The sequence below is a fragment of the Bubalus kerabau genome, chromosome 1, assembly GCF_029407905.1.
Source record: "Bubalus kerabau isolate K-KA32 ecotype Philippines breed swamp buffalo chromosome 1, PCC_UOA_SB_1v2, whole genome shotgun sequence".
Taxonomy (NCBI): Eukaryota; Metazoa; Chordata; class Mammalia; order Artiodactyla; family Bovidae; genus Bubalus; species Bubalus kerabau.
Window position 1 is genome coordinate 234,274,532 of NC_073624.1, and position 72,089 is coordinate 234,346,620.

At 44.7% G+C, this 72,089-nt stretch overlaps 1 long non-coding RNA gene across 1 annotated transcript; it reads left to right on the forward strand.

The window, feature by feature from the left end:
* Nucleotides 1–15,040: 15,040 nt before the first annotated feature.
* Nucleotides 15,041–26,718, forward strand: LOC129642256 (uncharacterized). Its single transcript, XR_008709575.1, has 3 exons — nt 15,041–15,117; nt 22,469–22,973; nt 26,100–26,718. It is a non-coding gene; the product is annotated as an uncharacterized LOC129642256 (long non-coding RNA).
* The last annotated feature ends 45,371 nt before the right edge of the window (nt 26,719–72,089 follow it).

Consider the following 72,089-nt stretch of genomic DNA (forward strand, 5'->3'; position numbering starts at 1 on the left):
CCTCCTTCTTTTTAAACATAGCCATCTATCTATCCAGATGAACTAAAGGCTCAGAAAGAATTCATTTTCATTCTCTATAACATAATATGTAAAAGCTCTGGGCTTAGGAGTTAAAAAAAGTTTTAGTTTCACTTCCAGCTATGTGTCTCAAGTCTTACCTTATCTGTTTCCTACCTCATGGGTTAGTTGTGCTGATCAAACGATGAAATACTGTGAAAGCTCTTTATGAACCATCTAAACATCAAGATGGCAGTTTTGATGAGAGTGGGGCTGCTTTCACATATGGCACTTGAATCCAGCAGGAATTTAACAGAAGGCCGCATGCAGCATAGAATCAAAGTGAGCCAATTCAGTCGCTCAGTTGTGTCTGACTCTTTGCAACCCTATGGACTGCAGCACACCAGGCTTCCCTGTCCATCACCAAAACTCCTGGAGTCTACTTAAACTCATGTCCATTGCATCAGTGATGCCATCCAACCATCTCATCCTCTGGCATCCCCTTTTCCTCCAGCCTTCAATCTTTCCCAGCATCAGGGTCTTTTCAAATGAGTCAGTTCTTTGCATCAGGTAGCCAAAGTGTTGGAGTTTTAGCTTCAGCATCTGTCCTTCCAATGAATATTCAGGACTGATTTCCTTTAGGATGGACTGGTTGGATCTCCTTGCAGTCCAAGGGGCTCTCAAGAGTCTTCCCCAACACCACAGTTCAAAAGCATCAATTCTTGAGGGTGAAGCTTTCTTTATAGTCCAACTCTCACATCCATACATGACTACTGAAAAAAACATAGCTTTGACTAGACATACCTTTGTTGGCAAAGTAATATCTGTGCTTTTTAATATGCTGTCTAGATTGGTCATAGTTTTTCTTTCAAGGAGCAAGCGTCTTTTAATTACATGGTTGCAGTCACCATCTGCAGTGATTTTAGAGCCCCCAAAAATAAAGTCTGCCACTGTTTCCACTGTTTCCCCATCTATTTGCCATGAAGTGATGGGACCAGATGCCATGATCTTAGTTTTCTGGATGTTGAATTTTAAGCCAACTTTTTCACTCTCCTCTTGCACTTTCATCAAGAGGCTCTTTAGTTCTTCTTTCTTTCTGCCATAAGGGTTGTATCATCTGCATATCTGAGGTTATTGATATTTCTCCCAGCAATCTTGATTCCAGCTTGTGCTGCATCCAATCCAGCATTTCTCATGATGTACTCTGCATATAAGTTAAATAAGCAGGGTGACAATATACAGCCTTGACGTACTCTTTTTCCTATTTGGAACCAGTCGTTGTTCCCTGTCCAGTTCAAACTGTTGCTTCCTGGCCTGCATATAGGTTTCTCAAGAGGCAGGTCAGGTGGTCTGGTATTCCCATCTCTTGAAGAATTTTCTACAGTTTGTGGTGATCCACACAGTCAAAGGCTTTGGCGTAGTCAATAAAGCAAAAGTAGATGTTTTTCTGGAATTCTCTCGCTTTTTCAATGATCAGAGGATGTTGGAAATTTGATCACTGGTTCCTCTGGCTTTTCTAAATCCAGCATGAAAATCTGGAAGTTCACTGTTCACGTACTGTTGAAACCTGGCTTGGAGAATTTTGAGCATTACTTTACTAGCATGTGAGATGAGTGCAATTGTGCTGTAATTTGAACATTCTTGGCATTGCCTTTCTTTGGAATTGGAATGAAAACTGACCTTTTCCAGTCGTGTGGCCACTGCTGAGTTTTCCAAATTTGCTGGCATATTAAGCGTAGCACTTTCACGGCATCATCTTTCAGGATTTGGAATAGCTCAACTGGAATTCTATCACCTCCACTAGCTTTGTTCATAGTGATGCTTCCTAAGGCCCACTTGACTTCACATTCCAGGATGTCTGGATCTAGGTGAGTGATCACACCATCATGGTTATCTGGGTCATGAAGATCTTTTTTGTATAGTTCTTCTGTGTATTCTTGCCACCTCTTCTTAATATCTTCTGCTTCTGTTAGGTGCATACCATTTCTGTCCTTTATCGAGCCCATCTTTGCATGAAATGTTCCCTTGGTATCTCTAATTTTCTTGACGAGCTCTCTAGTCTTTCCCATTCTATTGTTTCCCTCTATTTCTTTGCACTGATGGCTGAGGTAGGCTTTCTTATCTTTCCTTGCTATTCTTTGGAACTCTGCATTCAAATGGGTATATCTTTCCTTTTCTCCTTTGCCTTTCACTTCTCTTCTTTTCTCAGCTATTTGTAAGGCGTTGTCAGACAACCATTTTGCCTTTTTGCATTTCTTTTTCTTGGGGATGGTCTTGATCACTGCCTCCTGTTCAGTGTCACAAACTTCCATCCATAGTTCTTCAGGCACTCTGTCAGATCTAATCTCTTGAGTCTATTTGTCACTTCCACTGTATAGTCGTAAGGGATTTGATTTAGGTCATACCTGAATGGTCTGATGGTTATCCCTACTTTCTTCAATTTAAGTCTGAATTTAGCAATAAGGAGTTCATAATCTGAGCCACAGTCAGCTCCCGGTCTTGTTTTTGCTGACTGTATAGAGCTTCTTCTTTGGCTGCAAAGAATATAATCAATCTGATTTCGGTATGACCATCTGGTGATGTCCATGTGTAGAGTCTTCTATTGTGTTGTTGGAAGAGGGTGTTTGCTATGACCAGCACATTCTCTTAACAAAATTCTGCTAGCATTTGACCTACTTCATTTTGTCCTCCAAGGCTAAATTTGCCTGTTACTCCAGGTAGCTCTTGACTTCCTACTTTTGCATTCCAGTCCCCTAGAAGGAAAAAGACATCTTTTTTGGGTGTCAGTTCCAGAAGGTCTTGTAGGTCTTCATAGAACCATTCAATTTCAGCTTCTTCAGCATTACTGTTTGGGGTATAGACTTGGATTACTGTGATACTGAATGGTTTACCTTGAAAATGGACAGAGATCATTCTGTCATTTTTGAGACTGCATCCAAGTACTAAATTTTGGACTCTGGTTGACTATGATGGCTACTCCATTTCTTCTAAAGGATTCTTGCCCACAGTAGTAGATATAATGGTCATTTGAGTTAAATCCACCCATTCCAGTCCATTTTACTTCGCTGATTCCTAAAATGTCGATATTCACTCTTGCCATCTCCTGTCTGACCACTTCCAATTTGCCTTGATTCGTGGACCTAACATTCCAGGTTCCCATGCAATATTTCTCTTTACAGCATCAGACTTTACTTCCATCACCCATCATATCCCCAACTGGGTGTCGTATTTTTTTTGGCCCCTCCCCAGCCGGGAGGCAGAGAGACAGTTTTTCGACAGCCAGAGCCAGAAGGCAAGGGGCTGCTGCAATCTCAGCCCCAGAGAAGACATCTTCCACCAAACTTTGAGCAGGTTCCCAGCTGCTAACCACATCTTCCTGAGATCCTGGATGGTTGACATCTGCCAGCAAGGTCTCAGCCTGAGGTCAGCTCTCCAAAGGAGACATACAGCACACCTGAGAAGATGCTCTCAGGAGGAAACCGACGTGATTAAGATGCACGGCCCACCTGGGACAGTGCTCTCACCAAGCACCCTATGAGGGTAGATGTTCATTAAATATTACTTCAAATCTGACTCCTCACTAAAGATGAAAAAGCAAAACACTGAGAAGGTAAATGTCTTAGCTGATATTTCCCAGTGTGTTTTCCCAGTCTTTGTGGTCAGTCCCTGGACCATCTCCAGATAAGGTTTTCCTCTTTGCTGCAGTTAATGGTCAAACATCTTGACTCTCGTCAGTGTCCTCTTAGCCAAGGTGGCACCCGATCAGAGAGGACCCATCAGAAGCTTTTGTTCAGCCACTCTTCCCTCTTGCTGTCCCTTCTTTTCTGCTCCCCTTCCCATAGGTTGAAAAGAATAGGACAAGGAGAAGTTAAAAGCTTTCCTTGGTCATCAAGAGAATTAAGGTGAGGAGAAGGGATGACGTGGAGGGGAGAGATCTGTGGTTTGGATCATGTCTGCACTCTAGTCAAGAGCCTCTTAGCCCTAAGCCACCCACTTATGCACAGCAAGATTCACTTAGGCACTCAGTCCAGAATCGCATTTAGTATTAGAGCTGAAAGACCTCAGAGATTATTTCATTTTCGGCCAAACTTCATGCTTGGTAGGTGAGGCATCACAGGGCAATTAACCTGCCTAGAGCCTCACATTAGCAGAGTCATGCCAGCCTCCCTCCCAGGGTCCTGGTTCCCTGGCCTCTTTGCCTTTTACCACTTTGACTCCCATGACCTCGCCATTCTCTACAGGGCCATCACCTAGGAGCTTTGCATGGGCAAGGCTGCAATGATAGATTTTACCCTCCTAGTGCCATCTTCCCCCCACCCCCACCCCCAACACTTTTGCTCTACTGAGAACCACTTATTCAAAACATTTTTGCTGCTTCCTGGCTGCCCAGGACCCCACACTGAGGTAACCTCCTTTGACAAAAATCCATGTCCTGAGGCTTCCCCTCTGACCATTTCCCTAGCACAGTTTACCTTTCTTATATCCCAGCCAACAGTCAAATTCAAAAGGAGATCTGATATGTAAGAAGTTCCACCATGCATATGACTGAAAATGAACTCAAATGGTTGTAAGGTTGTTTATTTTTAAAATTGGGCTCCTAGGGGAACAAAATCGCTACCCAAAGAGATAAGGCCATTAGGGCAGAGAGAATTCTAGGAATTCTGATGCAGAAAGCTCTCCCCAGCATGCCTCCAAGTGTCCAGTGGAGACAGCCACCAGCACTGCCTAGGTGTGATACTAGCCTTGAGTTAGAGGTATGTGTGGTTTCAAGCAATAGTCTGATAGTAGTTTGGTCTCTTTCCTGAATCTAAGAAATTCCTTGGTCTTCTTATCATAGCAAATCTAAAGTTGTTTATCTCCATTTCCTTGGAGACTGTTTTAATCTATTTCTCTTTTTCACTTAGTGCATGCAGTCAGAGAGTGAAAGAAAACCAGTCTCTAGGGGGAGGGTGCCAGCTGCTCTTTGACTACTTCTTGTAGCAACTCTAGAGGCAATTAAATTCACCGCTTCCAAAAATGTCAAACACCAAACCCCAAATGCCTTATTTCCACAGGACTTTACCTCTTCCCTAAAATGCTTCCTAAGATCAATGTAAATGTTAATTGTAATAATTAAATTGGTGCTTCTGTCAGCTGTAGTAGATTTCCTCTCCATGTCATCCTGATTTGGGGTGGTCCTGAGGGATGCAGAGAACCCAATGGTCAGGAACTGGAATGACCACACACCCCTGTTTCTATCTGCTATCCTGGCATAATTGTTGATAGTGCCTTTCTCTCTCAAAGGTGTCCTTGGTTGAATGATAAGCTCTATTAAGAGCATGGGCTTGGGAATGAGTTTGACCTGAATTCAAAGCCTAACTGGCTCTTAGTGGCTGAGTAAACTTGGACAAGTTACATAAAGTCTAGGAACCTCGGTTAGCAGATCTGTTATTCCCCACCCCCACCCCCGTTTATAAAGTCATTTGGAAGGACTGACTTTGCACAGTGCCAAGCACATGCTAAAAGTGTGACCTGAGTTATCTCTGATTCTGGAATTAGCATCCATGTACATCCCTCTTACCTGAGAAGTCCCCAAAGAGAGACTCCATTGAGGGATATTTTGAACTGGAAAAACATAACCAGACAGACTAGCACTCAAATCCCAGCTGTGCTATTTCTAGTTCTGTGACCCTGGGCAATTGAAATGAACTTTTTTAGCCTCACCTTACTCGTCTGAAGTGGGGATAAACATCTCAGGGCAGTTTCAACTTTCAAGGAGAAAATGAGATTAAGGTATTGGAAAGCACTGTGCCCTGTGTACTAATAAAATGCTGCTTCTTATTGTTACATTTAGGGGAAGTGAGGCACAGAGAGATAAGAAGAATTGCCCAAGTACACAACTAGGGCTCCCCAGTGAGAGAGGGAACTGTCTGGCCCTGTACACTCTCCGCTCGGTCTTATAGTCTCTGAGAACTAGATTCTCCCTCCTCCCAAGGTCATAATCATACCCTAAGCCAGCAGCATTATTCCCAGTGCTGTATCAATCCTCCTCAGGCCCTCCCCTCCCTTACCACAGAGATTCAAAACCAGCAAAGGAATTGTCATGAGGACATGCTGCTGGCCCTGGGGTTTCTGGATTAGAACCAAATTTCATGTTTGTGGAATAGACGTCAATTTGCTGGCTGTGTGACATTGAGCAAATTACTTCACCCTGCTGAGCTGCAATTTCCTCCTGTGTAAAAAGAAAATGATACCCCTTGAAGGGTGAGCAGGGAACTAAAGTCATCCTGACACCCAAACCTGTGCTTTTAACTTTGATCCTCTACATCAAGTTCAGTGGCTGTCCAGCCCCATGGTCATTTGGGAGTCAGTTAAGATGAAAGAACCCACGTTTCAGGTGTGTGAGGTTGGCTTGAAAAACTGGGGATTTGAATGAAGGTGTGAGATAGAATGCTTTTGTCTTCCATACCTATGAGCCTCTAGCAGAAACTGTAACCTGCAGGCCAAGTCCCGCCTGCTGCCTATTTTAGTAAATCGAGTTTTATTGGCGCACAGTCATGCCCATTTGTTTATGTACTACCTCTGGCTGCTTTCTGGCTGCTGTGGCAGAGATGAGTGGTTGCAACAGAGACCATACAAACTGCAGAGCCTAAGATACTTACTATGTAAACCTTTACAAATAAATTTGTAATTCTACTAGAGAGTAAACACCACTTAAAATTTTAATAATGATAATTACAGGAATACCTGATGCTGTCACATGCTTGCTCTGTGCCAAGCAGCGTTCTGACAGCTTTATATGTACTGTCTAATTGAATACTTGCAACAATCCCATGGCACACACACACTTTTGTTCCCATTTTATGAGTGAAAAAACTGAAACAGAAAGAGGTTAAGTTAACTTGCTCAAAGTAAGTGACACAATTGGAATTCTAATCTAGGTAAAGTATTAGACTTCCTTAGAAACTTTCACACCCATTTTCTTTCCTGATAAACTTAGTCACTCATGATATGAGAGAATTTTAGATAGTTCACAACACATTAAAAAACATCCTCTCCTATGGTTAAAATAAAAACACTTTCCCTTTTAAATTCTCTTTAACATTATGACTCTCCCTTTTCAAAGACTGAGTAGTCTCTTCACATATAGCACTACCTTGATAAATTGAACTGTGTTGCTTCGGTTCATAGCATTTATTTTTACAGTCACCTTCTATTTGTGGTAAATGATCCTTGCTTTCCCTTTGCAGCAGTTTCCTTTCAAAATAAATTTATTTAGGAATAAAAAACCAAATCAACTCAATTAATAAAGAAACCAGGTTAACAGAGGTACAGATGTCATGTAAATATGACAAAAATCACGACAAGGGCACAGAAATGAATGGCAGAGCCCCGAGCATTGGCCCAGGACTCAGTTCAGCTCCCAGGCTCAGTCAGCAGCAATTTGTTACGTGGCTGTGGACACACAAGTGCCCCCTCTCCACCCCCAAGCTTCAGGTTCCTTATCTAACGAGAGAGGGAGTTGAATTAAATTATCTCTAATGTCCTATGGCATCTCAGTTTATTCTTCCCAGCCTGGAATTCACTGTTCCTTCACTTGAGCCAAAATTAAATTAGACTTGTTAGAGATCCATCCTTTCAAGTGCTGTAAACACAAAGGACTCGATGGCACTCCTTGCGTCTCTCCTTCTTAGAGTAAGCCTATTAATCCCTCCCCCAGCCCCAGACTCCTGCAGAAAAGAGAGAGGAGACAAATGCATATGGTACAAGATTCAGTTTGTGCTTCCGACCTATAAATTAAACAGGTCCATTTTGGTCAAAGGCCTTTACTAGGAGAAAGAGAAGGCTTTGACATTTCCCCATTCATAGTTATTCCACCTGGACCCAGCAGATCTGGTCTGATGGGCTTTCTTTCCCACTGGAAGGCCCTGTGTCCACTCACCCACAGACAGTCATAGTCATAAGCTCACAATGGCTGGGGGGAAAGCAATAGGATTTCTATTAGAAACCACAGGATGCAACACTTCAAATGAGCTTCACGTCTATATGAAAAATGTCCTGAGCAGTAGTGGCAATTGTGGAAAGAGCCACTCTTCTTTCCTTTAAAGAGACTGAGGGTTAGAGGAGCACCCAGGATAGGCCAGGGGCAGTAACCTATTCACAGCACACTGCTATATTTAGTTCTTTAACCACTCCCCCACCACCCCACCACATCAATTCTGAGAGGTAAGAATGATCAACATTGTCATAATCATCATTTATCATTCATTTATTACACTGCTGTATAGATGAATAAATTAAGACTCAGAATATAGGGGTCCAGTCCCCTATAACTTCAATAGAGTCCTAACGGGTGTAGCTGTTGGGTTTCCCTGGTGATTTAGATGGTTAAGAATCAACCTGCAATGCAGGAGACCTGGGTTCTATTCCTAGGTTGGGAAGATCCCCTGGAAGAGGGCATGGCAACCCACTCCAGTTTTCTTGCCTGGAGAATCCCCATGGACAGAGGAGACTGGCAGGCTCCAGCCCATGAGAATCACAGAGTCAGACACGACTGAGAGACTGAGCACAGCACAGCACAAAACGGGTTATCACTCCCAGTTTTATATGTAAGGAACTTGAGATTCAGGGTAAGTGACAGAGCCAGGTTTTGAACCCAGGACTGATTCTCTACAAGTCTTTTTCCTGTGCTTTCTCTCATGCAGGCCTTAGACAACTTTGACTTAAGCCTTCTAGTCCTTAGCAGGAGAGAGGGAGGGAGAGGGAGAAGCAAGCAGGCTGGATTCCAGTCAAGATGATAGTAAGAGAGGGCAAGATGATAGTAAGAGAGGTCACATCTTCATAAGGGCACCAGGCCCACCCAACAAGTCATTTTTCATCCCTCAAGTTTGTAAAAAATTTCAACACAGTCAATACAATGCACATTTCCCCCAGCTATTCATGTAGACTTGAAACCACCTGCCAGTCCTTCACAACAGTAGCATATCAGGTATCTACGGCCAAAAGCCACATGGGTCCCCCCCAACCACTGCCAGCAAGAAACTGGCATGGTTAAGAGCCATGTTGTCTGTCTTGATTAAAATTCTTTCTCATGGGCTCTTACTTAAGCCCCATTCACAGTCTATGAAGCCCAAGTTATCTGGGTGCCAGGACCTCAGTCTGCAGGGAATCTCCATCTGTAGTGGGCACTATTCCACTACTCCATCCGTCGTGTCCCACCCAGAGCCCTTGGATCCCCTTCACCATTTCTGCGATCCCTCAGCCAGCTTCTGTGTGCTCTTCTGATGAATCACCTGCTACTTTTTGCAGAGGCCTGCCTCCAGCTGTTGGATCTGCTCTGCCCTCGCTTCTGGAGAGCTGGAAATGCCTGAGAACCAATGACCAACGAGGGCGGGGGTCTGAAAATTCAGCTTTCTTGCCTCAAGTCAGGGCCAGACCTAAGGTAGTCACTTAACATTCCAGAGCTCCCCCAGGGGTCAGGCTGGGACTGAGCATGAAATCACAGCTTTGCCTGGCCTCTTTCTGCTGCCCACACTCCCTCACCAGTTTCTCCTCAAAGCATTCCCTTAATAAATAACATGCGAGCACAGTATCATCTCAGGGTCTTCTTCTGGGAAACCTGCCCTAAGACACCACCTCTCATCCATCATATACCTTCTTTTCCTCTGGGCCTAGAGAGTATATTCCCTTGAATAAACATCCCCTCCCCATGATCTTCATCAGTCTCCTTTGTGGAAGTTTATCTCATCAATATAAACATGGTAAACGGGACGACACAGTTCAAAGTTATCTACTCTATCAGCAAATTTCTACACGATAAGAAACTAACCTAGTGGTGTTTGTGTTCATTTCCATCTTATATATAAAGTCTCTCAAATAAGGAAATTTCATTACATGTAATGACAACCTTATCCATTCCTTTTACAGGAAAAAAAAAGTGAGAGATTTAGAGTTGGGGTTTTTGCCTTTAAAAAAATTTGTTTGGCCCATGCATTTATTAAGTGGTTCATCTATTCATTAACCATTGATAAGTTATATAACCTTTATTTTTAAAAGTAAATGTTTCCCTGCTGCTTATTAAGGTGATATACATATATCTTTTGTGAAAATATTAGAAAATACAGGAAAATATTTAATTCAAGTATAAGCTAACATCAATCAGCCCTTTTTGGTAAATTTTTACCCAATTGTTTTTTCTATACTGATATTCATGAACAATTGTGATAGACATTACTCATGTCTATCATCTGGCTCTCTTCTCCTTCTAGATACTTTAGACAATTATACTTCCTTCCTCTCACCCCCACCCCCACCCTTGATATTCCGCATGGTCATATTGTTATAGAAAGAGAAGTCTAGCTGCTTGCCACTCAAAAACCAATAAAGAGGGAAGGTTGGTGGAAAGGGCAGTTTGCTTTGTTTTGGATGCCAAAAGGGAGAGCGAGTCCTGTCCAAAGGCCAACTCCCCCTGCTCCACTGACAATCAGTGGATAAGATCTTTTATCCATTTACCTATTTATGTTACATAAATAAATAGCACAGTCAGCTCTGACGGTCATCTTGCAATTGGTCATGCAGTGGCCTGATCAGCGTCATCTTGATCGCCTTAAGTATAGTCAGTCTTTAGTTCCAGGGTTGGTTTGTTCCCATTTCTTTGAGGCCAATTCTTGAAATTGTGGCAGCTTATGTCATGGCTACAGGCTGGTCATCATGTAGTTAACTTCTTCTACCTGGTGGGGGTTTCAGTGTCTATAAGACAGCTCACAGAATATGGCTCAGAATATCATCTATAGCCTTTGAGAAGGAGGTAACGGTCCTTGGGTTTGCTTACTCACCTAACCATTAGTGTTTGGTCTCATCTGACTATTTTCCTGTTTCTGCATTTTCTCACTTCTCTGATTAAACTTATTCTTTTGCTAAAGTTTTTCCACAGACAAAAGGTAGGCTGAGGACATGGAGGGCAAGGACCATAGGGTCCTGCTTGGTTTCAGTACGACTTGGTTTGGTCAATGAAATGTGAGCAGGGTATTTAAGGACTTGTTTGTTATTCTCCAGGCTTCCCAGGTGGCGCTGGTGGTAAATAACCCACCTGCTAATGCAGGAGACATAAGACAAAATGTTCGATCCCTGGGTCAGGAAGAGCCCCTGGAGGAGGGCATGGCAACCCACTCCAGTATTCTTGCCTGGAGAATCCCCATGGACAGAGGAGCCTGGTGGGCTACGGTCCATGGAGTTCCAAAGAATCGGATACGACTGAAGCCACTTAGCACACAAGCACCTGCTAATCTCCATGCCCTCTTTCGTCACTAAGGTAAACCCTGAAGCTTCAAGTTGAGATGGTGACTCTCCCATCATTTTGGGTACCTGAAAGATTATGATAGCAGAGCTGCCTGCCAACCCCAAATGGGCATGTAGCATATGCAAAATATAAACTTGTTTTGAGCCATTAGAACTTAGTAGATACAATAGTTTGCTAGTGATACTGTAACGAAGTACCACAAACTGCATGGCTTAACACCCGAACTTACTGTCTGACAATTCTAAAGATTAGAGGTTCAAGTTTAAGATGTTACTGTGGCTTGATCCTTTCTGAGGGTTGTGCAGGAGAATCTGTTCCATGCTGTCTGCTACATTCTGGTGGTTTACTACCTATCTTGGGCATTTCTTGGCTTGTAAAAGCATTACCCTGATTTCTGCCTTCATCTTTGATTTTTTTGTTTTTGATGTGGACATTTTTAAACTTTTTATTGAATTTGTTACAATATTGCTTCTGTTTTATTTTTTGGCTGTGAGGAATGTGGATCTTAGCTCCCTGACCAGGGATTGAGCCTGTACTTCCTGCTTTGGAAGCAAAGTCTTAACCACTGGACCACCAGGGAAGGCCCCTCTGCCTCATCTTCACCTGGTATCTTGCAAATATACATATCTGTGTCTAAATTTCTTCTCTTTAATAAGGATACTAGTCATATTTGATTAGGGCCCACCATAATGACCTCATCTTAATTGTATATGTAATGGCCCTACTTTCTAATAAGGTTACATTCTGACTTATTTGAAAATATCCTGATGCTGGAAAAGATTGAGGGCAGGAGGAGAAGGGGGATGACAGAGGATGAGATGGCTGGATGGCATCACCAACTCAATGGACATGAATTTGGGCAAACTCCAGAGTTGGTGATGGACAGGGAGGCCTGGCGTGCTGCGGTTCATGGGGTCGCAAAGAGTCAGACACGACTGAGCGACTGAACTGAACTGAACTGAGTACTGGGGAGTTAGGACTTTAATGTATGATTTTTAGGGAGACACAATACAACCTATAACAGTGGATGTTTGTTACAGCAGTTTATTTTAGCCTAAACTGACCAATATAGCAATCATCCTTCTCATGCTGTTTTTTAACTTCCTGTTTTCACTTTATGTGGTTAAATAACTTTCCCGCAGTCACATAACCAGTAAGAGGCAGAACTGGAGCTCTAATCTAGGTTTTTTTGATTCAATAAAGTGTATTTACAACTAGTTTCCAGAGGTTGATCCCTGACAGTTCAAGTGCATTGTAGCTCAGCACAGTACCCACCACTCCCCATTATATTCTAGAAATTGAGGGTGAAAAGTGAAAGTCACTCAGTCATGTCCAATGTTTTGCAACCCCATGGACTGTATAGTCCATGGAATTCTCCAGGCAAGAATACTGGAGTGTGTAGCCTTTCTCTTCTCCAGGGTGTCTTCCCAACCGAGGGATCAAACCCAGGTCTCCCACATTGCAGACTGATTCTTTACCAGCTGAGCCCAGAAATCCAAGGTAAGTACTGCTTACCTTTGGGCTTGGCCTGTTGTGTTTCCTACACGAATCAATTTACCATTTATGTTACCTGTTGTCTCCCTGCGGGCACTGCCTTTGCACTATGCTATCGTCCCTCTGTAATAGAGATTAAAATGGTAACATATGACCTTCCAGGTCACCAAAAATCCTCGAGTCATTAAGATAATCTGAGCCACTCTCACTGTAAGCTCCCCTTGTCCCTGACTCTCTCCTCCCTTGAGCACAGATGAAGGAACTAGGTCCCCATTATCCATCTTGTACCTGTTTTCTGCCAAGCAAATTTTCTCTCAAAAGAATGAGCCAGTAATAAAAATATTGGATCGATTAAAGCAAATGGGTTGTCAGGTAATGGCAGCTCCTTCTGTGTACATCCTTTGCAAAAGAATCTCCCCATTACAAGGGACTCAATCAAATGGCAACTTTCATTTCTGATGTTTGCATCTCTAGGGCAGAGAAAAGAAGAAATCCTGCTTTGTAAAGCTTATACCCAGGCAGAGACTAACAGAAGCTCTTCAATCTCTTATTGCTTTTTCCCTCTCACCATTCCTATTGAGCATGATGTCTTTTTTATCCGACACCAAGGGGCTTTGTGTGTGTGCTACTCCTCATTAATTTGATCACAGAGGGTAGATCTAAGATGTGATTCAAGTAAATGAAAGGTTCTCCAGAAACTATCCAGGTATAGGCATTCTTTTCTAAGCTCTCATCCGTGCCTTTGAATTCATTAGCTCGGCATGCACAGCACTTCCAAAGAGGCACGTAGACCGCATACACACACCCCAGAGAGCCCGACTCTGCAGACTGGCATCAAGTCACCTTCTCCCAACCCCAGTCAACAAGACACACATCATGTTTACTCCAATTTTCTCATTAATTTTTCTGGCTGCCTGACAGTCTCTGCCTCTCTGGATTAGATTTCTGGAATTAAACTGATCTTAATGCTGCTGGAGAATGGCAGGCCCAACCCCCTCCTTCCAGGCAAAAAAAACACCATCCCCATTTTGCAGATGAAAGCAACTGAAGATCTGCCAAGGAAAGACGTCTCTGAATTGGTGAATGCTGGGGAGACTTGCCTTAGTGTCCAGGTCAAGTGATTTGCCTAACCAGAAAGAAACCCTCACCAAAATATTTCTCAGGCTGCCTGCCACTATACTGCAGTGTACAGCATTGGTCCAGGATTTAGATGAGGTGTTTTAAAATGCAGCACTTACCCAGAAGGATTGCTATAATAAGCCATTAATGCTTTAGTGCAAATGAGTTTGATCAAATTGACTTTAGCCACCTGGCAGGGTCAGGAGGGACATGGCAAGATAAATTCTAGTGAGTAAAAAGGATTCAAGAAAGGCAGCAAAGGCAGGAATAAGAAGGAACGCAGCACCGCAGGAACATCAAGTGGACATTAGGTACCAGGTGGGGGAATGAAATGGAGTGGCCAGAGAACTCAGGGAGGCAGTGCAGACAACTCTTAATCATTTAACAGTCTTGGGTAGGGGGGACTTGAGATGATGTCAAACAATCTGTGACCTTGAACAAGCCCCTTAAAAGCCTCTGACCCCATTGCAACTATCAGAAGCAGATAACAGTGGTTTATCCCTCCAAAGGCAAAGGGATGAATTAGAAGATCCCTTTCTCCACGGGGGTTCTGTGGGTCAGACTGAAGTCTGGTCAGTGAAGATGTCCTCTGGTTTAACCCTTCCAAGCCTTACCATCATTTTTAGAGCCAGGTAGACTTGGTCTCATGGAAAAGACAATGGCACCCCACTCCAGTACTCTTGCCTGGAAAATCCCATGGATGGAGGAGCCTGGTGGGCTACAGTTCATGGGGTCGCTAAGAGTCGGGCAAGACTGAGAGACTTCACTTTCACTTTTCACTTTCATGCATTGGAGAAGGAAATGGCAACCCACTCCCGTGTTCTTGCCTGGAGAATCCCAGGGACAAGGGAGCCTGGTGGGCTGCCGTCTATGGGGTCACACAGAGTTGGACATGACTGAAGCCACTTAATAGCAGCAGCAGCAGCAGCAGCAGACTTGATCTCAATTCTGAGGTCCACCACTGCACCCTTCACTGGACAACCTTTGTTGTTGTTGTCGTTCAGTCGCTCAGTCATGATGGACTGCAGCATGACAGGCTTCCCTGTCCTTCACCATCTCTCAGAGCTTGCTCAAACTTATGTCCATTGAGTCAGTGATGCCATCCAACCATCTCATCCTCTGTTATCCCCTTCTGTCTTTCCCAGCATCAGGGTCTTTTCCAATGAGTCGGCTCTTTGCATCAGGTAGCCAAAGTATTGGAGCTTCAGCATCAGTCCTTCCAACCTTGGGTGAGTCTAAATCTCTCTGGACTTCAAGTTTCTATCTACAAACCATAAAACCTACCTCACCTACCTGTCAGGAGGTTTCAATAGGGCAATGTAGGTAAATCACTTAGTAATGATGTTAGGCACAAAACACCCTCAGTAATAATAAACTAGCTTTCACGTGTCGTCATCATCACCACCACCACCAAACATCATTGCCGTCACGCCTCACCCATCAGTGATAGTCTGCCTCCTGGTGGGCAGAGTCCAGCAACATCCTGGTGAAGGGAGTGGGCTCTGGAATCAAACCATCTTGGTCTCAAATCTGGGCTCTAATGAGGATCAGATCTCTGATCTTGGGCAAGTTATGTATTCTCAGCTTCAGTTCCCTCATCTGTAAATGGGAATAATAAAAGTACCTACCCAAAGGTGAGGATTAAATGAGATGACCCATGCAACTGCTGAGGATTTCAATGAATGGAAAGTGGGGAACCCCAAAAGTCCCTTTCTTATCCTCTGCTTTTCTCTGTGGTTCTCTTTTTTTGTGACAGATGTGATTGAGCAGGGAGAACGATATCCAGTTCTATGGGTGATCAGAGTAGATGCAAAAAACCTTGCTTTTCAACCAACAGACAAAGATCCCCCTGAGCCATCTCAAGGAGCCAAATCTGGTTTCATCCAGCTTTCGTGGTAGCATTCTGCCTTTTAGGCTGCAGTACAGAAAATTAGTTCCCTGAAGCTGTCCCCTTCAGAGTGGAACTGCAGAAGATAAAGAGCAGCCAAAGAAGTCTGAACAATGGAGTTCTTTGCCATTAATCTTTTCATTAGCACTTCAGAGAGGAGTGATAATAAGAATTCACTGTCAGCTGAGCCCCTACCTTTTAAATTTGTGTCTCCCTCCTGGAACCTTACCGTCTGTCCCTCTCTTTTATTATTCTTTCCTTTTCCTCATTTTCTATCTTCCTGTTTCCTTCTGACTCAGAACTAGACACACCCCCTTTCATCTTTTTCTATAACTAACATAATATAGGGTTGTGTGGTCAAGTGTTTATTTCTTCATCAGTGAGACATTGGTGTGTACATGCTCAGTCACCCAGTCATATCCAACTCTTGCAACCCCATGGGCTGTTGCCTCCCAGGCTCCTCAGTCCATGGGATCTCCCTGACAAGAATACTTGAGTGGGCCGCCATGCCCTCCTCCAGGGGGGGTCGAGCCCGTGTCTCCTCCATTGGCAGGTGGATTCTTTACCACGGGGTCACCGAGGAAGCCTGTTCTCAAGGAGATGGACTAACACACCGTGGACAGTGCTTCCAAACAACCGCAATTGTTTCAGCAAGAGCTTTCTCAGAAGAATTCATCAGGCACAAAGTGCCAAATTGTGGCTGAGTGGGGCAGAGAAAGCTGTTTTACAGAAGCAGATCCTGGGCCTGAGGCATGAAAATTAAGTCTAGGCTTTCAAACAGTATAATCATTCGGCCAAGTGCAGTTCTTTGTCTTCATTCAAACAGTCGTGACTTAAACGTGCATTCGTCTGTCACACAGGAACCATATTCTTAAACTAACCAACTGAGTTGTTTCAGACTTTTGGATAGCCCTCAGTTTTTCCCTCTATATGTCAGTGACCAGGATGAAAAGGACCTTCCCCTCCTCTGGGACTCCTTAATCCCAGGGAGGGTTTAAGGTGAGGTGAGTGGAGGAATTGATTGGGAAAGTCAGTAGTAAGGCTCCTCACTCATAATATCTGTAAGATGAGGGTCCTGTGCTTACAGTCTCTAATGTTTATTCCTTGTGATTAAGGTAAGGTTTTCAAAATAACCCAGTGCCTTCCCCACCCCACCCCCGCCACACTCCCCACCCCCGCCCCCACCATCCCTCTCCCTGGCCAGAAACAGCAAATAAGAGAAGCATGGACTTGAAAGGCAGACCTCTCCCTACCCAATCATTGATTTGTCCTCACTCTCCCCAGATCAATGGTTGGAGCAGTTTCTGAGTGACAGCTTACAGAGACAGCATGTTACATTTAAGCCTTTTGGGTTTTGAAGCCTTTCAAGTTTGTCAAAACAATGCCACCCCCCGCTGTGTCTCTGGCATAATAATAGGCCTGTACAGGCCACATCTTGACTCAACTTCCATGTGACCATTTGAACATATGGGGATAAAAGGAGAGGGAGAAGGGAGAGGGAGTTCTTTCTTCTTTCTTTTCTTTCTTTTTTTTTAATTCTTAACAAATACAGGGATCTTTTTGGCCCAGTTTTCCCTGTGATTCAATGCCATGCACCAGTAAATCTGGATCTAAGAAGAGCCCAGTTTATCTTGGAGTATTAAGGGCTTAGTGAAGCAAAGGAAATTCACTCCCAGCATTTAGAGGAAGTTGAAGACTATCCAGTTTCCTCTTTCGGGGTGGGAACAGGAAATGCTTCATTCATTGGTGTCCAACTCTTTTGCAACTCTATGGACTGTAGCCTGCCAGGCTCCATGGGATTCTTTAGGCAAGAATACTAGAGTGGGTTGCCATTTCTTTCTCCAGAGGTGTGGTAGATGCACAAAAATATTTATTGAAGGCATGAATGTTTTTACCAACACCATCTCTACCATCCCCCACCCTCTTGCCATATGGACTTTATTCTCAATAGTCCACTCCTGGTGGTGTTATCATTCATGCCAGCACCTTGGATTTTGAGGGAGCTACTTTGAATGATCCATCTTCATCTCATATTTGAGTAGTTTTTGATCTGCAGCTGAAACCATTTGTTTGTCAGCCCTGTATTTGTACAGAGGGATTACTAGAGCCAAGCTTCCAATTAGTGACAAGATGCAAAGATGAGAGATATATGGGAGAGGCCCTTGAAGAGATGACACTTTGGTAGGGAAGACAGGGATATGGACATCTAAAGTCAAGAGAATGAGCCTGAGCAGAGATGAGTAAAGATGGAAACAGGGGAGAAAAAGGGACAAATCCTCAAGGCAACATCATCAAAGGGTTTAGAGAAATGAGAGACGTCTAGTTTGTGGGACTGGAGGTTAAGAGTGTGAACCAGTGAAAGAACTCTAAAAGGAGTGTCTTTGGAGTTGTATATGTGGGTTGCCTGGAAACAAGCTAGTTAGGATCAAGATACCTCCCCCTACCACACTACCACACTACCACACTACACCCAAACTCAGCTCCCCACAGGACTGATGGTTTCCTTCATCTGGTAAGGAGAACTCTAACCATCGTCCCTTCAGACACAAGTCAGGTCACATCAGTAACAGGCTTGGGCTTTCCAGTGGCTCCTGATCACACTTGGAATAAAACCCAAAGTCCTCATCATAGCCCATGTGGCCCCTGCCGTCTGCTGCCCCTTCATCTTGTCTGCTTCCTGTACTTCCCCACCCTGGGGTTATCTCCAGTGCTTGGGCTTTCAAAGCTCTCTCCCCAGGGTCTTTGCCCTTGCTGTTTGCTCTGCTGAGAAAGCTGTTCCTTCTCCTCTTCTCATTTCTGACTTCTGCTGAGTTTTCAGCTTACATATTCTTTCCTCAAAGAGGCTTTCTTGACTCTGTGGTGGGCAGAATAACATCTGCTCCCCGACCCCCCACAAAATGTCTACATTTTGATCCCCGGAACCTGTCAGTCTGTCACTTCACGTGGCAAAAGGGACTTTGCAGGTGTGATTAAGAATTTTCTTTTTTTTTTGGCCATGCTACGCAGCTCGTAGGATCTTAGTTTCCCAAACGACAATAGAACCTATGTCCACAGGAATGAAAGAGCTGAGTCCTAACCATGGGCTTGCCAGGGAATCCCCTGATTAAGAATCTTGAGCTGGGGAGATTATTCTGGATTATTTTCTTGGGCCCCGTGTCATCACAGGGGTCTTTTTATGAGAGGGAAGTGGGAAGACCAGAGTCAGAGAGGCGATGTGACAACTGACACAGAGGGTGGCATGATTCCAGGAAAGGGTCATGAACCAAAGAATATGGGTAACCTCTGAAAGCTGGAAGAGGCAAGGAAACATTCTCCCCAACACCTCCAGAAGGAAAGCAGTCCCCAGACACCTTGACCCTTAATTCAGTGAGACTGATTCTGAACTTCATCCACATCTATAACTGAAAGAGAATACACTTGTTTTGTTTTCAGCCACTAAGTTTGTGTTGGTTTGTTACACCTGCAGTAGGAAACCTGTACAACCACTTATTCTAAAATATTCCCTTCCCTCTCAATAGTCTGCAACTTAGGCCTTTGTTAGCGTCCTTCCACGCATTTATCACAACTTGAAATTACTTTGATTGTTTGCTTAGTTTTGGTTCCTTTGGCTGCTAGACTGGTCTCAAGATGACAGTGCTCAGCACACTCTAGGAGCTCAGCAGATATTTATTGAAAGACTAAATTGGTTATTGAATAATTGCCTCATTATCCATCCCGGGTGCCTTCATCTGAGCACATTGAGGTTGAAAATGTCCCTATTTAATGGTGGAACTTAGGACTGAACTCAGCCAGGTGCAAGTATTTCTCTGAAGCATAAGAAATAATCAGAGCTTTTAAGGAAATTAGGCAGCAAGCCCAATGACAAAACAGGCAATGAGCCCAATGTAAATTCATCTTCTGTTTCCTACATCCCTGCTTCTCTCAGCATCACCTGGGAACTTGTTAGAAATGCAGACTATCAGGCCTCTCCTCAGACCTAGTGAATTAGAATCTGCATTTTAACAAGATGCCCAGGAAACCCACATGCACATGAAAGACTCAGAGAAGCGGCACTGCGTAAGTGGTTGGAGGTGGTGCTTCTGAAGGACGTGCTGTGGGTATGTTTGCCACAGGCAGGTGCAGTAGCATTAGCCACCTCATGGCTGTGGCCGGAGCGAGCCCACCCAACAGCTCTTTGCTGCCTCATTCCATCACCTGCTCCATCTACTGAGTTCTCTGACTCTGCTGATGATACTCTTAGTCCCATCTCTCCACCCCCAGCCACCTGTCAAGTCTGTGGAGACAGGCAAACAGAGTCCATTAAGAACCAGGGCTAATCAGTCTAAGAAGTCCCTTCCCACCGTTGGTGATGATGATGGGCTCTGACTTTGTCAAATCCCACCCTGCCTTATTCTTCCAGAGAGTGAAAGAAGCTAGAAACTATGAAGGGCCTCTAGGCAGCTGGGTCTGTAGTTGGAGACAATAAAAATATCAAGAGTTGGGGGAAGGAATCAATAGATGGAGTGCAGGGGATTCTTAGGGCAGTGAAGCTATCCTGTTTAATATCATAATGGTGGATGCATGTCATTACACATTTGTCAAAACCCATAGAATATACAATACCAAGAGTGAACCCTAATGTAAACTATGGACTACTATATAGTCAATAGCCATGTATCAATATTAGTTCATCAAATGTACCACACCAATGCAAGACGCTAACAATAGAGGACACTCTATTATTGGGGAGGGACAAAGATAATGGGATATATGGGAACTCTCTATACTTTTCACTTCATTTTTCTATAAGCCCAAAACTACTTTAAAAAATCAAGTCTATTAAAAGTAATTTAAAAAAAGAGGGAAAATGCAGACTGTTCAGGTTTAAATCTGGATTAGGCACTTATAAACTGGGAGATCTTAGGCAGGCTGTTTAATCTCTCAGCCTCAGTTTACTCAGCTGTATTATGAGGAGGAAATGGCAACTCACTCCAGTATTCTTGCCTGGGAAATCCCATGGACAGAGGAGCCTGGCAGGCTACAGTTCATGGGGTCGCCAAGAGTTGGACATGATTTAGCAGCTAAATGACAATTACTCACCTCATAGGGCTGTTGTGAAAGACAAGTTAATGCATGAAGTGGCTAGTGCCATTCCTGCCATCATGGAGTAAGCACACAATAAGTGTTAGGCTTGGAGAACGGGCCATAGAAGTGTTGTTTTCTGTAAATACTCAAGAAGCCTTGGAAATCTCCTATGCTGGAAAGCTGCTGTCCAGAATCCCCCTTCAACAGTCTTCAAATGGCAACTTTCTACAGAATGGATTGTCATACAGAGATGTTAGAGGCAGGAAGATAAGTTAGGACATTATTCCAAGAGGATATGGCAGTAGAAATAGAAAAGAGGTAATACTGTAGGAGGTGTTGATCTATGGCAGACATGGAGAGGGATCTTGGGAGAGGCCTTGTACAAAGACTGGACTTGTGAGGGTAGAGGCAGTCAGTACTGAAATCTTCAGCTGGTGAAAGAATTGGCTGGATTCCCGAGATTGTTTATCCCTCTTCCTCTCTGGCTGAAGGCAGTCCTCATGTCTGACTGACATCAGAGAATCTTACATGATCTCCTTGCTCCAAAGCTGAAAGTGGAATTTTTACGCAGAAATTTATCTGCCAGTTGCGCTGTGGCCTTGACATCTTAAGTGGTACCTGTCCTTCTGTGTCAGACTTTCCCCAGAAATATGAAAGGGATGAGCTTCCCTAATGTACATTCAGCATTCAACCAAGTGAGAGCACTGCTGGGGGTAGGGAAATGAGGTGTCTTCAGAGACAATGGCGGCACCAGCAGCAAGCGTATTTTGAGTAATTGTCTCAGGGTCCTCCCACCCAGTGTCCCATGCTCAGCCAAGCATGGTCTTCAGGAGGAAGACTGAGTGATGGATGGGTGTTTCCTCCCTGCCTCCTGAGTAACTTGAGCAAATTGCAGCTGGAAAATAGAGCTACCTTGAAATCAGCATGACCAAGCTTCAGGGAGCACAAATGTTGGCCTTTTAGATTTGAAAACAGATGGAAAAAAATTGGCATCAGACTCTCATAGGAGGAAGAACTCTAAAGGTCATGGGTACATATCTCACTGTCCCATGATTGAACCCCCTCTGTGACTTAGTGACCATGGACTTCCCTAGATAAGACTAAGGTGTATTTCCAATGATAGGCATCTGGCCACTGAATCAGGGCTACCTGGAGGATTTAGAGCTGATCCACTCATTTAGCTGAAGAATTCAAAGCCCATATGAGAAATTTTACTTGCTCTAAAGTCACCCAGTGAGCTGGAGGCTAACCTTCTGGGTCTTCTAGAATGCAGTCCCAGGCAAGTTCACTAGGCCTGACATGGTATCTACAAGGTGGGTTATGAGGTCAAAACTCAGTCTCTGCCCTGAGTCTAGCCATTTTTCAAGTTCCAGTTTTATTGACTAAAAAAAATGAAGCAATAATAGTACCTAACTTACTGGGATGTTCTAAGGGTTAAGTGAGAAAATGGATACTAATACTTGGCACTGTGCCTGGCATATAGCAAGTAAACAGTACTATAAAAGGTGCTAAATATAATTAATACTGATTCTTCTTATGTTTATCTATAATCCAAGATGGATGTTAGAAAGTCATATTTACCATCCTCACTCTTTACTGCTCATCATATGGTTCTGTTTGAATCCTAGGGTCTCAGAGTCAAGATGGCTGTGAACTTCCAAGAAGACATGCTTACAGGAAACAACCCAGGATGATCAGGGCCGCCCCACCCCCTCGTACCAATCTTTTCAGCCCTGCAAACACACACACACACGCACACGCACACACACAGAGGCTTCCCTGGTGGCTCAGATGGTAGAGAATCTGCCTGCAAGGCAGGAGATCTGGGTTTGATCTCTGGGTGGGGAAGATCCCCTAGAGAAGGGAATGGCAACCCACTCCAGTATTCTTGCCTGGGAAATCCCATGCACAGAGGACCCTGGCGGACTATAGTCCACAGGGTCGCAAAGAGTCAGACATGACTGAGTGACATATATTTTCACTTTCACACACACACACACCCTGTCCCCTAACCACTGGTCTCTGTGACTGTGCACAGTGCAGCTTCGAGATCTCCTCTGAGATTTCCATAATAATAGCAGCTATCAGCACCTTGGACAGCAACTAAGTGATTTCCACATCTCCGGATATCAGGTAGGTGTCAATCCCTTGATACAATACCAGGGTGGCTGAGATATTTGAGAAGAAGGAGTGCTGAGGCTTTTACCCCTTGAGATAAAATTCTTAGGGAAATTGTATAGATAAGGGAATAAAACAAACAAACAAAGAATAAAATCTCCCAGTTGTATAGCTTTCATTCTCCTCTCACAGAAAGCCCACTGCTTATTAAAAGTTTGAGATGGAAAAATAAAGTTGGTAGCCATTCCAAAGAAAGTGATTGGAACAAAGTAGGCACATTTCACGGGACTGGTTGATTTGCCAGCTCCCTCTCTGCAGCACTGTTACAATTACAGCTATTCTTGTGGACACAATTCATTATGGACCCATTATTCCCAGGAAGCAGAGAAGAGCAAAAATCAAAGATTTATCATCTGGCTGTGGTGCACAGAACACAGCAGGCTGCCTGCTGGGCACATCCTGGGTGACAATTAGAAACCAGAGATCAGGGACAAATATACATTCCACTGAGCCTGACTGTCCACTCAGATGAGACGATGCTATTTGCAACAAGGAAAGAAGGCTGTTGGCCTTCTGGGCAATTGACAGTCAGCTGGCCAACAGAGGAAGAGCTGCTTTCTGGGAGATGCCAGAGGCCAGAGGACCATGACCAGTGTGGAGCCCCCACTCTGTGCCAGTGCTGTGCTAGACATCTCACATGTGTGGGAGGGGTCCTGTCAAACCTTATTTCACAGAGGACAACCCTGAGGCAGAGAGAGGTTCTTCAGGTCTCTTTCAGTGACAAAAACCCAATTGTGACCAGCTTAAACAAAAAAGAGAAGATATTGACTAGATTCTCTAAAAGGTCTAGGGGTATGTTGGTCTTCAAGTTCAGCTGGATAGAGGGACTTAAAGCTGTCACCGTCCCATCTCCTGCCTTGACTTTTCCTTTCCCTCTGTGTTGTCATCACTCCCAGACAGGCTTTTCATTTTGGTTGTAAGATGGAGGTTATGAACTCCTGGCTTCATCCTTCTAGTCTAGCAATGCCACAGAGAAAGAACTTCTCTTCTTTAACAGTTCCAGTAAAAGTCCCAGAACTGACGGCCACTGGCCTATCCATGGGTCACATGCCCATCTCCAAAACAAGCCCTGTGATCACTGTAGGTCAAGTCTCTGACTTGAAGTTAGTGTTCTTGACTATGTGCAAGAATCTAAAGAAACCTCCATTCTTGTTGGGAGATGAAGAAAAGTTTTTTTGGAGAAGGTGGCATTTGAGGAGTGTATCAGTCAGTAACTTGGAGCTGTAAATGACAGAGATTCCACTCATGCTGGCTTAAACAGAAATACAGGAAAATTTTTTTGTCTTGTTAAAAAAAAAAAAAAAGAAAAGAAAAAAACTGGGAGAGATGAAACTATAGACACAGGCCAACCCTGGAAACTGGGTTGGCAGGACTCACTCTCTGTCTCAGTCCTTCTCTCTTCTGTGGGAGCTATGTGAGCACTCGAGGCTGACCTCCTAGCTTAGCCACTGTGCTGGAAAAAGAGCATTATTACTTTAGGAATTCCAACAAAAATCCCAGATGTGAATCTTATCATGTGCCCATCCTAGGGGCCACTGATGGACACTGATTGACTGTCTTGGAGTCAGAGGAACAGGTGGATTAGCTTCACCAAAAGCACACAGCATAGAATGGCATTACGTGTGTGTGCCTAGTTGTGTCCAATTCTTTGTGACCCCAGGGACTGTAGCCTACCAGGCTCCTCTGTCCATGGGATTTTCCAGGCAAGAATACTGTAAGTTGCCATTTCCTTCTCAAGGAGATCTTCCTGACCCAGGGATCGAACCCATGTCCCTTGCATCTCCTGCACTGGTCAGTGGATTCTTTACCACTGGCACCACCTGGGAAGCCCAGCATAGACTGGAGGAGGGTGTTAATCACTATAAAAACAGGTTGCTAGTACCAATAGAAGGGGTAGAAGATTAGACTGATAAGACAAATCAATGGCTGCAGTAGGTATCTATTGTGTTCAAGAAAGCGCCCAAAAAGTGTAACTTAAGACGACTATTTGTTTAGCACAGGATTCTGTGGTTGACAGTTTGGACTCATTCAGGCATCTGTGAACAGACATGGGGTCCGCTTGGGGCTGACTGGTCTAGGGCCCTTTGCTGAGCCATCATCTCTGTTTCACAAGATTTCTCAGGGTCCCCCAGGCTATCCCAGGCTCATTCACACAGAGGCAGAAGATTTCCAAGAGAAGCTGAAAGAGTACAAGCACATTTCAGGCCTTTGCCTGCATCACATTCACTATTATCCCATTGGCCAAAACCAGTCACATAGCTGAACCCAGAGTCAGAACAGGAGGGCAGGTGGAGTCAAAGAGGGGAAGGATTTATGGTCTTTCTTGCAGTCTACTACCATGGCCATTTCAAGCAGCATCAGAATAGTCTCTGCCACATAATAGACAGTCTCTCATGTAATGAATGACAAGGATGAGAGAAGAGCATAGGCCTTCAGGCAGAGGAAACAGCATCAGCAGAGGCCCAGAGGTAGTAAATAGGGGTTCATTTGTGGTGAGCATGTATTGTGGAGTTGAAACATGGAGCAGAGGAAGCAGTGGGACTTCAGGGCCATAGCAGAGTAAGCTGCCTTAGGCGCTGAGTTTATGGGTTAGACTTAATTCTGTATTCTGGGGACAGTTGTTGAAGGTGTTCAAGCAGTGACATGAGTCATTCAGCAAGTCCCCCAGCAAGGAAGCTGTAGATGGGGGACTCCTCTGGAGGACAAAATCCTGGGGAAGGGGGAGGGACAGTGACATCCTTGAAGGCACAGAGACAGAGCAGTTGCAAAGTCTGTGTGCTCCAATGGGCAGCACAGCTGAGTTTTGAGCTCATTTCGCCTTGGCATATCCCAGATCCCGAGCTTCCTCCAGCCTCCCTCAGGCTGTGAGGACTTGGAGATGCTCAGTATCCTGAGTGCCAGACAAATACTGCTTGTTTCCCATATCAGCTTGTGTGCAGCCACCCCTAGCACCTGGGACCAGCTAGCTGTTGGTCCTCCCACCCCAGATGTTTCTTAGTGGGTCTCACTCCTAGGGAGTGAGATTTTGGCCATAAGCTTCTACCTACTGCTTTGTTCTAAAATCCAAACTTTCCCTCACAGATAACCTGTCCTGGGCTTTGCCAGCCCGCACCTCTCCCTTGACGTGGTGCCAGCAAATACCAAAGACCCAAGACCCGAGACCTGATGAGGCATGTCATTTCTGTGCAGAACCTCCCCAAGCCTCGTCGCAAGCACAGCAGACTTTGAAAATGGCTGTGGTGGATTTTTACTCTCTCCTGATTTGCCCAAACATGCCTCTCAATAGCAGTGTTTTGCAGTGTGGACTTTTTTGTTTGTGTATTTTAGCAAATGAGACACATGCTGGCCTATGGCAAACAAAAACAAACCCACGGGCCACATGGTTGTCTTTTGAGAAATAGTAAGCTTCATGTCCATATCCCCAATGATCTCCCACCGCGATCCTCAGAGCAGCACTGCAGGTTAACCGAGCCATGGGCTGCACCCACAGACCCCAGCTCACGGAAGCTGGACATGGCTCCTGCAGCCTCCAGGGGCACAATTTGGAAACTGCAGGTGTCTGAACTGCTGCTGCGACTAATTCAGACCCACTTTCCACCTGAGGGTGTCCTCTGGGATGGAAGGAAAGAATCATAGCATACAGTGCAGGGCCTCATTCTAAACACTGTATATATTTTAACTCATCCAAGCCCCCTTGGAAGAGAGGCTTGTGAATCTGCTAAAATTCACACAGCTTTGATGATAATGCTTTCTTCATAATTAAATGCTCAAACTTATACAAAACTGAAGCTAAAATAAATAAGTGAATTTTTAAACTTCTAATACGAGTTTAAGCAAATGGAAAATTCAAGTAACTCACTGGAAAGAGCAGGAGACAGCTCAAGCATTACCTTTGCCCTAGACTTTCAAGACCCCACCCACCTGCTTCCCCTCTCTACCACAGAAGTATATATTTCCTACTCTGGGGTCCCCCTGGCAGGTGACCCACATTTATTCCTGTACCATCACTTCTAAGGTAACATTCATAACTTCATGTTTCTCTCTCAGTAGACATACACTTATCTGCACGTAACACAGTGCCTGGCACACAGCAGATACTCAACACCTGGCTGAAGACCAAGACTTAGAAGGGCCCCTGGGTTCTAGCCAGAACTCATAAATGCAAATAACTATAAGTAACTCTTTGCCTGGTTTGTGCATCTATTTTCTCATAAAGAAAGTCTGAGACAACAGGGACTACTGATTAATTTCGAGTGGTAGTAAACTCAGAGAAGTTATATCTATGGACTCCTGAGCTCAGATGCCAACGACTGGGAAAGCCCGTGTGCTAGGCTGCACATGGGAACCAGCCTGCCTGGCACTCCCACCCATCACTGGCACGGTGTCTGGAAGTGAAGACACTCCCTCAGTGCTCATGCTGTGGGTCTGTGGCTGCCACATGGGGTGGGGAGGTGTTACTGACTTAGCCATGGCGCTTCCCTGAATCTCTGCATCATGCAAAGACTGCCAGGTGACAGCTGGCATCTTTGGCTGCCACAGTGGACCAGGCAGTGTGTGTTGCTCCAGGCACCCAGCTGGCTTTGTTGGGGAAAGACTGGTGAGATTTGCCTTCCTTCTGCTGGGTGTATTGGCTGGCAACACTCAGCAGGTTGGTGGGGGGTCATCAATGACACTCGGCTTAAAGATGATCATTTTCTGCACATGGAAGCTGGGCATTGGCATGAGCGAGGCAATCATCTGGATTCCTGGCATCCCCATCTGAGGTCTTCTGCTGCCCGGTGCCTTCTGGGTCACCTACAAATAACCAGCTTCAAGTCCCCATTCCTTCTTGTGCTGCTGGGGCAAAGTATCTGATTTCTCTGAGCCATGGCTTCCTCACAGGAAAAAAGGAGAGGAAGGGGTGGGAGAAATAAGAATAGGCACCTGGCAAGGTTGTTATAAGATTCCAAGATGAAATATGTCACCTCTGTACTCTAGCTAAACACCTGAATCCTGGTACTGATTCACTTTGCAGTCACTAGTCCTGATAATCATCTAAAAAGTGTCCTCAATCCTTCCCCGTCAATCAATCCTGTTCTATTTCCTATGTATTAGTAGCACCACAGTCTGTTTAATTAAGTTCTGATTTAATGATTTGCTTATAAAATGTATATTTTAAATGTTTGTTTAGAACATTAATTAAGTTAATTCAGTGTTAAGCTGTGTGGTCTTCCCTGCCTAGAACCTAAGTCCCATGAGGGCACAAGCTTTGGGCACAGTCTTGGTCACTGCTATTTTCCCAGCACTTTAGGCAATGCCTGGCATATAGTGGGCATTTTAAAAACAAAAGTCCAATAAATGAATGTTGAATGAATGAATCACAACTCATTTTATAAACTCTAAAATTCTCCTTAGACGTTATGGATTATTATTATTATTAAGGTCAGACCAAGGGCTGCAAATGAAACAGATATCCATGAATTCAGGTATTCAAGAAACAAGCAAGAAGAGTCTACCAAGAAGATTCCTGGGGTACAATGCCAAATGAACTCTAGCTGGAGTGCATAGACTTATCATCACCATCATCATGGTTACCATTTATTGCATGCTCACTGTCTACTTGGCACTGCATTAAGTGGAGGAAAAGCTATTATGGCAAGAAAAAAATATTTACTTGCTCTTTATATCATCTATGTATTTGAAATTGAGTTCCTCCAGAAGTAGACCCTGAGACAAAGATCAGGATGCACATAGTTTATTTGGAGATAATCTCAGGAAGTGATGATGAGGGAGTGGATTAAGAAAGGGAAGGGAAAGAAGTCAATACCACGTTTAATTCTGGGAGGATGATACTGTGGACAATTGGGGCTCAAATCTTTGGAGTCCTCAGGAAGACAGTGCAGAACATGCCTCAGAGTTGCCCCATCTAAGGGATGAAGAATCTGAAGGCTCTATCCACCAACTCCTGTCCATCACACAACAGAGCCAATTCCCTGGCCTTTCTGTCCTGCCTGTGGGCAAACCAAACCGAGCAAAGTCTTTTAAGAGAGAAAAAATCTCAAGTGTATTTGTGAAGAAGCAGAAGATGTGGCAGTTTGGGGACAGTGAGTGCCAAGGGGCTCTAGGTTGCTCAGTGACACTGTCTGTCACACCATCTTAGGGGGTGGTCCTTGAGAACTTAAGTCTCTCTTGCTGCTGTTTTTAGATGTACCTGAAGATAATGTTAAGTGATGGCATAGGATACAAGACTAAAGGGGACAGGCTAAAGCTAACTTGCTCTGAGGATAAAAAGAACAATGAAGAAGGTTTCAGAGAGAGCATGGGGTTCAGGGGCAGATAGAGAGTGATGACCAGATGTCAGTAAAATTTATGTTGCTTCTTGAGGTCATGGACTCTGTTTGGGCAGGGGTGAGTTGATAACATCAAAGTCCTACCTTGAGGGTAGTGCAGACTGAACAAAGCAGTGGTGCATGGAGATGACAACATCCAGGTAACATATGCATACTCTCATTTAATCCTCACTGTTGTAGCTTCCCTGTATTAGTCAGCTATGGCTACAACAATGGCACATAACAAACTACCCCCTCAAAACCCAACAGCTTTTAATCAAAAGCATTTCATTTCCTAGTTCACAGGTCTGCGGGCCAGCTTGGGAGGGGCTTAGGTTCAAGCATCAGTCGTCTCCAGGCTGACGGTGGTCTCCAGTCTGTTTCATGTGTGTCCTCATTCCCTGTAGACTTAGACACTTTGATGTTCATGTTCTTTCCATGGTAGGTCATAGATGTAAGAACCAATGAACCAAACCTTGGAAGAACATTTATGGCCCCTGCTCACACCAAGTCCTTAACATTCCATTGGCCCAAGCAAGACATATGGTGAACAACAAGGATAAAGTAAGAGAATATACTCCTGTGCACATATGTGCCCTGCAAAGTCACATGGAAGAGTAAGGGTGTAAAGGACTGAGAACAACAATTGTATCTGCAACAGCCCCATTTTGGCTTGTGGCAAAGCCAAGGCTTCACACAGTTATTTGCCTAAAGTCACAAGTATGTGACTGGGTTTGGGATCCAGCTTTGTCTGACACCAAAATTTGTATTTGTAGGAGCTACCCCACGCCCAAGGAGCGATGGCTGCGCAGGCGCAGGAGGGCTAAGAGAGGCTACTCCACGTTCAAGGTCAGGAGGGGCAACGGTGAGGAGATAGCCCTTGTCCAAGGTAAGGAGCAGCTGTGAAGAGATACCCCACGTCCAAGGTAAGAGAAACCCAGGTAAGACAGTAGGTCTTGCAAGAGGGAATCAGAGGGCAGACACACTGAAACCATAATCACAGAAAACTAGTCAATCTAATCACACGGACCACAGCCTTGTCTAACTCAACGAAACTAAGCCATGCCATGTGGGGCCACCCAAGAAGGGTGGGTCATGGTGGAGAGGTCTGACAGAATGTGGTCCACTGGAGACAGGAAAGGCAAACCACTTCAGTATTCTTGCCTTGAGAACCCCATGAACAGTATGAAAAGGCAAAAAGATCAGACACTGAAAGATGAACTCCCCAGGTTGGTAGGTGCCCAATATGCTACTGGAGATCAGCGGAGAAATAACTCCAGAAAGAATGAAGGGATAGAGCCAAAGCAAAAACAATACCCAGTTGTGGATGTGACTGGTGATAGAAGCAGGGTCTGATGCTGTAAAGAGCAACATTGCATAGGAACCTGCAATGTCAGGTCCATGAATCAAGGCAAATTGGAAGTGGTCAAACAGGAGATGGCAAGAGTGAACGTCGACATTCTAGGAATCAGCGAACTAAAATGGACTGGGTGAATTTAACTCAGATGACCATTATAACTACTACTGTGGGCAGAAATCCCTTGGAAGAAATGGAGTAGCCATCATGGTCAACAAAAGAGTCTGAAATGGAGTACTTGGATGCAATCTCAAAAACGACAGAATGATCTCTGTTTATTTCCAAGGCAAACCATTCAATATCACAGTAATCCAAGTCTATGCCCAACCAGTAATGCTGAAGAAGCTGAAGTTGAACAGTTCTATGAAAACCTAGAAGACCTTTTAGAATTAACACCCCAAAAAGATGTCCTTTTCATTATAGGGGACTGGAATATAAAAGTAGGAAGTCAAGAAACACCTGGAGTAACAGGCAAATTTGGCCTTGGAATATGGAATGAAGCAGGGCAAAGGCTAATAGAGTTTTGCCAAGAGAACACACTGGTCATAGCAAACACCCTCTTCCAACAACACAAGAGAAGACTCTACACATGGACATCACCAGATGGTCAACACCAAAATCAGATTGATCATATTCTTTGCAGCCAAAGATGGAGAAGCTCTATACAGTCCGCAAAAACAAGACCGGGAGCTGACTGTGGCTCAGACCATAAACTCCTTATTGCCAAATTCAGACTTAAATTGAAGAAAGTAGGGAAAACTACTAGACCATTCATGTATGACCTAAATCAAATCCTTTATGATTATACAGTGGAAGTGAGAAATAGATTTAAGGGACTAGATCTGATAGAGTGCCTGATGAACTATGGACAGAGGTTCATGACATTGTACAGGAGACAGGATCAAGACCATCCCCATGGAAAAGAAATGCAAAAAAGCAAAATGGCTGTCTGGGGAGGCCTTACAAATAGCTGTGAAAAGAAGAGAAGCAAAAAGCAAAGGAGAAAAGGAAAGATATAAACATCTGAATTAAGATTTCCAAAGAATAGCAAGAAGAGATAAGAAAGCCTTCTTCAGCAATCAATGCAAAGAAATAGAGGAAAAAAACAGAATGGGAAAGACTAGAGATCTCTTCAAGAAAATTAGAGATACCAAGGGAACATTTCATGCAAAGATGGGCTTGATAAAGGACAGAAATGGTATGGACCTAACAGAAGCAGAAGATATTAAGAAGAGGTGGCAAGAATACACAGAAGAACTGTACAAAAAATATCTTCATGACCCAGATAATCACAATGGTGTGATCACTGACCTAGAGCCAGATATCCTGGAATGTGAAGTCAAGTGGGCCTTAGAAAGCATCACTATGAACAAAGCTAGTGGAGGTGATGGAATTCCAGTTGAGCTATTTCAAATCCTGACAGATGATGCTGTGAAAGTGTTGCACTCAATATGCCAGCAAATTTGGAAAACTCAGCAGTGGCCACAGGACTGGAAAAGGTCAGTTCTCATTCCAATCCCAAAGAAAGGCAATGCCAAAGAATGCTCAAACTACCACACAATTGCACTCATCTCACACGCTAGTAAAGTAATGCTCAAAATTCTCCAAGCCAGGCTTCAGCAGTACGTGAACTGTGAACTTCCTGATGTTCAAGCTGGATTTGGAAAAGGCAGAGGAACCAGAGATCAAATTGCCAACATCCGCTGGATCATCAAAAAAGCAAGAGAGTTCCAGAAAAACATCGATTTCTGCTTTATTGACTATGCCAAAGCCTTTGACTGTGTGGATCACAATAAACTGTGGAAAATTCTGAAAGAGATGGGAACACCAGACCACCTGACCTTCCTCTTGAGAAACCTATATGCAGGTCAGGAAGCAACAGTTCGAACTGGACATGGAGCAACAGACTGGTTCCAAATAGGAAAAGGAGTATGTCAAGGCTGTATATTGTCACCTTGCTTATTTAACTTATATGCAGAGTACATCATGAGAAACGCTGGGATGGAAGAAGCACAAGATGGAATCAAGGTTGCTGGGAGAAATATCAATAACCTCAGATAAGCAGATGACACCATCCTTATGGCAGAAAGTGAAGAGGAACTAAAAAGCCTCTTGATGAAAGTGAAAGTGGAGAGTGAAAAAGTTGGCTTAAAACTCAACATTCAGAAAATGAAGATCATGGCATCTGGTCCCATCACTTCGTGGGAAATAGATGGGGAAACAGTGGAAACAGTGTCAGACTTTATTTGGGGGGGCTCCAACATCACTGCAGATGGTGATTGCAGCCATGAAATTAAAAGACGCTTACTCCTTGGAAGGAAAATTATGATCAACCTAGATAGCGTATTCAAAAGCAGAGACATTACTTTGTCAACAAAGGTCCTTCTAGTCAAGGCTATGGTTTTTCCAGTGGTCATATATGGATGTGAGAGTTGGACTGTGAAGAAAGCTGAGCGCTGAAGAATTGATGCTTTTGAACTGTGGTGTTGGAGAAGACTCTTGAGAGTCCCTTGGACTGCAAGGAGATCCAACCAGTCCATTATAAAGAGATCAGTCCTGGGTGTTCTTTGGAAGGAATGGTGCTAAAGCTGAAGCTCCAGTACTTTGGCCACCTCATGCGAAGGGTTGACTCATTGGAAAAGACTCTGATGCTGGGAGGGATTGGGGGCAGGAGGAGAAGGGGATGACAGAGGATGAGATGGCTGGATGGCATCACTGACTCAATGGACATGAGTTTGAGTGAACTCCAGGAGTGGTGATGGACAGGGAGGCCTGGCGTGATGCAATTCATGGGGTCGCAAAGAGATGGACACGACTGAGCGACTGAACTGAACTGAATATGTTGAACTCTGCTAAGGGCAAGTCAAGCTAAGCCCCACAGGGAGGAGGGTCCTGGAGTTCAACCTCAGAGGCTCCTCCACCACCCAGCACAGTGCGAAAGCACCCAAGTTAACCAGAGATCACCTGTCTGCTCAAGGTCATGTCATGGGTCAGTGTCAAGGAGACCTTGGAACTCAATTCTTCATGCTTGTTGCACCATTCTCCCTGGATAGAATTGTGTGCTCTTGGCTTTAAAATATCACTGAACGGGTCCCTTCTCTGAGAAATTTTACCCATTGCAATCTACCCAGAGGTTTTCAAAGCAGGCCCAGGAGACTCAGAGGTGACAAATAGTTCCGTTTTTACTTCCTGGAAATTTCTTCTAAATGCACCTATTCTGCCATCCGTATCTGTAAAAGGAAATATGAAGTTCACACCATTCAACTCCCAGCTGTTGCCATGGAGCCCATCCAGACACCAACACTCGACAACTCTGGCAGCTTTTGCAATGGAATCGAAGGAGTGGGGGAGGAGGAGAAATCAGCAGGGGAGCAAACTCTTGTTTAAATGCAAATACTTTTAAGAGGAAGCAATTGAGGGAAAAGAGATTATGAAAACCCCAGTCAGGAGCATAGAGTTGGGACGCAGGCTGATAAGCCACTCCAGTACCCCAGTGGGATAGTCCCTGCTCCATCTCCCACCAAAGTGGGAAACTCGTTTCCAGAAGCGATTTGCCAATGGTATGCATCCCAGTCACCCCTAACAAGGCTCTTAGAATGGAGCAGAGTGGACTTCCCGATGGGCAGAGAGTCCGTCAGAGCCGAGGGATGCCAACAGGAGAGCTGAGCTGATTTGCACTAGAATTTAAAGTGAAGGAAATGAAGGTTGAGAATCGGGGGCCCAAGAGAGAGGTTTCAGAAGCAATGTAGGTACATCTATGGGGCTCCCCAGAAGGGAGGAAGCATCTGGGGACATGGATGGCTGGGAGAGCATCTGAAAACTCAGAGGCGGCAAGGCTTTGGATCTAAGTATATCTTTCTAATAAGAATTATATATTTCCATTTGCTAATCTTGTTTTTATTAAGAATAAAACTGTTTTTAGCTTGAATTTGCTCAAGGATTTAGCCACAAAGGAGATTATATCTTATAATTATTTTGTACCAAGGATGATTTTGTCCTGTAATCTTTTTAAAAAGATACATTCCAACTAAAACTCATTTTGCATCTCATCTCAGGGAAAGGGGGCAGACGGGAGGCCTGGAGTGAGGGGAATAGCTGAGACAATTTGGAATCGCCCCTGCCCTGTTGGACTGTGTTGAGGCACCATTGGGCTGTGGGTGTCATGTAGGCACATAGATAGAGGCTCTGTGCCTCTCTCAAAACACAGTTGTCCGTAAGCACTGCAGGGAAGGACCCAGGAGAGAAGCAAGGTTCACGGTGTCAGGGCAGCTCACCATCCAGGCCATGATTTTCTAGAAGGATTCCTGTGACTTGGCAAAAGGGCATCAAACTAGGAGTCAAAAGACCTGAGTTTGAGTCCTGCTTTAATATAATCAAGCCATACAGTATCTGGGAAGTCATTGCACTTTTCTTAGCTTTGGCCTCAGTTTCTGAATCTCTAAACCAGGGTGGATGAGAGCACTAAATTAGATGACCAGGGTTTTCCCCATCATTCCTTGAGTGCACAGGTTATAAACTGAAAACCTGTGGACCACATTCTGGCTGCAGCCACATCTTATTTGCACAATGTTTTTGTTTGTTTGTTTTTTAAATTGTGAGTTGCCATTTTTAGATTAAGCAATCTCACCAAAAAATCCAGATTTCTGATTTCTTTTGAAAAAAATTCAGATCTGGCAACACTGAGACCTACAGAGTTACAGTCAGCTGAAGTAAACTGACCCATTTAGAGAGAATGTACAGTCTTTATTTGGCTTCAGTCCTCACTACTCCATGTGTCCCTAACCCTAGGGCCAAGCATCAGTTGCCCATTTATCAGAGAAGCTGTTTTATCTTACTGCACATAAAAATTTGTAAAGCACTATATATTTAATCTTCATGATGACTCTAAGCAATAGGCATTACCTTTCTCCCACTTTATAGATAAGGAAACAGAGACTTCTTGCTTTTCTGCCTAAATGGAACTATCCATGGTTTACATTGATTGACATTTGCTCAAAGCCACACAGATAGTAAGTGACATAGGCCAGATTTTTTTTTGTTGTTGTTGTTGTTCAGTCACTCAGTCCAACTCTTTGCAACCCCATGGACTGCAGCATGCCAGGCTTCCCTGTCCTTCAGCATCTCCCAGAGCTTGCTCAAACTCATGTCCATTGAGTCAGGCCAGATTTGAGCCCATGCTTATAACTACTTTGCTATCCTGCTCTCTGTGTGCTCAGTCATGTCCGACTCTTTGCAATCCTGCCAGGCTCCTCTGTCCATGGAATTTTCCAGGCAAGAATACTGGCACGGGTTGCCATTTCTTTCTGTAGGGGATCTTCTGACCCAGGGATCAAACCCGTGTCTTTGTGTCTCTTGTGTCTCTATGCATTAGTAGGTGGATTCTTTACCACTGCACCACCTGGGAGGCTACGCTGCTGGTCTACAAAAGACACCCTTAAACATGTTAACTTTAGTCAGATCACAGCACTGAGGTTCAGGGCAGCCCACCTGAGTCCTTTTTCCCCGTCTCACTTATTGCTAGAGATAAGTGACCTGCACAAGGATCAAAGCCATGAATGAAAAAGACAAAGAAAAATGAGAGCTGAAGGGGCCCAAGGAGATGATTCAGTTGGAGGTCTGCATTATAAGAAGGGGAAATAGACAGTTGGAAAGGTTAAATGACTTGCTTGTGGTCCCATTTTGCTTAGAAATATCAATGCTAGGACTAGATTAGGAAAATGAAGTGAGGAAATTAATTAGTTTGCCACATATATTTTGGGCTCCCAAATTCAGATTTGGAAGTATTTGGATATTACATTTACAAAGGTATTGAGAGGGAGTCAAAATTACTGGGGAGTTGCCTCCATTTTCCCCTTTGCTCTTTTTTTTTTTTTTTTAAAGACTTTTTAGTTTTTATTTTGAAGTCTTTATTGAATTTTAAAGTCTTTATTGAATTTGTTACGATATTGCTTCTGTTTTATGGTTTGGTTTTTTGGCCGTGAGACATGTGGGATGTAGTTTCCAGACCAGAGATTGAACCTGCATTGGAAAGTGAAGTGTTAACCAGTGGACCATCAGGGAAGTCCCCTCAACCCTTTAATCTTGACAGAAATTGTCCCCAGAATCTTAGCAAAGAAGTAATGGAGCTATTTCACATAGTTTCCTTTCAGAAACATAGAATGTCAGAAGAAGAAATGTCATCATCTATGCCAATCATTTCATTTTACCGGGGAGAAAACCAGGACCCATCGGTAAGGGGACTTGTCCAGAGCTAGACAGGAGCCATGCCCTGCTTCGCATTCCTAGCTCACATCACTTGGTGCTGGTGCTGCCGTTCGCTCCTCACCCGCTCGGCTTGAGTTTCTTCTTAGGAAGCATTTTAATGATGTTGTTCAGAGGCTCTGCGCCTGGTTCCTCAGGGGCTCACGATGGTCTAAAAAAATGCTCACAGCTGGATTAATAAGAGAAGCAGCACCTCCAAATTCCTTCACTTCGGCAGGAGGGCAGGGAACGCAGCTGTTTCTGTCTCCGCATCCCAGATGCTCCTAGGGAGGCAAAGATGGTCCTCGCTTTCCCGCCTGACTAGAGTTCTGTGTTGGGCATATAGATGTCTTCCCCTCCAAGCAGCTTTCCCTGACTCCCCACCGGAGTCAGCAATCCCTCCTCTGAGCACAGTCTCAGAGAAGCTATGGCCCACTTGCAGACTAGCTATTGTTGATCCTATCAAAGAAGCTAGAAGCTGTCTGAAGGCAGGGACCAAAGCTGACTCATCTCTGTCCCCCAGCTCCCAGCAACAATGTACCTTGCCCAGTCATAAAAGCAGTTGCTGCCATTTATTGCAGGAGTATAACAGACCAAGTTCTAGGCTAATCACTTTATCTTAAAATGTCATATTTTATCTCAATGAATCCTCAAAGCCGATCTCGGATGATCTCAGCCTGAAGCAGCTTGAAACTAGAATTTGGTTGCTGGACAGAGATTGAGGTCAGTCCCCAGGCAGTGATAGCACTGAATCCTAGCCACTAGACCACCAGAGATCAGTGGCCAGTGACAAGGCCCTGGCCTGTCAGCTGTGTAGACAGGAATTTCCACATAAAGATGGAAAGTGGTAAAACAAAAGTGTTTATTAGGAGGAAAAAGAGTACTTATAGATACTGCTATTGGCTGAGTCCTTTTGCTATTCACCAGAAACTACCACAGTATTGTTCATTGGCTATACCCCAATACAAAATAAAAAGTTTGAAGTTTGAAAAAAATTAAAAATAAATAAAATGGATAACCAACAAGGACCTACTGTATAGCACATGGAACTGTGCTCAGTGTTATGTGGCAGCCTGGATGGGAGGGGAATCTGGGGGGAGAATGGATACATGTACATGTATGGCTGAGTCCCTTTGCTGTCCACCTGAAACTGTCAAAATACAGTTAATTGGCTATACCCCCATATAAAATTAAAAGTTTAAAATAAATAAAGTACTTTGAGATCTTGGGGGTGGAGGGCGGGGAAAAGAGTGTGTGTAGATAGACACATGGTGTGCTGAGAGAGTCTCACCCTCGTGGTAGTCTGAATCACTTTTATTGTGCATTTTCTTCTGGTTTCCTTTGGCTAGTCATTTTGATTTTCCTAATTCTGAGTCTGTATTTTGTATATCTCATGGTCCTCCCATGTATGCGTGCGTATTTCTTAGCCAAGATGGATTCTATTGAAGAGGCCTATGGGTAGGTTGACATCACTTACTGTGAGGTGATATCCCCTCTTTTGACTTCCAAAGAGCCTTTCTGCATAATGTAGTCAGGGAGGTCTCCTTGACTTCAAGGTTGAGGAATATGTGGTCTTTTATCTATTGTCTGTACGGGGTTCAGCTCCTCTTTCACTCCTGCTATTTTGGAGTATCTGTCCACAGGGGTTAGACAGCCTGGGGCCCATCTATCTCCTACCTCCAAGCCACTCTGCAAGAAAGGTATTTCTATACCCCTTTTATGTCTTAGGACACTGAAAGTTAACCTGTTCACAGACCTTATTATGAAATTAATAAGTTCAAAACTCTCCCATTAAGTGCTGCTCTCCTTCCCTCGCCCTTCACCCTCTTCACCTCCAAAGCCCTCATACTTAATCAGCTTTCTTCTGCCTCGGGACTTTACCTGAGCAAATGCTTTATGTCCATCACACTCCCTCTCTCACCCAGTTAATTCTCAGCTCAGCAGGTTTTCCTCAGCACGCCCTTGCCTCACCCCTGAACTAGCTCATGCCCTCTTGGAATTAGCTCTCATAGCTTCCCTGACTTTTCATTTCTGGCATTTTCTACAGTTTGTGATTCTATATTTTGTGGGATTATACAGTTTCCCTCTGTCTCCTCCATCGCTATAAGCTCCTTAGGAACAAACTCCTTATCTATTCGGCTTGTCATTTTGTCCTTGGTGCCTGACCAACTGCCTAACATAAAGTAGGCACCCAGAAAACATTTACTGAATAAATGACCACCTGATTTCAAAGCACATGCCCTAATTACCATACAAAGTAGAAAAAGCAGATGTTCATGAATGACTGTATCAATGAGAGAATGGATGGAGGAGGTGATCAGCCGCAAAGTGCTAGCTAGGAAAGACCAACTGCCTGGCTAGCAGAAAAAATGAAGACCCAACAGGCTCCTGGTTCACTTTCAACAAAGTAGGCTTCTTTATTAACAACAAAGAAAAGAATTTGGCCTTCACTTTCTCTTGTTTTTTCTCTTCATTAAACTTTTTTTTTATTGGAGTATACTTTATTTACAACTATGAAGAACAGTATAGAGCAACCATGTGATCCAGCAATCCCACTCCTGGGCATATATCTGGAGAAAACCACAATTCAAAAAGATACATGCACCCCAATGTTAATTGCAACACTATTTAAAATAGCCATGACATGGAAGTAACCTAAATGTCCATCAGCAGAGAAATGGATAAAGAAGATGTGGTACACATATACAATGGAATATTCCTCAGCCATAATAAAGAATGAAATAATGCCACTTGCAGCAACATGGATGGACCTAATGATTGTCATACTGAGTAAAATAAGAAAAAGACAAATATCATATGTTATCACTTATATGTGGAATCCCACTTTTTCTTTTCAATCACTGCTGGGAGCCCAGAACAACAATCAGCTGCAAATGCAAGACCAGGTCAGCTCATATCAGAAAGGAGTCTTTAAGGGCGTCTTTATTACTTCCTCCAAGCACTTTATACCCAGCCTCCCAGAACAGCTGCCTCATCAGCCCAGCCCCTGTAATCATGTGGGTGATATATATATATATCATGTGGGTGATATATATATATATATTCTGCCCCCTCCCCAAAATTGGGTTTTCAAACTTCCACTTAAAGGAAGATGAAGGGAGGGAAAGTATGACCTGAGGCAACAGGAAAATCAATAGCAGGCTTTCAAAGTCATTCTGAATGAAAGGCCCAGAGGCCACAGGATAAAAAGGAAGGGGAAGAGAACGGGGTGTGCTGTAGGCCCTCCCAGGTCTTCTCAGAAGGGGTGCTCCCTTTGCCCTGGGGGTGGGAAGAAATTGGCACACTCAGATAGAAAGGATGGTGGGATAGAGCCCCAAGCCTAATGCTTATATATAGACTTATAGAAAGTGGAGGCTGGGAGGCTTCTATGAGATGGAGTACATCCTAGCCTTTCATTTTATACCAGCCAAAAGCCCAGAAAGGTCCCACAGTAAGTCAACAAAGGGACTGGACTAGCACCCTGGGTTCCTGATTCCCATACTGAGGTCTTCCCATTACATCAAGAGAGTCCACTGTGATAGGCACAATAATGTCCCCCAAAGACATCCATGTCCTAACCCCAGAACATGTGGATATGTTACTTTACTCGGCCAAAGGCTTAGCAGATGTAGTTAAGTTAGGATCTTGGGATAGGGAGAGTATCCTGAGTTACCTGCATAGGACAATGTCATCACAAGGGTCCTTAGGAGAGGGAGCCTGGAAAGTCAGAGTCAGAGAAGGAGACACAATGACAGAAGCAGAGATGGACCCAGGCAGCCTCCGGGGGTTGGAAAAAGCAATGCAAGGGATTGTCCCCCTACAGCCTCCAGAAGAACCATAGCTGCCAGCCTATTTTAGACTCCTGGCTTCCGGAACTGTAAAGTAATAACTCTGTGTTGCATTAAGCCACTAAGTTTGTAGTAGTTTGCTACAGCCACAGTCAAGAACTAATATATCCTGTGATACCTCTCAACCCACATGTTAAGGTTGCAAATACTCCAGAGACAGGAAAAGTCAGGGAGTGCACCCAGACTTGAGTGGCTGTATATCATAGTGGTTATGAGCATGCTCTGCAGAAACAAGCCCAAAGGCCATCCACTAGATGCACTCTGTATACTCACACGCTGCCAACAAGCATATGACAGTTCAAAAGAACAAATCTCTGAAACACGCAATGACATGTGTGGAGAGAAAGAACAAGACACTGGAGAGAAAGAAGCAAAGACACAAAAGACTATGTACTAAATGACTCCAGTTGCACAGATTACAAAAATTCAAGCAAGAATCTCTAATGATAAAAATCAAAATGGTGGTTACCTTGGAGGGAGAGTATCAAAGATAGGAGTGATAAAACAGCCAGCTGGAGCCAGAAGTGTTCCCTGTCATGATCTGCTTACATATGGTTCAGTTCAGTTCAGTTCAGTTCAGTCGCTCAGTCGTGTCTGACTCTTTGCGACCCCATGAATCACAGCTCACCAGGCCTCCCTGTCCATCACCAACTCCCGGAGTTCACCCAAACTCTTGTGCATCAAGTCAGTGATGCCATCCAGCCATCTCATCCTCTGTCATCCCCTTCTCCTCCTGCTCCCAATCCCTCCCAGCATCAGGGTCTTTTCCAATGAGTCAACTCCTCGCATGAGGTGGCCAAAGTACTGGAGTTTCAGCCTCAGCATCAGTCTTTCCAATAAACACCCAGGACTGGTCTCCTTTACACACAAAAATCCACTGAGCTTAGGGTTTTTTCCCCTTCTTCTAAGTTACTCTGAGTTTAATCTCAACTCAGTGGCTGCCTAACTATGATTTTGAGCAAGTTACCAAGCTTATCCATGATGCATTTCACTCCTGTGAAATGGGAGTATTAACAGCCCCTGTCTCACAGAGTTATTGTGCACACAGAAAGTGCTTACCACCACACCTGATGCATGGCAAATGCTTCCTAAATACCTGTGGTTGTTCCTCAGGTGTGAATGCAGGGGTGAGCTGCAGCCAGAGCCCACCTGCTCATGGGGGCTGATCATGTGCTTCACTTCCCAACTCCGCAATGACACATTAGGCTGGAAATGCAAAATCAGCCATGGTGGGAGTATTTACATCACAGTTGGCCCACATGACCAATCAATGCCTTTTGTGTTGCCCTGTTTAGAAAGCCTACGTACTTCTGTATATTAATACATGGCTGACCCCAGGCCCTCTCTGGACAGAGTTTCACTTTAGGAAAGGGGGAGAAGAGATGGAGACCTGTGGTGAGGAAAGCAGGACCTGCCACTTCTCCTCTCCTCACTGGATCAGGAGGCTGGAAAGTACTCAAGGAGCCAGCCCTGAGAGACTTGAGAATGGGCCTCATGACAGCCTCAGAGTCCCCCACCGATGTCTCTTTTCTCTCACTCCTGGGCTTTAATTACATGACCCAGTCTTTCAGAACCCATCTCTGCTTAACATGCCCCTTGTGAGAGGCCTGACCCACCTCCCCACCCACCCCCTAGCACCAGGGACCCCTCTAACCAACCTCTCCCCACCTTCAGAGAGCTTGTCCAGAGTCACACTCCCTTTTCCTTCTCTGTCTGGAGCCAGCTGCCATAAGATCCTCTTTGAATCCTCTCTTTCTTATTCTTAATGTCTTAGCTCAAGTGTCACCTCTTCAGAGAAACCCTCCTTGACCACTCTCCATCACTTCTCGTCACTGAGGGAAGTTCTTGTGTGTGTGTGACTGCCTATGTTATTAGTGTCTGATTCCCAACCAGGGCGTTAATTCCAGGATACACACTATTTTCATTATCCCTATTTTATCTATCAAGAAACCGAAGACCACAGAAGTTAGGTAACTTATCCATGGTCACACCTCCAGGAAGTGACAGAGCTGAGATTTGATGTGCTTAGCTACTCTGTCGTGATGGGCTGCCAGGAAAGCAGAGCTGTGTGAAAAACTGGTGAGTCCATAGAAAAGACAGGTCAGCAGGAGCCTAGGTTGGGTGTGGGGGTGAGTACAGGACACCACTTCCAAGCTAAGAAGCTTGATAGAGTATGACTGGAAGTTCAAAGTCTGACATCTCAAGACCTGTGAGTAACAAGGCCTGAAGGAGGCATCACAGCAGTGCGTGCAGAACGTGCCTTTATTCACTTATTTATAGAGGATGAGAAATTAATCAAGGGCCCATGCTTTGAACTGCCAGCACCTTCTCCTACAGCAGCAGGTCGGCAGGTGTGATGAGCCGACACTGGGGAAGGAAGCCAAATTCTGTTTTTCCACGAGACTCCTGGGTTCCCTGCTACAGGGCCTTCCCCAAGTCAGGAAGTCAGTCCTTTGGCCAGAGAAGCATCAACTCCACACAGGAAAGCAGGGATCAGACGTGGGAGTGGGTGAAGACAGCTGGGGCAGTGGAAAGAGTGCTGGGCAGGAGGAATTCTCAAGCCCCATGGGACCATGTCCAGCACTCAGCACAGTGCTATCTATTTACTGAGCACTCAGGAAATGCTTTGTGGCGGTGGTCCCAACTCTGTATGACCTTAGGCAAGTCATAGTCTTTCTGAGTCTCCCTTCCCTCGTATGCAGAAGACAGATGAAAGAGTTGCCTATGGAGCCCTCCTCTCAGAGAAGGTGGGAAGTGCCCAGCAGGGCTTCTCAGGCGGCGCTAGTGGTGAAGAACCTGCCTGCCAATGCAGGAGATGTAAAAGACTCGGGTTCAGTCCCTGGGTCGGGAAGATTCCCCTGGAGAAGGAAATGGCAACCCATTCCAGTGTTCTTGCCTGGAGAATCCCATGGACAGAGGAGCCTGGCAAGCTGCAGTCTATGGGAGAGAAAAGAGTTGGACACGACTCAAGCGATTCAGCATGCATGCACAGCATGGTGGTTGAGGCTCATAAATGCTTATTGAATGACTGTTGTGCATGTTAACCATAATAACCTTGAAGAATGTGAGTTGCTATTTCAACAGCCATCTGAAAATATGATAAGGTGTCTGGGCAGGTGCCGAGCTCCCCTCACTGGGTTCATTCCAAGAACAGCCGGGAGAGGAGACAATAGCCTGGAGTGCCGGCTCAGGCTCCCTGATGTGGGAGGTGCTAGTGAGAGAACTGGCTTCTGAACCCAACAGTGAGAGTTCAAATCCCAGCTCAGCTACCTGTTAGTCGTGTGGTTTCAAGTTCCTTCCTCTCCTGGATCCTTGGTCCCCTCATCTCAAGAACTGCAATAATAGTACCTGTCTTGTATGATTGTTTGGAAAATTCCATGATATAACAGACAAGTAACTGACTTAGCCATTAGCATGAAGTGGCCTGTTTTCCTTCTATCTGTGCCTCTGGTTGTACTGGAATGGGTTGCCATTCCCTTCTCCAGGAGATCTCAATCCAGGGATCGAAGCCAGATCTCCCACATTGCAGGCAGATTGTTTACCGTCTGAGCCACCAGGGAAGCCCTCAGATCCATCACCTCACCCATTTGGTGATGATCACTTCGGCAGATGCCAAACATTCTGGTCATTTAAAGCCCATTTCTTCCCTCTTCCTAGTGTGGGTTGGACCAATGGCTCAAACAGGACCAGAGTGGGCAGAGGCTTGGCCTGCTCCCTACATCTCAGAGCAACGTCCACCTGCCTCCCTTTCTGATTATCAGGTCTCTCCTTCCTCCTCTGCCATCTGGTATCCAAGGTGGGCAGCTGCTGTGTCACACACTAGACCTCCTGGGGGTGGAGGGAGATGTCCCTGGCTTATCAGAGGGTCAACGATTAGCCACGAGGTGCTGGTGGTCTCTGAGGATGTGGTGGTCCTTGTTTTGGTGAGGTGTCTTTTTTTCTTAGAGTGGCATTTAACTTCAGGTAAAGCCAACTCTGCAGACTCCCCCCACCCCCGCCCCTGAGAGCCTTCAGGCTCTGCCACTCAGCAAATGTCCACCAGAGAGTGACCTGTCAATCTCACCTTCTTACAGTAGCCCCCACAGTGCAGGAGGGATTCCCCTGGAGTCCTCCCAACCCCTCACCCTTTAACTGGCCTCTAGGGAGTATGGTAAGAGGGAGGGGGAAGGAGGAAGACTCTCAGGGGAACATTGTTCCCCACAAGCTGCAACTCTGCCTCTCTCCTTGCCTTTCAATTGCAAACCAGAGGGGGAATGCAAGGCTGATTACAGGTAGCTGGACCAATCTGCTGCTTTCCAGTGGGCCCTGCAGAGGGTGTCTCTGCTAGCAGTCCTTATCAGAACTGGGAGAAAGCAGCACATCTAAATTCTCAGCTCTGAACCTTAGACCCACTTCTAGAGGAAAGGCCAAGTTCCCTCTTCATCCTGTAAGGCAGAGAAATGTTTACCACAGCCAGCAAGAAGCGCCCACCTCAGTCTTGTTCCTAGCTGCTTGACTCGCCTCTCCAATTGCCGCCTCTTTGACCCACATGTCCCAGTCTTCTGATCTCCCTCCAGTTTTTCCAACCTGCCTCCAGGTTCTTTCACATTCCATCCCCTCTCCTTCTTCCCCTCCCTCTCTTCCTCTCATTTAGGGCTCAGCTGGAAGGTGGCAGCCTCAGAGAAGTCCTTCCTGACCATCCCCACATGAGGCGCCCGCACTAGACATTATCATAGCTCCCATCCTGTCCTGTTATAATAGAAGGCATTTTTCTCACAGGCTTATTTTTCAGCCTCTGCCTCTAGAATGAGGAACATGTCTATTGAGTTCTCCCAGGCCTTAACTGCTAACACAGTGGTTGGTGCAGAGGAACTGCTCAATACCTGTTTGTTGAATGAAAAAAAAAATAAATATCAGGATGGGGAACACATGTATACCTGTGGTGGATTCATTTTGATATTTGGCAAAACTAATACAATTATGTAAAGTTTAAAAATAAAATAAAATTTAAAAAAATAAAAAAAATAAAATAAAATAAAATTAGCTGTTCTTTTTAAAGACAATTTGCTGGTGACACTCCCGTATCCAGGGGTATTGGGAGGCCTAAGGCCTGGAGAACTGGCAGTCCTCTGCTCTTCCCTCTAAAGAGGCAAGGAAACCCCAGAATAGTGGGCAGGGCTCCCCTCGCCCTGCCTTTCTGCAATGCTGCCTTGGGGTGCTTGCCACAGTAGATTTGATGAGGCCTAGGGGAGCTAGGAGGAAAGAGAAAGAAAGAGACTCAAACCCAACTCTATGAAGCTAAAAAGTCACCAGGGTCTTTTTCTCCCTTAAGGTTTGAGGTCTCCCTCCCTGTGGCCTGTGTTAATGAGGTGTATCTGAGAATAACCAAGATGGTTAAGGGCTTGGGACTGAGTCTGTGGCCATTAACCAGCTAACAGGTGAGAAGGACGTGTGGGCCAGCACTCGAACGGCTGCAAACACCACTGGACTATGCAGCAAAGCAGATCTTCATTTTCAATCCCTTTCTCTGCCACCCCTGGTCATGTCACCTTTGCTAAGTCAGTGAAACTCTCAGGACTTGATTGGCAAAAAGGATTCTTTCGTTCCATGATTATCTGTTGAGCACCCACTGTGTGCCAGGGCCAGAGACTTCATTCTTTGCAATTTCCAGTGTTTTTAAGGAGAATTGCTGACTCAGATGCTTCTAGGCCCTAGAAAGGTAATGGAATAAAGAGGTATGGGGAAAACTGTGATGTGTCTGCCTGGTCTAAAGATGACAATTCTCCCTGAAGTTAATTTATAAAATCTTGCTAGTCTCGATAAAAATATCTTCAGATTTTTCCTGCAGCTAAACATGTTGATTATAAAGTTCATTTGGAAGAACAACAAATAATAGTGAGAAAAATCCTGAAAAAGAAGAACAAAGAGTGGGGGCTAGCCCTACTAAACACTAAAACATGCTATGAAACCTATATAATTAAAATGAAACAGAACAGGAAGTCAGAGAAAGACCCATTCATATGCAAATTTAATATTAGATAAAGACAATAGCTGAAATCAGAGGAAAATGATGGACTTTTAAATTATATTCAGATCATTGGAGAGCCATATAGAAAAAAATAAAACTGTATTCATTTCTGTCATACATTAGGATAGACCCCAAATGGATCAGAAATGTAAATGTAATAAAGGAAACCATGCAAGTACTAGAAGAAAACATTGTTGAATTTCTCTGTAGCCAGGGAATGGGGAACTCAATCCTATGACTTAAAATCCATAAGCAACAGTGGAAATATAGCTAAATTGATTATATTTTTAAAAATGTTGGCATGGCAAAAGTTGTTATAAGCAAAGTGAAAAGATAAACAACAAACTGGAAATAATATTTGCAACTTACATCACAAAGAGATCGTACATCTAATATATAAAAGAATTTTTAAAATTACAGGAGAACACCAATAAGCCTATAGAAAAAATAGGCTAGAGAATTGTACCAATGGTCCACAGAAAAAGAAGTGGAAGTGACTCTTAACCTTTTGAAAGGTGCTCAAGTTTGCTCATATTAAGAGAAATTCTTATAAAAAGAAAAGCAAAATGATCAAGATGGCCCACTAGTAAATTAAATGCCTACCAGAAAAAAGATCAAAACTCTTTTCAGGAAGACACCAAATCCGAGGCTCAACAGCATATTATCCACAATACCCCTTATACAATCAAAAATTTTGAAACCTGTGAAGAAAAAAGAAAAGGAGACCATACCAGGAAAAAATAATGGTAATCAAGAGAAACAGGTGCAGAGACAACATGGATATTATAATTCATAGAAAAGATCTTTAAAATGTCTATTATAATTACATTTTTAAAATTATGAGGAAAATATAAATATAATGGATGAACCTATAGAAGAATATTGGTAAAGAAATGGAAACTATAAAAAATGGGAATTTGAGAATTGAAAATATCTGAAGTGAAAATTTCAGTGGGCAAAACAGAAGATTGGGCACTACAGGAGATAAGATCAATGGACTTGGATATTAACAATAGAATCAATTCAAAGTGAAACAGAGGAAAAAAGCTAAAAAAAAAAAAAATGAACAGAGCTTCATTGACTTTGGGATAATATCAAGCAGGCTACCATATATGTAATTAGGATTCCAGCAGTATAGAAGATTAAGATTGGAAAAGAAAAATAAATTGAATATATAATGACCCAGATTTGTTGAAAAATACCAGTTACCTTCAAAGAGCTCAATGGACCTCAAGCAGGATAAACAGGGAACGTATAAGCTACATTATAGTCAAGCTGTTTAAATCAAAGATACAAAGAACATTTTTAAAGCAGCCAAGGCCAAAACATACAGTATATTGTGGAGAAAAACAGAAAATCAACCACTTTTATTAAAAACAATTTGAGCCAGGAAAGAAATATAAAGACATACTCAAGGTGCTGAAAAAAAGAGGAGAAAAACCACCCTGACAATCTAGAATTTTATATCCAGGGGGAAAGCCTTCAAAAATAAAAGCAAAATAAAGACATTTTCAGAACAAAAGCTGAAAGGATTTGTCATCAGTAGATCCGCACTGCAAGATATACTAAAGTTTTTCAAATGAAACATGAATGTAGCTGAAGAAATGAGAGATGAAAATAATAAATGTATACAGAAATAGAAAAGGGTTTTCCCTCTTTTTTTAATTTTTGAAAACATAATGGGTGTTTTAAAGCAGAAGCATTAATGTATTGTAGAGTTTATAACATATGTGGATGATAACAGAAAGGATGAGCAAGGAGTAAATGGAAATACACTGTTGTAAATTTTTTATATTGCATGTGAGTTGATACAGTATTAACTCTAAGCAGACTACGGTAGGTTAAGGATGCTCACTGTTTCCATAAATCAACCAGATGTAAAGCAGAGAAGTCTAGCTCAAAAGTCAGCAGAAGAGACGAATTAGAACCAAAAATAATTAATTCAAAAGAATGCAGGAAAGGAGGCAAAAGGAAGAACATATGAAAATAAAGCAAATAGCAAGACTGCACACATGAAACTAAATATATCAATAATTATATTACTTCATGCTGCTGCTGCTGCTAAGTCGTGTCAGCCGTGTCTGACTCTGTGCGACCCCATAGATGGCAGCCCACCAGGCTCCTCCGTCCCTGGGATTCTCCAGGCAAGAATACTGGAGTGGGATAGACTGAATACTCTAATTCAAAGGCAGACATTTTCAGACTGGATAAAAAGGCAAGACCCAACTACATGGTATCATCAGGAAATGCTCTTTAAAATATAAATGATAAGATGGAAAGTGAATAATATGAAAAGATATGTCATGCATTAGTAAGCATAAGAAGGCTGGGGTAGGCAAAATTTCTTGGATAGCACACAGAAAGTACTAACCAACCATGAAATATTGATAAATTTATCTTTCTCAAAATCAAAATCTTCACTCATCAAAAGATACCATTAAGAGAATGAAAAGGTAAGCCACAACTAGGAGAAGCCATTCATAATATGTAAGTCTGACAAAAGATTTTCATCTAGAATATATAAAGAACTCTTGTAACTATAACAAAGACAATTCAATTTTTTTAATGGCACAACAATAGAACAGACACTTTCCAAAGGAAGATATAAAATGACAAACAACTGAAAAAGCGCTTTATGTTATTAGTTGTTAGGGAGATGCAAATTGAAACCATAATGAGATACAACTGCAAATCCTTCAAAAAGGTAAAATTGAAAATATGGACAACTTCAAATGTTGCAAGGGGCGCATGCACAAGAGAGAGAAAGAATCAAGCAATAGATTAAAGAGAGTTAAGTGACATGTAAAGTGACATGTCAACCAAACCAAATATATAGAGCTCAGAGCGTATATGGATACAAATTAAGATACTGAAAAAGAAATATTTTGAGACAACTGGAAATAGGAACCCTGAAAATTTAATAATATTAAGGAAATATTCATTTTCAAGGTGATGATATATTATTTTTATTTTATTCTTTATTGAAGTATAGTTGATTTACGATGTTGTGTTAGTTTCAGGTGTACGGCATAGTGATTTTTGCAGGCTACATTCCATTATAGTTTATTATAAGATAATGGGTATAATTCCCTGCGCTATACGGTATATCCTCGTTGTTTATCTATTTTATATAAAGTACTTTGTATCTGCTAATCCCATTCCCTTACATTTTCCCTGCTCCCGTCCCTCTCCCTGTTCAGCCACAAGTTAATTACCTATATCTATGAGTCTGTTTCTGTTTTGTATATACGTTCTTTTGTATTACTTTTTAGATTCGCATATAGTGATAGAGTATTTGGCTTTCTCTGACTTATTTCTACTAAGCATATTCTCTAGATTCATCTATGTTGCCACAAATGGCAGTATTTCATTCTTTTATGGCTGAGTAATATTCCATCGTATGTATACATGTATACATATATATCACATATCACAACTTCTCAATCCAATCATCTGTTGGGCACTTGTAGTCTTCAAACGAGTTCTTGGTTTTAAATATATATACTGAAAGTTTTACAGATGAAATAGCTGTAGGGAGTTTGGGAGATTGAGGGAATGAACAAGGAAAAACACACAAAGCAACAAGCTTTATTGCATGATGCTCAGACAGTTGCATGAGAGGGGAAGTCCACCATGGCATGAGACTGTCCAGAGCGTAGGGTGGTGTGGGGAAAGGGAAGGCTCAGGGGATAAAAGGATCAGAGAGGGGATGGAGGTGTCTAGATGTAGTCTGCCCCTCATCATTATGGTGGGGAGTCTCTGGGTCAGGGAACTTGGAAGGCCCCTTGGGGGTTTCATAATCACAAGGCCCTATCTTATCAATGATCAGCAGGGGCTGGGTGAGGTTTCCAGGGTATGCAAAGCAGGTGGTCTCTAAAAAGCTAAAAATCTGCTTGTTTGGGATGTTTTGAAAATAACTGGATGTGTAAAAATTTGAGTTTGGCTTCTAAACTAATGGGTCTCAATCTTTAGTGAAAAAATAAACCTAGGAATCCATACACAGAGGCCATCTTTGACTACTTTATAGCAATGTATAACAATGTACCATTTCTCAGATGTTCTTCAAAGTAATCTGGGAGAGAGGAAGTGGCTGGGAGTAATGAAAGAAGATGGGCTATGAGCTGCTAATTGTTGAGGCTGGGTGATGAGTATATAAGTGTTCATTAATATTCATTATACTTTTGTAAGGGCTTCCCTGGTGGCTCAAACGGTAAAGTGTCTGCCTGCAATATGGGAGACCTGGGTTCGATCCCTGGGTCAGGAAGATCTCCTGGAGAAAGAAATGGCAACCCATTCCTGTACTCTTGCCTGGAAAATTCCATGGACTGTGGTAGGCTACAGTCCATACGGTCGCAAAGAGTCGGACACGATAGGTTTGAAGTTTTCCCTGTAAAAGATTAAATACTTCGTGCTTTTTTGTGACCCAGGAAAGAAGGCACAGATGTCTCTCTTTCAACAAAATCTAGGTCTGAAAACCCTTCCCAAGTGGCTTGGCTTTCCTCTGGAACTTGAAAGAGTTGCTTTTCTGGAGACCTCTCCTAAATTTCAGTGATCTAGAAGAACATTTGAGTCCCTAGTCCCTCGACAGGGATTCAGCAGGCACCAGGAGAGAATAGAAAGAGTAACAACAAGGAGAGAACCAACAGGACATGGAATTTAGGTAGCTAGCAGGGTGAAGGAAAGGAGGGAAGCAGAGCAAGATCCCTCTCCACACACACACACACACACACACACACACACACACACACACACCCCAAGACCAACTTTTCTTTCATTTTTCTGTTCAATCGCAAACCCAGGCAAGGGCACCTGTGAAACATTCCTCCCAAGTAATTTGGGAGCAGGGAAGTGGGCAAGAGTAATTTTGCTAGTTATTGAGACTGGGTGGTAGGTATGCACTGGGTTCACTGATAGTCTGTACCTTTGTATAGGTTCAACACCAGCCATCCACTTGCAGTGTGACCTTGGGCAGATTCCATGCTTTCTCTGGGCCACCACTTCCTTATCAGTACTCTAACTTCATTTACAGAAGCTGCAGAAATGGCTACTCAGGGGTGCAAGGCAAAAGACTTTGTCAGGGTCACACATTTTATCAGAAATGTTTTTCACGGAGAGATCAGTAAGTGTTAGGAAAGAGGAGGGAGCTGATGGGGAAGAAAAGGAATAGGGTGGGAAGCAACACCGCAAGTTATGTAAGATAACAGAACTTGCCTTGTGTTCCCAGCTGGATAAAGAGGGAGAGATGGAGCCATGGGCATCATTTAGAGGAACACTTCAGTGCGACAACATAATAGAAATCACCTCATCTCCTCTTGGTTCCCCGAGCCTGACTCTTGAATCATCAGTGAGTAATGATGTGGAGCCCCGCAGGCAGACACTCAGATCTGGATTTGAGCGAACAGTCCTTTGATTTGTTTTCGTTAAGACTAACAGTATCCCTGCAGATCCTTCACTTCAAAGACCTGAGAGTTTGGGAGCTAAGGGCGGGCAGCTACTGCACTGGGAAACGAAAACAACCGAAAGGGCTTTTTGCTATCGGTGCCAAGGTGAACTCTGGCTTCAGGCTGTGGATTCAAATCCTAGCTTTACCACCTCCTCCCTGTGTAACCTTCAACAAGTTTCTTAAATTCTCACCACCTCCTCATCTGTTCAGCAAGGTTACTTACATCCCCAACTCAGAGTTTTAAAAGAGCTAACCTACATAAGGCACTTTCTCAATGTTAACTGTTACGAAAAAGTAAACAAGCCATAGCCTCTGCTGGCGAGGAACTCATAATATCATTCCTGGCGAGGAATGATCAAGCTAGGATAGAAATGGCAGTATTGGAGGGAGAAAGTCCTAATGTTTCAAGGGTGGAAAAGATGAAGTGTCACATGAATACAGAAGAGAGAAATGATCATTCTTATGGTCAAAGACAGGGCACACTCCCGGGGGTAGTGACAGTTTTAGCTGGACTAAGGATGGATAAAGTTTGAGCAGCAGAAGCAAGATGGCAAGAGCAAGAGAGAGAGAGAGAGAGAAGCAGCACAGAGAGGCTTCCTGCAGAGGGAGGTGTGTTTGGAAAGATCAAGACTCCTATCTGGCTAAAGAATACGGATTCGTAATGAAATGTGGAGGAGATAAAGCTGAGAAGTGGCTGGAGCTGGCTTCTGGGCTGGGCTTTTTTGGGGGCAAGGAGCAGAGAGACATACTCAAGTTCACTTAGAAAACCAGAGTTATTTTATTTATTTAAAAAAATGCATTTATTGATTTATTTGGCTATGCCGGGTCTTAGTTGTGGCACTCTGGATCTTTGATCTTCGTGGCAGCACATGAACTCTTAGGTGGCAGGTAGGATCTAGTTCCCTGACCAGGGATTGAACCCATGCCCCCTGCCTTGGGAGCACAGAGTCTTAGCTATTGGACCACCAGGGAAGTCCCATAACCAGAGATATTTTAAAGGAGAATTACAGAAAAACCCCAAGAACTGGAGAATAGGGATTTTTAATAGTATTGGTGTTTTGTAGAGATTGCCTGGTGGGGTTGTTTATTTAACAAGGATGACTCAGCATCACCAGATCCCCAGTCTAGGTGCTAAGAACAATGTCCCTGCCCTTGTGGGCAAATAACAACCATGGAAACAAATCGGTGCGACAATTTCACATAGTGAAAGTGTTGCAAACAAAATAAAAAGCAAACTACTGGGACCATGACTGTCAAGGGTAAGGGGGTCAGCGTTGATTAGGGGTGGTGGGGGGGAGTAGGAAGGTGCTCTCTGAACTGAGACCTGAGTGGTGGAAGAGCTCGTTTGCAAGGATCCAAGAGAACCATGAGCTCAGAAGTCCTGAAGTAAGAGTGAACAATCTTGGACTGGCAGCAGCGGAAGCCACAGGTAAGGCCCCATCATGAAAATGCCAGTCTTCTTAGCCATGGTAAGGGGGTTGGAATTTATTCTAAGAGTGAAGGGAAGAGATTCTAGGGTTTTAAGCAGAGAAGTGACATGATCCTTTGGGCAGGTTTCAAGTCACTCCCAGCTCCGTGTGGGTTTGCATCATCATTGAAGGCCTGGAAGCAGGACGACTAGCAAGGAAACTGCCCCAGAGTCCAGGCACAGGATCGTGTTTCCTGGGTCCAGGGAAGCTCTGGGGACCTTGACAAGGGGGCGGTTTGTGCATCTTCCCAACAAGGGCTTTGATAAATAATTTATGACACATCTGAGGTACAGCAGACACAGCCATGGTGCTGATCTGAGTACATTGCGAGGAAAAGATGTCCCTGGACATACTGTTTGAAGAAAAAAGCATATTGCACAACTACACAGATATTCTACGAGCTCAACTACGTGAAATTAAACACTCATTTCTGTATCAGTTTATCTACATGTAAAGAAACCTCTGGGAAGATACTCACCAGTGGTTTTTCTGAGAAGTTTGTTTTTGCTTTCCTTTTTTTTTAAAAACTACATTCTTTGATCTTTTCTGAGTTAAAATGTTATTAGTGAGTGTGCATCATTTATGCAAAAGCCTAGTAACTTTTGTCAAAAGAAAAACAGATGGAAGGAAGGAGAGACAGAGGGAGAGAGGGAGGAACGAGGAAGGAAGGAAATTAAGAAAATTAAAGACCAATCCCTCTGTGCCCCTAACCCTGACACAAACACACGCAGACATGCACACACATCAGAGGGCACATACACACACACATACACACACATCAGGGGGATGCAACAAGGGGCTTGACCACCTCCAGATATGACCGTCCAAGGACATCACCAGAGCCCTGGAGAGTTCCTCTTTGGAGAGCATGATTAATCCGGCTACAGCAAGGCTCGGGCACCCAGAGCAAAGATGCATCACTCCTTGAGAGGCCAGCTTTGAATTTCAGAGGCAGAAAGCAGAAGAGGTGCCTTTGAAGGCTCCCCTCCCCACCCACCTACATACACGCTTGGAAGCCGCCAAACTGCCTTTAACCACAGTTGCCAGGGCATCCAGGGGCAGGAGGCAAGTGTCTGAGTGGAAACAAACCAGACCCTGGGGAGGGCAGGACAGAAGGGAAAGGGGAGAAGGGGAGCAGGTGTTCTCGTCCACGGAGCTTAGTGAGCGACTCCTACGTGTCACTTTTTGTCCCTTGGCATCTATGGCTATAAGCTTCCGGCCCCCGAGTGTGTTTTATTTGACTCACAGTGTTCAAAACGTTGAAATTGGGAGTTACTACATAAAGTTCTAAAAATTGGGAGTTTTTACATAGAGAGCTGAATTTCTGATTTTTTTCTTAGAAAAGTAGGAAAATGCCATTCCTTGGGCCTGCCTCCCCACAGGGAAATAATCTGGTGGAGACGACGTGCTCCTGCTGGCCCCCACACAGTGATCTCTCTTCTCAATTACTTCCCTGGGCCATAATAGACCCGTGCCTTTGCCACCTAAGATATTTAACAGCTCCTTCCCTCCTTACATGCACCTGTGATGGAGGAACTATGTGCATTTTACGGAAGAGGAAACAGGTTCAGAGAGGTTAAGTGACTTGTTCAAGATCACACAGCTTTTAGTAGCAAAGCAAGAATTCAAAGCTGACTTCAGAACCTATGCCCTGAGCAGTGAGGCAAAGTCACAGAAGGAGGAACCAGTGAGTCATCTCCCAAGTTGCTGGCCACGGTCTCTTTAAGGTTCATTTTTCCAGAAAGAACTGGCCTTCTACCCTAGGACCACAGTGAGCCCCCTAGGTGGCAGGCGGCAGGCCTCTTTTGAGTTCAAAGGGATCTGGGTGCAGTAGCAGGACCCGGGAGGGTTTTCTACAGTGGGGAAGGTGAAGGAGCCAAAGGGTTTTTAATGTGGGCTGAGACTGAAGCCTGAGTGGAGGGGGTGGGAAGAACCTGAGTGGGGTGGGGTGGTGTGCACTGAGTCCCCATCCCCATCTCCATATTTGACCCAGGGCAGCTTGCCTTTTTCTCTTTTCTATGTCAGGGTTCTATTTAAAACCTCCTTTAGGCAAAGGGGGATTTTGCTGCTCAAAAATAGTTTGGATAAATTTGACAATTTGAGTCTATGTCAAAAAACCATAGATGGATATTTCATGTGTGGCTAAGAAGCTATCACTGGGAACCGTCAAATGAGCCCCATGGGCCATGGCCAGCCTCTTATCTTCAGCTTTCAGGAGGGACCTCCTGCTAGATTCACTTCCACCCCACAGCTCCTGAAATGGAACCCACCCTCCCAGGACTCCAAGCAGGGCCCAGAATTTGTTTGTGTAAATTTGCATAAAAAGCTTCACTGAATGAGATTCACTAAAAGCAGGTGAGATTCACAGAGTCCCCCAGGGCAATGATTTTCTCTTTGAATTTCATTTTCTCTTGAGAAGCAAACACTTCGCTTCTCTGGCTTCCTCCATCCACTGGACCTGCACTACCTTCCTGTTCCCTTATGCCACACACTCATAGACACAGATGCACATGCATGCACACACATATACAAACATATGTATATACAGGCACACACACATATAAACACTCATGAACATGCACCCAGCAAGCTTTAAGTCACTGAACAAGTGACTGTCTGTCACAGATGATTCTAGAGTTTGATCCAGCCTAATGTCTGCCCGGGATGTAGCCCATTTGCCTGAGAAGCACCCATCATTGGTTTGTGCGTGTAGTGGTGAGACCCCACCCTGTGTCTCTGAGCCAGCCCTCGGGGACCAAGATTCAGCTTGGGGACCCCTGAGGACACTCTCTCTTTCTGTTCCTAGTTGCATCTAGAGTCTTGGCAGAGACCTTCGGGCACAATGTCACCAAGACCTTCTCATCTACTCTGGGAAGCAGGGGATTACTGCAATAGGAAGGAGTCAGGCATCACCACAGGATGGGGTGGAAGCTCAAAATGGACCCTCCCATCAGCCTAACATGGAGACACTTACCACTCAGAGACCCAGCCCTGCCAAGAAACCCAAATGACTTTGTCCCTGGACACCCCAGACATGAGGCGAATGGGTTTCTCCCTCCTCCAGCCTTCATATCATTTCCTGGCCAGACCAGGTGCCTTGGGGGAGCTATGTGGGGCTCCTTGCTGGTTAAGGCTCCAAGCCGACTTCTGTCTTCTGGGTCACCTCTGGGCTGGGTCACTCACCTCTCCTCTCCTGTATTACCCTACCCACAACAAGCCCGGTTTGTTCACCTCTCCCTGTGTCCCCGCAACCTGCTCTGTCTCCTAGGTAATGCCCACTCCCACCGCCTTCAGTCCCCACACAGCTCTTGGCCATATTCACTCTCCTCCAAACCCTTCCCCTAGTAATATTAACCAAAACAATAACCAACCTTTGCCAAATTCCTATTATGTCTCAATACTGATACTCGCTCCATTTCATTCTCACACACAAAAAATTGGAGCATTAATTGCTACCGTTTTACAGATGAGGAAATTGAGGGCCAATAGGTTGAAGCAACTTCCTTAAGGTCAAACAATTTGTTATGAAAAACCAGGCATCATATTCAAGTCTGTCTTGTATAGCTCATGCCCTTTATGGCTACCTGGCATTATATTGCACTTACTGATTTGGCCATTATCAGTTTGGATTGTGGGCTTTTTGGGGGCAGGGACTCTCTCACTTGCCACTTCCTGTATCAGCCTCTGCCACCTAATTAATATTCAGTAAATATTTGTTAAGTGAATTGATGGCAAAGTCCACACTCTATTTTTAAAACTGTTTACTAATTTTTGACACAGCAATGCACATGGTTTTTAAAAAATCAAGAAATAAAAAAAGTGAAATTTAAATCTTCTTCCTGGATGCCCTGTTCCCTTCCTCCATGGCTCTTTTGTAACCTTCCAAAGATATTAGAATATTCTATACATATGTGTGCTTATACAAATGTGTGTAATATACATGTATCATATCATACTATACTATTGAAACCACTCTGCATCTTGATTTTTTTCACTTAATGTGTCTTGGAAATATTCACATCAGTGTATATCTATACACACAAATCCCTATGTTATTAATTGCCATGCTAAGCTTCATACCCATCATGTGGGTTTCAGGGAAGTCCCTGGAAACTTTTTAGGGCTAGAGTTCAGTTCAGCTCAGTCGTGTCTGACTCTTTGCGACCCCATGAATCGCAGCACACCAGGCCTCCAGTAAGTGTGATCTGGCATCATGAGTGACCTAGAATTTAGGAGCAGGGGAAGGGACCTCTGAAATTGTCCGGTTTAATCCCTTTATGTTATAAATAGGGAAGCTGAGGCCAAGGGGGTGGTGATGGTGGAAACAGACACTCTTAGAGCCACACTGGGAGTTCATTGCAGATCCAGGGCAAGAGACTTGCCTCTGGAATTCTTGGCCAGGCTCCTCTGCTTGGCAAGCTCAGAAGAAATTATAGCCAGTTCCCAGCAGAGAGAGTGCCTGGTTGGGCTTTGTCAATGGCAATGCCCTCCCAGGCAGGCTGGAGTAAGAGTGATAATGTAGGTCGCTTGGTAATCAGAAAAGAGAGCTCAAGCCCTTTAAATGCCGGCTGTTTCATTTGGTCCCAGAAGACCAGATTAGCATTGATTATCTGCCCCGAGCTAGTAGATAAAAGGCCCATACCAAAAGGGAACACCAGCCTGCAAAGATGAGTCAAAGCCCCTCACTCTCAGTGCAGCCCGGCTTGGCATCTGGGACTTCCTGAGCCCACGGGCAGCTTGCAGGAGCCTGTACCTTTCCTCCAGTCGGCAAAAGTAGGGATGGGGAGGGGGATAAAAATCCAGAAGCACAGCTGAGGGAGCTAAAATTCAGAGAAAGGAGTCTCTGTTGGGATGAATGCCTTATCTGCAGGTGCATTTCGCATCCCCATTCTTCACACACACACATACACACACACACATACACACACAGACACACACACTGTAAGTTCCACGAGGGCAGGGACCTGGCTCACCTTGTTTGCTATAGTTCCTAGTGTAGTTTCTGACATGTTAGGTGCTCAGTAAATACTTGTTAAGGCAATCAACACGTGCACACACATATATCGTTCCTACACACATAGACACACACTGCACACTCTACTCTCTGGATTATTGTTTAAACTGTTTCTACTCCTTCAGCTGTCCTTTTCCTGCCTGTGGCTACAGGTCCAGGCTTCTCTGGGAAACCTTCCCCACTGCTCCAGCTACAAAGGCCTTTACTTCCCCTGAAGTTCTTGCAGTTTCAATGAATAAAACAATAGCATCTTCCCTCCCTCATATCAGACATACTCGATGGGTTTGCATGATTTACAGGAATGACAAGACAGAGGGTTTAAAAGCCAGATCATTATAGAAAATCCGTGTTGAAAATAATATTCACACCACAAGCAATAATTAATTGTGTTGCCTTTTGTATAGAGGTAGGGTGGGGTAGTGGAGGGAGTCTTGGGTATGTCATCATGAAAACTTGGGTTCAAATCCTGCCTCTGTCACTGGTTAACTTCCTAGCCTTGGATTAGTTGCTTAGCCTAGTGTCCAGTCCTTATCTATAAAATAGCAGCAATAAGAACTTCCTCACATGGTTGTGAGGATAAAAAGAGTAAGCACTAATATGTAACCATGCAAGAATAGTGATTTTTTTCTGTTTTGTTCATGGATGTAGTCCAGGACTTAGAACAATGCCTGGCATATAGTTGGCACTCGATAAATAGTTGTGGAATGAATGAACTTGCAGTAGTCATAAAGGTAGCTACGATTCATTAACCACTCATGGTGTGTCAGGCTGTATGCTAAGCAGATGTGTATTATCTCATTGAATCCTCACCCTAGTCCTGGAAGTAGCCCCATTTTTTAGATGAAAAACTAAGGCTAAGACCAACCTCATAGTAAGTTGTCGATGAGGATTTATTCCCTTCTCTCCCCCAGCACACTGTTGTTTCCCTTTTTCCTCATCTTAGTTTTGTCCCATCATTCAGCCCTCAGCTCTTCAGCAACTGCAGTCTCACTTAGTCTTTTCCCTTGAGGATCCTGGCCCTGGGACCTCTGCTCGGGCTGCAAGGTGCAGAATATACGTAGACCCAGACATGGATGCCCATTTCTCCTGCTCCATTTTTCCCACTGGCTACAAAGCAGCTGCCTGTGTTCCAGCCCTCATTCTGTTCTCCATGCCCTCCCCGCCCCCCACCATTCATCTCTCTAGCTATTTGCTGAACTTGGCATTTTTTCCCCTAGGCTTGGGCATTTTTCCCCCTAGACTAAACCTCTGCCTAGAACACCCTTCCTGTCTTTTTCACTCACAAATAACCAGATTCATCAGGTTAAGGGTACTCTAAGCATCCTTCTCTGACCCCTCCTGTACTGTGACAGGAATCCGCCTTCTGTTCCTGTGGCCCTCTACATCCCCCTTCTCCTTCACTCTGTATTTCTACTGGCTGTTTAACTGCCTGCCTCCTGCTATTCACCCTTATTAACTCTAAGTTCCTATTTGAGACCAAGAACTTTTTCCATCTGGCCTGTTACTATATTTCCACCCCCACCCACCCCTGCACCTTGCACAGAGTCTGGCCCAGAACAGGACTCACTGACTCTTTGTGAGTGAATGGTCTGCTCTATTAGCTGCCAGGATTCACAGTTCTGCTTTTTTCTTTCCAGTCCAGTCTGCAACCCTGCTAGCAATTCCTTCCCACTGCTGAGCCAAACTCTTGAATTTGGCCCTTCCTCACCAGCCCTGGCCAGCTTCCATCAATCCCAGGAAAATGCTTCTTTACTGGTTTAGAAATTTTCTGGGCTGCTGGGAAAAAACAGAAATGTCTCCCAGGAAGGGACATAAAGATCATGTAGTTTAGCCTTTCGACTATGCAGGGTGAAAGTGGACTGGGTAAAGGGGCTGGGGTTGGGGGGCTGCCCCCAAGGTCACACAGTCTGTTTAGGGCAAAGGCAAGTACAAAACCCAGGTTTCCCAGGTCATCATGCAAAATCCTTTCTCTCCATTTAACCTATGGTACATACAAAGCCAACCCATGAGACTGGTTGGATGGGATTTTACACACATAAGAAGCAAGGCTACACTTTGAATTTGGGATTTTGTATGCCATCAACATTGTGCCTCCTGCTCTGTTTCTTGTTGGAAAGCAGGACAAAAAGCATGAGTGGGACTCTGGCATTCTTGTTCTGGCCTCAGCCCTGCCACTGATGTACTAGCTGTTTCCCCACTGTTCTTCTCAGAGAACAGTGAATTTGACTATAGCGTTAGAGGAAATAAGGCTGGAAAGAAAAGATGCAGCCCAATTGAAGAGAGTTGGGAGTGTCTAAGCCAGAATACTTTATTGGGGAAGCAGTGGGGAACCTCTGAGGGTCTTTGAGCAGGAGATGACCTGACTGGCTACAGCAGAGCCTCTAGGGAACTCTTGGCTAATAAATCTGGATAGAAAAGCAATCTTTTCATGTGAGGTTGTAACCTTATCCACCTACTGGGAGGCAAATGTCCCAGTATCTCTGTCTCTCAGGTAACAGCCATCTCCCCTAAGGACTCTCATTTCACAAGCTCAGATTTCCTGAGGGAGGGATTTGAGCAAAGCAGAAAGATTCCCCGGGTTAGTCATTATCGTAGTGGCTGGAATCTCCATTGAGAGCTTTGATGAATAAATCTGCCCAGAGAGGCCGGTCCTTGGCAAAACTTGTCATGAGGCTCTAGGGATCTCACCCGGTTTATGCTGTGGTTCCTGGGCTTTCAGGAGGGGCAGTGAGTAGAGCCAGAAAATGGCCCCTGCAGGACCATTTCTTGATCCAGCCCTGACTGCCAGGGGAAAAAAATCATGGTTCCTGCAGGAGAGCTCAGTCTAAGCTAGAATGTTGCCGCACCACTGATGCTTCTGCTCCCAACATGGATTTTCAAGGGCTGACATGGGGAAACAATCTTGGCGTGAGGAACAGTTCTATTACTGATGGGCTGCAAGTCCCTGGAAAGACTTGATCTCTCTGAGCTTCCTTTCCCTGTTGAAGGAGGCATTTGTCCCAGTTCAAATAGGTACATATACACAATGGAGTACTACTCAGCCATTAAAAAGAACACATTTGAATCAGTTCTAATGAGGTGGATGAAACTGGAGCCTATTATACAGAGTGAAGTAAGCCAGAAAGAAAAACACCAATACAGTATACTAACGCATATATATGGAATTTAGAAAGATGGTAACAATAACCCTGTGTACGAGACAGCAAAAGAGACACTGATGTATAGAACAGTCTTATGGACTCTGTGGGAGAGGGAGAGGGTGGGAAGATTTGGGAGAATGGCATTGAAACATGTGTAATATCATGTATGAAACGAGTTGCCAGTCCAGGTTTGATGCACGATACTGGATGCTTGGGGCTGGTGCACTGGGACGACCCAGAGGGATGGTGTGGGGAGGGAGGAGGGAGGAGGGTTCAGGATGGGGAGCGTATGTATACCTGTGGCGGAAATAACAAAGGGGCTCCAGCTCCCCTTTCCAACACCCAGATGTATTGTGTTAAGAATGATGCTGAGGTTACATCCAGAAAAAGAGTACGGCTTTCTGTCAGCTTCTCCAGGAAAGGGAGCTCCCTCCTATATTAGTTTCCTAGCACCGCTGTAACACATTACCTAAACTTTGTGGCTTAAAACAGCACAAATTTATTCTCTTATTGTTGTGGGGGTTGGAAATCTGAAACCAGCTTCAGAGGGCTTACATTAAGGAATTACCAGGGCAGGTTTGTTCTGGAGGTTAGAGAAGAGACTCTCTTTTCTTGCCCTTTTCAGCTTCCAATGGCCCACTTCTATTTCTTGACTTGTGACTGTCCCCCCACCCCTATCTTCAAAGCACATCATGGCAATCTCTGTTTCCATCATCATATCATCTCTTCTGCAGTCAAATCGCCCTCTGCTTCTTCTTTTTTTTTTTTAATATTTATTTATTTACCTGCATCAAGTCTTAGTTGCAGCATACAAGCCTCTCTCTCGGGGGGCATGGGGGCCTCAGAGAGTGTGGCCTCAGAAGTTGAGGTGTGCAGGCTTAGCTGTCCTGTGGCATGTGGGTGGGATCTTAGTTTCCCAAACAGGGATCAAGCCCCCGTCCCCTGTATTTGAAGGCAGATTCTTAACCACTGGACCTCCAGGGAAGTCCCTCCATCTGCCTCGTCCAGGTTCGATGCACGATACTGGATGCTTGGGGCTGGTGCACTGGGACGACCCAGAGGGATGGAATGGGGAGGGAGGAGGGAGGAGGGTTCAGGATGGGGAACACATGTATACCTGTGGCGGATTCATTTTGATATTTGGCAAAACTAATACAATTATGTAAAGTTTAAAAATAAAATAAAAAAAAATTTAAAAAAAAGAAAAAAGAACCCTTGTGATCACATGGAAGGCCCCCTACCCAGATAATCCAGGATAATCTCATCTCAAGATCCTTATCTTAGTCACATCTGCAAAGGTCCTCTTGCAGTGTAAGGTAACACTGTCACAGGTTCTGGGGATTGGGACATGGGTGTCTTTGAAGAGCCCATCAGCTAACCTGTCATATCCGACACATGGCAACTCATTGTAAATCCCTATAGTCTAGAAATGGAACTGGGACAGAATAATGGAATTATTCCAAGTTAGCATGGGAGGCCTGACATATGCAAACTGTAACAGAGAAAAAGATTGCACGTGGCATCTTCTGTTTCTGGAACCATGCCAGCCTCATTGAAATTCCACATCCCACTGCCTTCTCCTGACACTGTATCATTTACAGTGCTCCCGAGGCTAGTACAGTGACTCATTATTATTGGTTAATGAAGCATCTAAGGCCTAAACCCACAGTCAGCGGCTGCGATAAAGAGTGAGGACAGAGCTGGACTGAAGGGAGTTCTGTAGGAGGGATGTAAACCAAAAGAGACAGAGGCCAGGCTGTTCTCGTGTCTTCATTTCACAAACATTTACTGAGCACTTAGGGGGTCCAGCAACTATGTGTACAACAAGAATAAGGGCCCCAGGTGTGTTCCTGACCGCCAAGAATTCAAGGTAAGTGGGAGAGACAGACAGGTACATAAATACACTAAGACACTCATGAAAACTGCTCAGAAGAAGGTGGGTGATGAGGCGCCCTGAGGACAGTCTCTGCTTCAAAGAAGCAGGGAGGCCTCCCAGAGGAGGGGGCAGTTCACCTGGGTCTTGAAGGACGACTGGACATTCTGATGTTGAAAAAGGGAAGGGAAGGAGACGTGGGCAGAAAAAACAGGTGCTAAGGGAAGTAGTTAAAAGGCGTGGGTTTTCACTGCATCCTGAATGACATGCAGAGAGATTCTGGGAGGAGGAGAAGAGAATCTGGAAATTTTGCCTTCAGGCTGCAGTGGAGGCAAAGTGGTGACATTTGGCTGGCAATGGCAATGACATTTGGCTGGGCAGACACTGTGGGGGAGTCTGGCATTGGGAATAAAGAGCCGAACCTCACCACTGTCTGAATAAATTCAGGAGGGCTGCAAGGAAAGATCAGATGCTGAAGTGGTGAAGACAGACTTGGGTTCAATCTCAGCTGTACCGCTCACTAGCTCTGTGACTCTGGTGAGTTTCTTAACCCATCTGGGCCTCAGGGTGCTCATCGAAAAAGTAAGAGAAATCATCACCACCTGTGAGGATAGTTGTGTGGCGAGGGCCTTGTCTGTTTTCTACCATATATACAGCATCTGGCTCATGTTTGTAAACTGAATGAATCATGTCTGGAGGAAAAAAAAATGCTTGGCAGGATGCCTGATGAATAATAAATGTTTAGTGAATCAGTCGATTATTAATTTTAAGGGAAGAAATTCAGTGATGGTCTGGGCCAGCCCCCATGGCTCTCCATGTATTCTCTAACATTTCTGAGAAGTGCTCACCCATTATGGCCCCGGCAGCCTGGAAGCACAGGAAAGATCCCTGAATCAGAATTAGGGGGGCAGGTGGGCTTACTTCCAGTCTTGACTGTCACTCGTGAACTGCGATTATGGGGACACCCATGTCCTGGTCTATGCCCTGTGGCTCCTCCAGGTGAGAGCTCTGCCTTATCCCTGACAAGGTCACTGAGGGCTGCGGAAGGACACCAGGCCACTTGCTTCCTCATGAGCTCCATGCTTCCCCCCAACCCTGTCTCCCTCAGCAGCCCAATAGAACCTCCAGAACTTTCCCTGAGCCTCACACCATAGAAAGAGCATGGTCTCTGGAGCTGAGCCACCACCCACAGCTGTGTGACTGGGAGTCTAACCTCTCTGACTTCGTGTATTTATTGGGACCTGATGGCTACCTGGATTTGAATCCTAGTTCCAAAATTCTTTAGCTGTGTGAAATTAGTTTAGAAGTCAGTTTAGAAACTTAACGTCTCTGCTCTTCAGTCTCCTGCTGGGTACTATGTGGGTTATAGCTTGTCCTCCCAGGCTTTCTATGAAGATTTGTTCCTGAAACAGGTGTAACCGCATTCCCACCTAAAGATCGGGTCCCATCTCAGGCTCTTGGCTGAGTCTTGCCTCAGTGGTCCAGCTGCTGACTCCACCTATGCTGAGTCTCTTGACTTTGGCTACCAGCATGTGGGACCTGGGACCTGGGTTTTCCACCCACTGTAGTGAGGGAACGCTGTCTCTTTCCCCAGGCCTGCGAGGGTGGCTCTGAAGGAAGCCTCCAAAAGCTGACCCTTCCCACTTCCTCATCATGCTGGGGAAGGGGTAGTGGTCCTGGCCCAGTGACACATGCCACATGCCAGAGACCACTGGGCCCAGAGGGATAAATATTTCAAAAGAAAGGTCTCTGGGGTGAATCCTCTTAATCCCTCTCTGTCTCTGGATTTCACTTTAATACGCTCTCATTCATTCTTGTGTACCCTCAAAGTAAGAGAAGGCAGCAGGTTTCCCTTCAAGTGACTTAGGAAACTTCTCCCTTTACAGCACCAACAGGTGTACTTGACATGAGGGGAGGGCATCTCCTGGGGCTGCCTGGAGGGAGACTTGTCACCTCTTAGGGACCCTCCATCATGTAGGGTGCTTCCTCTCCCTCTCTCTCTCTCTCTCTCTCACACACACACACACACACACATTCATTCAAACCCCTCCACTAGCTGTGTATAACCTTGATTCTAAACCAGAATAATATCATGGGGAATGTTCAGGCTCCAAGTAAATGACCCAGGGCAGGAACCCCAGCCCTGCTGTTTCCCAGCTGGGCAACCCTGGGCAAGGTCTTCAACCCTCTATGAGCTTCAGGCTCCTCATCCGTAACAAGGGAAATTCAGAGTACCTATATGGTAAGGTTGTCAGTGAGGATTAAATGAAATGAGACACATCAATAAAGCCCTGAGCACATGTTAAGTGCTCTTTAAATAGAAGTCACCACTATTATTGCTGTTGCTGTTGTTGTTGTTGTTGTTGTGTTGTTATTATTATTATTATCTCCAGGAAAAAGTTGCTCTTGTGAAGACAAAGTCATTGTCTGCCTTATTTACCACTCTATCCCCATCACCTAGGACAGTGTTTGGGATACAATCAGTGCTCAGCAAACACTTGGAGAACCAAGTCACAATCACCCTTCTTCTTGGAATCATGGCTATTCTCCCCCTGTGTGATCTCAAGAGCAACCCAGCCCACGGTCCCGAAGCACCTGGACACAAGAATTGTCACAAGAGCTTCCTGTGTGCCAGGCGACCAAGCTAAGGGTCTTATCCTACATTGATTTTCTTGTCTCCGCTCCCCTCACCTTCTGAATTCCTTGAGGAGAAAGACTAGGAGATCTAGCCCAGAATAGGTGCTTGACAAGCATTCTCTGAAAAAGTGATTGGTCGAGTAGCCCATTTTACATGTGGGAAAACTGAACCTCAAAGGGTTAACACACTCATCTAGATCTAGAGGGGAGTCCCCAGAGGGCCAGACCAGCACTGTGGGTCCCCCAACACCGATGACTCAGTGTGGACGGGTCTGACGACTCAGTGTGGATGGGTCCACTGACACCCACTGATAGTGAGCTAATTTAGCCAGAGCAGGAGAGAGCTGAGTGCTCCTGCCTTAATTCCACAGACACTGCCTGATGGAGTGGGAGATTATCTATGTCACCGTGATGTGCTTTTCATTAAAGTTGGGCTCCGTCACAGGTAGTCTTTGAAATGTCAATTTTAATTAAAAGCCCAATCCTAATAAACACACCATAGATTAAACCCAGCCAGAGCAGCTTACTGCTGGGTGAACTTCTCACGCTTCAGTAGACAAACTTGTCTCCAGTGAGACGGCTTGTTTGGGAACATCCAGTCCATCAGGCAGCTTCACTCAGAGAAGGGCCTTGGCCTCAATCCTCAGCATCACTGACTCCAGGCTTCCAAAAACACAGCCCGGAGTGGAGCCAGCCGGATGCCAGTCCCAGATCAGCTGCTGATAGGGAGCTGATGCTCAGCTGATGCTCAGCCAAGTAGAATCAATTTTATTATGTATGGTTTTCTTTTATTTAAAAGATCATTCACAAAATACCATATCCATAGATTTACTTTCTGTCATATAGCTGAATGTGGTAAGTGTTTGGAATTCCATTCTTAGATTTAAAAGTCAACTGGATTGCCCAGAAGTTTAGATGAATTTATTTTGTTCTTAATCTTTTCCACATTGAAGACGTAAGTAGGTCATCTGAAAGCATCAGGTTTGACTACAACCACATAATGCATGTCTTTCTTTAGGTAAGTACTGGTGTTACACAAACGGTTCTTATCTCAGAAGCAAAGATGACAGGTGGAAGGAAGGACAGGAGGCAGAGTTCTGTAAATTGCTGAGACCTGGGGACAGACAGAGAAGCCGAGGGTGGCGGCTAATGAGGAGCTGTTTCCTAAGCACACTGCATAGGCCAGGCTGCCCCCGGCCCTCCAGTCTTGCTGGTAAGGGTCTCTCTTTTCCGGGGCTCTAGCCGAGCCCAGACTGCTCCCAGTGGGAAGAACTGGGACTTGGGTGCTGAAAAATTTGTTCTCTCATAGGTGTCTGAGCTCAAAAGCTGCTGCCTAGCTGCCCGGCCCTGGGGGAGAGCTGAACACTCTATGTGGGAGTGAACGTCCTGAAGCTGAGACCTGGTGACCTTGGGCCACCTACCTGTTACCTGAAAGCTCTGCATAGTCAAATTCTCAATTCATCAAGTGAGAGAGTAAAGTGCCAGGTTCTAGGCCCATTTTCATTCCAAAATTAAGGGACGGTGGGAAGCACAGTATCTCATTGTGACTTAACACTGTGGGACAGAGAAGCCCAGAGAGTGAGGCAGGACACACAGTGGAGGTCCAAGAGGAAGCCAGTCACACAGGGTGAGCCCAGCACAGCGCCGCCCGCTGCGGTCCCCAAAGCACCTCTGTGCCCAGCGGAGAGGAAGCTAGACAGCAGTTCACTACATCCAGCCACAGAGGGGCCTCTAACACAGCTGGTGCCCGAGGGAGACCAGCTTAGACACAGCGCTGGAAGAGTGATAAAAACACGTGAGCGCAGCAGGGCACTCAGTCTATCTCCTACGTGCACTCCCCACCGACAGTTCACACCATTCTCTCAGGTTCTGCTGTTTGAAGCGTGAACCTGTTCCGCGTGAACAGCCCATCTGGGAAGCCGATAGTGGAGTTAGGACTACCTATGAATAGTTATAGGAAGGAATCTGCAGAGATCAACAGATACTTTATCCTTGTTTTGAAAGGAAGGTGTCCCAAACGCTGTCTGTTGATCACAGCTGGCTAAAAACAAGGGGCTATCCAACGTGGGACTTGCTTTCTTCCTTGGAAGCCACAGCAATACAGAACTCGACATGCAGGTCAGAAGAGAAGCACTGAGAAAACGCAAAGGATAAGGCCGGTGTGGCTGAAGTAAAAGGAGAAAGCAATGGAGAGAAATGGAGCAGCACTTCAACCCAGCGAACTCCCGCATGGCGACTGCCTCTGCCCCTCTAGAGAAACTCCTGTGCTGGAAGGAGACAAGGAGCGAGAAGGGAAAAGGACAGAAGGAAAAGGGGAAAGGAGTGGCAGGGGGTAAAAAAAAGCACAAAACAGGTACCAGGTAGATACAGCAAAACCAAGAATGTACGAAAAACCACTTGTTAACTTCTGACATACACTCACAAGCTCTGTGTTTCCGAAAAGAAAAGAGGACAAAGGTCAGGCACAGGACTGGTAACTGCAGGACTGCTGGTCTGGGGGGCTAGCCAGGCTGTGGTCTTGCTCGAACGCCCCCCACACCCTATTCCCTCCCCACGGCAAGCTCATTCTTGCTCCTTTGAAGGGACTCTGAGGATTATCCATCCAGCCCTTCTCGTCCTACAGATGGGGAAGCCTAGTCCTAGAAAGAGAAATGGACAGAGTCCTGTTTGTAGCAGGAAACCAACCTCCCAGCTCCGTGCCCTCCCCAGTCATCACTCAGGCTTGGCCAACTGGTAGCTCTGCAACCTTGACCATCTCCATTTTCTTCTGAGCTTCAAGTTCCTTTTATATAAAATTAAAGGGATTGGAATAGCAATGGTCCCAACTTTGACTGCCCATTAGAATCACCTAGGGAGGTTTTAAAAATCTCAGTTCCTAGTTCACCTGAGACTAATTCATCAGAGCCTCTGGTGTGGGACTTGGACACTAGTGGTTTATAAAACTCTTCCAGTGATTCCAAAGTGTATCCAGAACTGAGAACCAGTAGACTAGATAATCACTAAGTCTCTCTTTAGCTCTAACATTTTTATATGTTTAGAATTCCTCAGCCTGAAATCCTCTGGGCATCACACACTCACATGGTCTCCCCATATATCTACCCCACAACTGTTTTGAGCAATTCTTTCTTATACTTCAGGGGAAAGCTTAAATATGCCTTCATTAGACAGGTGAGGAAGACATTACCTGGGTTCTCCCCCTTGTATAGTCTGAACTGCACTTCATAGTAATTACATTTTGTGGCTATCTTCTCCATAAGCTGAGCCACGGAAGAATCTGTATAGTGTACAAACCTTAAGATCGTCCCTAATTATCCTCATCTCCTAGACTCACACCACCCCCTTGAGTCTGGTCAGAACCTGTGACGAAGACTACCTGTGACAGAATATGGTAAAGGTGATCGGCTATCAATTCTATCACATAAAGTTACATGAAATGGTCAAGGCTGACATGCTAGGAAACTGCCTCTCTTACTGGCTTTGATGAAGCAAGTGGCTATGTCGGGGAGGCCAACAACTTGCCAGGAACTGTGGCTCTTAGTCTTAGCCTACAGGGACCTGAGCCCTGCCAGCAGCTACACGAGCTTGGAGATGGATTCTTGCCTAGTCAGACCTTCAGATGAGATCCCAATGCTGACTGACATCTTTATTGTAACCTTATAGATGATCCAGCTAACCTGTACCCAGATTGCTGACCTCCAGAAACTCTTGAGATCACAAATGTGTTTTTTGCTTTTCTTTTTTTTAATTGTTAAAATTGTTGGCTGCTCTGGGTCTCCGCTGAGGCGCACAGTCTTCTCTTGTAGTGGAGCACAGGCTGTAGAGTAGTTGTGGCATGCAGGCTTAGTTGCCCTGTGACATGTGGGATCTTGGTTTCCTGACCAGGAATCGAACTTATACCCGCTGCATTGGAAGGCAGAACCACTGGACCACCAAGGAAGTCTCAAATGTGTGTTATTTTAAGCTGCTAAGATGGGGAAACAGTGGAAACAGTGACAGACTTTATTTTTGGGGGCTTCAAAATCACTGCAGATGGTGACTGCAGCCATGAAATTAAAAGACACATGCTCCTTGGAAGAAAAGTTATGACCAACCTTGACAGCTTATTAAAAGCAGAGATGTTACTTTGCCAACAAAGGTCCATCTAGTCATAGCTATGGTTTTTCCAGTAGTCATGTATGGATGAGAGAGTTGGACTATAAAGAAATCTGAGCACCGAAGAATTGATGCTTTTGAACTGTGGTGTGGGAGAAGACTCTTGAGATTCCCTTGGACTGCAAGGAGATCCAACCAGTCCATCCTAAAGGAAATCAGTCCTGAATATTCATTGGAAGGACTGATGCTGAAGCTGAAACTCCAATACTTTGGCCACCTGATGGGAGGAGCTGACTCATTTGAAAAGACCCTGATTCTGGGAAAGATTGAGGGCAGGAGGAGAAGGGGACAACAGAGGATGGGATGGTTGGCATCACCAACTCAATGGACATGAGTTTGAGTAAACTCCAGGAGTTGGTGATGGACAGGGAGGCCTGGCATGCTTCAATCCATGCTGCAAATCCATGGCATGCTGCAAAGGGTCAGACATGACTGAGTGACTGAACTGAACTGAAGTTGGTGGTATTATTGTTACATGGTAGTAGATAATGTAGACACTGAACCTAGTTGTCCAACTATTCAATACTATACCTTTGGCGTCTAGCACAGCAGTTGATACATCTTGCTGTGCTTAGTCACTCAGTCATGTCCCATTCTTTGTGACCCCATGGACTGTAGCCCACCAGGCTCCTCTGTCCATGGGATTCTTCAGGCAAGAATACTGGAGTGGGTTGCCATGACTTCCTCCAGGGGATCTTCCCAACCCAGCAATGAAACCCAGGTCTCCTGCATTGCAGGCAGATTCTTTACTGTCTGAGCCACTAGGGAAGACTTACAAATATTTCACTAAGTAATTAATTAATCAGAATAATGACATTAAGTCCTTTAAATCCGTTTGCCCAATCCTTTCTTCCTCCTGTGTGTGTGCCAAGTCATGTCCAACTCTTTGCAACCCCATGGACTGTAGACTGCCAGGCTCCTCTGTCCATGGGATTCTCCAGGCAAGAATACTGGAGTGGCTTGCCATCTCCTCCTCTAGGGGATCTTCCCAACCCAGGGATTGAACGCAAGTCTGTTACTGTCTCCAGCATTGGCAGGCAGGTTCTTTACCACTAGTGTCTTCTGGGAAGCCCTTCTTCCTCCTAGTAAGGAGCTAATCACTCAAAATCCAAGGTGAGTGCCCCAGACAAGGGCTGAGCTCTCAAACCTTTCACTCTAAGGCAGGAGAGTGGGAAGCAAACACTGTTGTTATGATGATAACTGTGATCCAGACTTAATGAAATCAACATGTGGTTAAATAACTGTTTGCTGAGTGCAAATTGTTATTGATGGACCATTTCCTTTACCTGATAAATGCAGTGCAGCACTCAAGCAAGGGAGCAATCATGGCTTTATTGATCCATAATCACTCCAAAGATACACAGGATGCCACTGGCTACAGTGGGCTGGCCTTTGGACCAAACTGGCCCTCAGTTACTGCCACACCAGGACTCTCCCACACAGCCTCAGCTTTCAGGGCTGCTCAGGTCAGCCTCTGAAGGTGGACTCCCAGAAGTCACAGTTCTGCCTGGGCATTGACTGCTGCTTCTCCTGGTCTCAGCAGCAGAGACTTCTGAGAATGAAAAAACAGAGAGCACAGCCAT